This window comes from Dryas octopetala, chromosome 5 (assembly GCF_963921425.1).
Source record: "Dryas octopetala chromosome 5, drDryOcto1.1, whole genome shotgun sequence".
Lineage (NCBI taxonomy): Eukaryota > Viridiplantae > Streptophyta > Magnoliopsida > Rosales > Rosaceae > Dryas > Dryas octopetala.
This window is the reverse complement of record NC_141370.1, coordinates 10,873,287-10,940,776: the sequence shown is the minus strand read 5'-3', so window position 1 is coordinate 10,940,776 and position 67,490 is coordinate 10,873,287. Positions and strand designations below refer to the sequence as shown.

The 67,490-nt window shown below is 38.6% G+C and overlaps 6 protein-coding genes across 12 annotated transcripts; 1 reads left to right on the top strand and 5 right to left on the bottom strand.

Moving 5' to 3' along the window:
- Positions 1-18,041: 18,041 nt before the first annotated feature.
- Positions 18,042-20,788, bottom strand: LOC147284228 (2-alkenal reductase (NADP(+)-dependent)-like). 2 transcript variants are annotated; one of them, XM_086245529.1, is made up of 5 exons: positions 20,395-20,788; positions 19,309-19,511; positions 18,892-19,058; positions 18,692-18,774; positions 18,042-18,507 (listed from the first exon to the last, which is right to left on the bottom strand). In XM_086245529.1, the coding sequence occupies exons 1-5, from the start codon at positions 20,646-20,648 to the stop codon at positions 18,129-18,131; spliced, it is 1,086 nt and encodes a 361-aa protein (XP_086101655.1). In that variant the 5' UTR covers positions 20,649-20,788; the 3' UTR covers positions 18,042-18,128. The 2 variants fall into 2 exon arrangements, with proteins under 2 accessions (XP_086101655.1, XP_086101654.1); XM_086245528.1 differs by having other exon boundaries at positions 19,309-19,486; positions 20,424-20,785.
- A 1,303-nt stretch (positions 20,789-22,091) lies between these two features.
- LOC147284227 (Major facilitator superfamily protein) lies at positions 22,092-32,424 on the bottom strand. 4 transcript variants are annotated; one of them, XM_086245526.1, is made up of 16 exons: positions 32,181-32,424; positions 31,768-31,899; positions 31,435-31,536; positions 31,222-31,326; positions 31,028-31,103; positions 30,824-30,898; positions 29,409-29,511; positions 29,248-29,307; positions 27,213-27,270; positions 26,406-26,503; positions 25,623-25,699; positions 25,083-25,196; positions 24,868-24,987; positions 24,350-24,478; positions 23,448-23,526; positions 22,092-23,238 (listed from the first exon to the last, which is right to left on the bottom strand). In XM_086245526.1, the coding sequence occupies exons 2-16, from the start codon at positions 31,869-31,871 to the stop codon at positions 23,105-23,107; spliced, it is 1,434 nt and encodes a 477-aa protein (XP_086101652.1). In that variant the 5' UTR covers positions 31,872-31,899; positions 32,181-32,424; the 3' UTR covers positions 22,092-23,104. The 4 variants fall into 4 exon arrangements, with proteins under 4 accessions (XP_086101652.1, XP_086101650.1, XP_086101653.1 ...); XM_086245524.1 differs by having other exon boundaries at positions 32,187-32,424; XM_086245527.1 differs by lacking the exon at positions 24,350-24,478 and having other exon boundaries at positions 32,187-32,424.
- Positions 32,425-32,822: 398 nt separating this feature from the next.
- LOC147284226 (UDP-Glycosyltransferase superfamily protein) lies at positions 32,823-44,333 on the bottom strand. 2 transcript variants are annotated; one of them, XM_086244162.1, is made up of 20 exons: positions 44,089-44,329; positions 43,946-43,981; positions 43,830-43,869; positions 43,665-43,728; positions 43,450-43,584; positions 42,492-42,696; positions 42,055-42,189; positions 41,240-41,344; positions 40,851-40,949; positions 38,689-38,818; positions 37,340-37,390; positions 37,148-37,258; positions 36,196-36,305; positions 35,940-36,108; positions 35,294-35,380; positions 34,963-35,031; positions 34,562-34,675; positions 33,971-34,032; positions 33,783-33,879; positions 32,823-33,678 (listed from the first exon to the last, which is right to left on the bottom strand). In XM_086244162.1, the coding sequence occupies exons 1-20, from the start codon at positions 44,175-44,177 to the stop codon at positions 33,559-33,561; spliced, it is 2,028 nt and encodes a 675-aa protein (XP_086100288.1). In that variant the 5' UTR covers positions 44,178-44,329; the 3' UTR covers positions 32,823-33,558. The 2 variants fall into 2 exon arrangements, with proteins under 2 accessions (XP_086100288.1, XP_086100289.1); XM_086244163.1 differs by lacking the exons at positions 32,823-33,678; positions 33,783-33,879; positions 33,971-34,032 and adding an exon at positions 34,162-34,395 and having other exon boundaries at positions 44,089-44,333.
- A 532-nt stretch (positions 44,334-44,865) lies between these two features.
- LOC147284225 (uncharacterized) lies at positions 44,866-50,037 on the bottom strand. Of its 2 annotated transcripts, none has more exons than XM_086244033.1 (10): positions 49,714-50,037; positions 49,376-49,430; positions 49,003-49,250; positions 48,229-48,346; positions 47,322-47,399; positions 47,104-47,227; positions 46,522-46,988; positions 46,251-46,402; positions 45,667-45,753; positions 44,866-45,511 (listed from the first exon to the last, which is right to left on the bottom strand). In XM_086244033.1, the coding sequence occupies exons 2-10, from the start codon at positions 49,394-49,396 to the stop codon at positions 45,400-45,402; spliced, it is 1,407 nt and encodes a 468-aa protein (XP_086100159.1). In that variant the 5' UTR covers positions 49,397-49,430; positions 49,714-50,037; the 3' UTR covers positions 44,866-45,399. The 2 variants fall into 2 exon arrangements, with proteins under 2 accessions (XP_086100159.1, XP_086100160.1); XM_086244034.1 differs by having other exon boundaries at positions 44,869-45,511; positions 46,251-46,399; positions 49,714-50,030.
- A 3,001-nt stretch (positions 50,038-53,038) lies between these two features.
- LOC147284224 (FAD-binding protein) lies at positions 53,039-56,957 on the top strand. The gene is made up of 8 exons (XM_086244035.1): positions 53,039-53,226; positions 54,028-54,091; positions 54,213-54,280; positions 54,370-54,510; positions 55,028-55,069; positions 55,323-55,462; positions 56,553-56,654; positions 56,739-56,957. Exons 2-8 carry the CDS (start codon positions 54,039-54,041, stop codon positions 56,865-56,867), a joined length of 675 nt encoding a protein of 224 aa, XP_086100161.1. The 5' UTR covers positions 53,039-53,226; positions 54,028-54,038; the 3' UTR covers positions 56,868-56,957.
- A 2,994-nt stretch (positions 56,958-59,951) lies between these two features.
- LOC147284223 (phosphoenolpyruvate carboxykinase (ATP) 1-like) lies at positions 59,952-66,277 on the bottom strand. Its single transcript, XM_086243064.1, has 13 exons — positions 66,157-66,277; positions 65,599-65,910; positions 64,307-64,491; positions 63,854-64,007; positions 63,658-63,742; positions 62,812-62,912; positions 62,296-62,594; positions 61,938-62,111; positions 61,760-61,825; positions 60,987-61,165; positions 60,659-60,828; positions 60,398-60,566; positions 59,952-60,285 (listed from the first exon to the last, which is right to left on the bottom strand). Exons 2-13 carry the CDS (start codon positions 65,895-65,897, stop codon positions 60,142-60,144), a joined length of 2,025 nt encoding a protein of 674 aa, XP_086099190.1. The 5' UTR covers positions 65,898-65,910; positions 66,157-66,277; the 3' UTR covers positions 59,952-60,141.
- Between the last annotated feature and the right edge of the window lie 1,213 nt (positions 66,278-67,490).

Sequence of the window (67,490 nt, the reverse complement as noted above, 5' to 3'; positions counted from 1 at the left end):
CTCGTAGCACGAGAGTAAGTGAAAGCCACATAGCAACTTAGGGGACTTGATCACTCATGGTCAGTGTAGTGTTAACCACTGCCTACCTAGCACGTCAATAAGAATAGCTGGCAAAGTTTCATGCAAGTATTATTTACTCATAGTAAGTACATCTACTGTTCATGAGAACCGCATGTAGCTCAAAAAGACGACACAATCTAGTCTTCCACGTGGCAAACTCTAAAGCTATTGGCAAATGTCAATTTGGTTTGAAATTTAGTTTTAAGTCACTTACTCACTGTGGCTTAAAAATAAATATATATTTTATATAAATTTTTAAGTGAAATTTACAATTTTTGTGACTTTTAGCTAATTTTCTTTTTTGTTTCAAGGTCTTAAATTTTGACTTGTATCTCATTCAATATGTTATGGTCGGAAATGTTCCTACCATGTGTAAGATTAAGATTCGATCTATATCATTGGTTCTTTCTGATAGGAAGGCATGCCATCAAGTAAATTCATACTTGGACAAATACTAAATGATAAAAAAGAATAAAAAAACAAATAAAGTAAAATAAAAATAAAATGGATCAAGCGATTGTTAGCTAAGGAACCAACTCAGCTAGAGTTTTTTTTTTTTGCCTAGGTATTCTAGGACTTTCAGTGTTTAGATCTAATTGTTACTGTATTTGTAAATTTAAAAGTGCTAATCGTAAAGGTGAGAGTGAGAAGGCTTAAATAAAAACAATAAATCTTGGTAAAAAAAAAAAAAAAAAGGTAAACCTGATCACATCCAAATTTGGCTGGTAGTTCTTACTACAAATCAAGCCATAAATATGAATAAGAGATCATAATGAGCTGATGATTAAATAAAAAGACAAAATAAATGCTAATAAATACTAGAAAGTAATGGATGTGAAATTAATTGCTCTCGGAAACAAGGGTCATCAATATTTCTTAAACTAAAAGAAATACAATCATAAAAAAATACTAAAAATAAATGTAAAGAAGCTGAAATTAATAAAGAACAAATGCTCAAAAGTGACAAACAGTACATGCAAATAAAATCAGAGCATGGCAGCTGTGAGAAGAATTTGTAGTATTGCAGGTTTTTTGGATGTGTGTGTGTAGATGCCTCGAATTCTTCTGTTAGAAAGGTATTTATAGCAAGGAATGGCTCAAAACCCTAGTTGATCCAATTGCGAATTGTTGACACGTGTACGCTTCTGAAGTGGCCTTGAAAACTTAGGACTCGTGACTCATGAGAACTCTGATAAGTTTTTGATAGTTTTTTTGGACACGTGTTGTCACATTATTGATCTTATTCCTTTTGCCTCAAAGATTCTCTTGGCAAGGTCTTGCCAAGAGCTTTTGTTCTCGCTCGCCAGGGTCAAGTGGACCTTCCATTAAATTAGTTTGGACCTGGGCCATTTGAATGAATTTAATCAATTAGGCATTTAGGCTCAATATCAATGCTAGGTGGCATATTTAAAATAAGGTCTGTTGACTTTAGATACAAAATTACAATGTTTTTTCACTTTAATTACCAAAATGTTTATATCATTTCACTTCAGATTCTAAATTTCAATTTAGATACCAACTTTAAAATACATGGTTATACCCAGGGTGTTAAATTTCGAAGTTTTCGGCGAAATTTCGCCGAAAATTTCGATTTTTGGGGGTGTCGAAATCGAAACCCATATTTGCCAAAATTTCGGGATGATTTCGTCGAAATTGTCGAAATTATCGAAATTTCGCCGAAATCGTCGAAATTTCGGCGAAATTTCGACGGTGCCCATAACCCATTGAATTTGAGATCTGGTATTCTGGTTTTGGAGCTGGGTTTTTGGCTTTTTGCAGAAAAATGGAGAGGTGGCAGAGGGGAGATCGAGGGAGAAAGAGGGGTGGTGGCAGGCGGCGGCAGGGGGAGATCGAGGGAGAGAGGCGCGACGGCAGGGGGAGATCGAGGGAGAGAGGCGACGCGGGCGACGGGGCGAGGGCAGGGGGCGACGGGCGACGGCAGAGAGGCGACGGGGCAAGGGCAGGGGGCGACGGCGGCGGGAGTTGTAGACAGAGAGAGAGAGAGAGAGAGAGAGAGAGAAGAAGAAGAAATGAAGAAAACAGATCTGGAGCAGTGGAACTGGAGCCTCGGGGGAAAAGAAAGGAAAGGGAAAAGAAGAAAAAAGAAGAAAAAAAAAAAGAAAAGAAAAAAAAGAAAAAAAAGAAAAGAAAAAAAAGAAAAAGAAGAAAAAAAAAAAGAAAAAAAAAGAAAAAAAAAAGAAAAAGAAGAAAAAAAAAAGAAAAGGTTTAGAGTTGTTTGGGATTTGGGGCCTTTGGGTTAATTGTGAAGAAAAAAATAGTTTGGAGTTTTGTTTGCCCGTTTTGGAGTTTCGTTTAGTTATTTTTAAACCCTAAACTAGTAAATTATAATATATTTTTATATAAAAAATAATTTAAAGTACCCTAAAGGGCTTAAACCCTAGAATCATATACTATATCCTAAACAATATAGAATATATAGGGTTTAGTGTATATATTATAGAGTATAGATAATATACTAATTTCATTTTATACTAATTTTATTTAACAGTATTTGACTCCAGCGCGCATTATATTCATCACATATCACATGAAACCTACCATATAATTTGGTTTTTTTCAATGTTTTTTATCAATGTAGTAGATAATATGTTAAATAAACATATTGTGAAGTTTCATTCAAAATTTCCGTATTTTGATAATAATTTCCATCGTTTCCGTCGAATTTTTGTCGAAATTTAAAAATCTTCGAAATTTCCGTCGAAATTTCCATCGAAATTTCCATCGAAATTTCCTCGAAGCTCGAAATTTTATTCCTTGGTTATACCAAGCTGTGACTGTCTAACAGTCATAATTTTTTTTTATTAATTTGTTGCTTTTTCAATATTTGCAAGGCTTAAACTTTAATGTTTAGTCTCTAAGTTATAGGACTTCATCCTTCAAACCTAAATAAAAAATATTAAACCCTTATAAATTTTGAATTTTATGAATTTGAAACAGTCACAACTGTGGCTGTTCGACAGTCACAACTGTGGCTGTTCGACAGTCACAACTGTGGCTGTTCGACAGTCACAATTGTATAGCAAACTCATTTGTGACCTAATCAAAATGTTTTGCTTTAGATTAGTACCTAAATTAAAAAAATTAGTATTTTTCTGCTTTGTTGAAAAACTATTGATATTTGATATTTAATCATAATTTTTTATTAAAAAAATACCCAAAAGGATTAAATATATTATCAAATATTTAATGCATTGACACTGGGACAGTGTATATATGGATTGAACATGAGTGGGTTCCCATGAAGCCAAAATTATTAAAATAAAATGGTCTATATTTTATGTATCGTTTACTATCTGACATAAATTAGTAATTATGATGACACATGTCACATGCACTGATGCACAGTCCACTTGTCAAATGGTCCAAAGTCCAAACAAACATGATATGTTTTTTTGGGTTTAGCCACACTTGGCTTTCTTTTTTTGTCATCTCTCAAGACTCTCATACAATTAAATAAAGGGGATTTATATTTTGTTTCTTGTTTATGAGCTTAAGATACCAATATAAATAAATTATTGGTTTAGTGATATTTTTATTTCACAATATTAAAAGAGATTCCAAATTAAAACCTCCCTCTTTCAATTTTTTTTTAAGAAAAAATATCTTAAGAGACATATGAAGCCTCATCCAAAATTTTGGATGGTAGAAAATGAAAAAAAATCATAATACCTCCATATTTTGGGTTGATGGTATAATTAAAGTCATAATACCTCCATTAATCATAATAATACAAAATCTTGATTAAATATGGGACAAATTAGTGAAATATAAAATTAATAACTCATTGTCTTAAATATAATAATTGTATGCAATAAGTATGCATTAATGCTTAAATTTTTTTTTTTTTTTAGAAGAATCGTACTGTATGATAATATTTATATTAATATTTGAATATAAAATCACTTATATACTTAATGATATTTATTAAAAAAAAAAAACATACTTATGATCGAGTTATGAGTTATGAGTTATGATGTTTATATGTTACCGGGAGTACCTTGAAATGGGTTTATTGCATGAACTTTTCCATGTGGTCGTGAATGCATGAAGATTGTAAAATGTTTATTTTGTTTTTGTTTGAAAAAGTGAACCGGCAAGAACCACGCAAAAACCTAAGACCCAGACTATCTTTCAAGGCAAAACAATATAATAGGGATGGCACAATTTTCGGTAGGACCTGTTGATTGAGCAGATATGGTAATATCATCTTTGTCTCCGCTCTACTCAGTATACGCACTTAATAAAAACCTATATATTTGTTTAATGGAAAAATTAAAATAAATTACATGTTGGTATCTCAGGTTTATACTATTTTTTAAGTTGGTACCCTAATTTACAACATTTTTTTGTCAAACAATGACAAATAATAATATTTATTTTTACGTTATAACGCAGGTGAATGTGACTCTATAAACTTAAACTTTATGTTTTATGTTAACTTCGTTAGTTTTTGATATATGATATTGATACATTTGTAAGTATTATTTTTATGCATTTTTAAATAACTACTGTTGCATAGGAAAATGGACAGGAGACGTGGACTGAGAGTGGTTATATGTGATAGTTCCGGAGAGATGCTCCTACCAGCGACAAAACAAATCTTCGGGCTTTCTCTCTGCTCGCGAGACGGAGCTTATGGCTGCTACAGTTGGTCTGCAGCTGGCTACGGACCTAGGCTTCCATAATGTGATCCTCGAGCTCGACGCAATGGGTGTAGTGAGCAACATAAATGACCAAGCACCTTGCTTGGCTGCAGATGGTGCGCTCGTGGAAGATGTCAAGACGCTACTGCAGTCTTTCCATGATGCCTCCAGCACTTTTCGACGACGAGATGACAACAAGGTTGCACATGCACTAGTTAGGCATGCAATTTCCTTTTCGGGTTTTAATTGTTGGCTGGATATTGATTTTGGGCCTCTTTAGCTGACATAATTAACTTTTGTACGATGATTTATCTCATGAATAAAAGCCTAGTATTATCTTTAAAAAAAAAAAAAAATAGCCACTGTTACATAATGGTAATTGTCGAGCACTTGGTGAATAGTATCGAGCGCTCGATTCATTAAAGTAGACGGATCATGTTATAATATTTTTGTAAGTGGGCTGTTTTTTCAAGGGTTTTTACTTTTTATCATGGCCGTCACCCTTTTTTTGAACTACTAGGTCGGTCGCAAACTTAAGCTATAGGATAGAAATGGGCAAGAATACCGAGTGCTCAACAATCTTTTTTTACGCTCACAAATGTGTATGCACATAGAATGTCATTTAGTTTAAATTTATTATTGAGTATATTTCTAGTAAAATTAAATGTATTTTTTGTCCGTAGGACTAATTAATTCTTATAAGTATATGCCTTTAGATATGAGTTAGATCGACTTAAATTTGGATGGAATGCTGTTATCTTTCCAAAAATGGATCTAATCCTATTAAGGTCAGCAATAGTAGCTGTTTGTGGGAAAACCCACATCGACCCGAACAGCCAATCACAGCTCGACACGTGGCTGGTCAAACATCCACCTCGGAGTTGATTCTCAGTGGTCAAACTTTGACTTCCACGTCATCACTGATCAACACTTCCTCTACCAGCTCAGACCGGATCTCCACACCGCCCCTCCTTGTTCGGTCCGAGCCGAACCGATGATCTTCCATGGGGTCCAGTGTCCATCTTCCCACGATCATCCCGGCTCGGCTCGGCACAAGAGATGGCTTCCTTCCGAGTTCTGGCGTCGACCAGTTAGGGCTCGGAAAGACTCCAATCTATGGACCGGCTCGGCCTGGATTCCCATGCCCGATCCGACCACACATGGACTTCGTGTCTTCACATGAAAACATGTGTTCGTATCGGCTCGGCTCGGCTCTCCGCCGCCATTCCCAGGAAGATCACGCTAGGACGAACCGCCACACTTGAATGCACCTGACACAATCCTCTGACAGATAGAATATCAGGCTTGCATTCATGACTGCTGGGCAGTTTACCTGGACCTTCCAAACCTTGCATTTAATGGAGCATTCAATGCAGCATTGAATGCTGAGGAAGCAAGCAGCTGAGCATGCAACTAGGTCTAACCAGGTGCGTGGGTCTCTGGCAACCATTCATTCACAGGCAGGTAACTTAATCATTAAGTCTTCCTTTGCCTATATAAGACACCACATATGCATAAAATGAGGCACCTAGCAATCCACCAATATACACGCAAAAACACTTGCATTCCCTTCTACAAAAAAAGCCTACCCAACTTGCTGAGAATAACCCAGAACATTTGCCTTGTTCTTCCCATTCTCCCAAGTTCTTCCTTTGTTCTTCCTCACCCACCATCAAACATCATCACTGATTTCATCATCGGAGTGTGTTTGGCTGGTACCGCACCGGTCCATCTCCTTTGATCTTGTTTTTGTCTACAGGAAGATCTCAACCAGCATCCACTTCATCATCCAACAAAGCACCTGATCAGCCAGGTCAACTTATCTAAGTTGTTGCATCTACCTTACGAGAATTTGCATCAACAGATTGGCGCCGTCTGTGGGAAGCTGACTTCAGCCGTTGTGTTCATCACCGCAAACGCTAAGCTCTTCCTCCACGCAAGTCATCATGACTACCATATTTCGGGACACCAGTTCTTCTTCAGGAGCGTCTCAGAATGATGAACAACATCAGCCTGAGACACCTGAGAAAACGAGGGGAGCACAACTCCCCAGGACGCCAAAGTCCAAAGGTTCCTCCAAGATCCGAGCCGCTCACAAACTCCTTAAGGAGAGTCAGCGACATCTGGCCGCTGAGAATGCACTCCTGAAGCAGAATAACGAGCTGCTCGCAAAACAGGCCGAGCTGGCCGGGGAACTTGCACGCCACCGTGCTCAACTTGAGAATAGTGGGGGATCGGGCTTCCGATCACGCCGGACCCGAACCGAGCAGGAGGTCCTTTCGCCGTCTCCTTCTCGGCAAAGCACTCCTGCCGAGCCGAACGACCAGACCGATCAGCAGGACTCGGATCACGTCTTCCCGGGCTTCGAGGACATGCCCCCGGCCGAACAGGCCGAATGCCTGAACGCCCACCGTCTTCTTCAGCAAAAACAGGCGGCTTTCGGGAAACGTGCCCCCAGGAATTCGGGCGGAGACCGTGCCGACCCGAACACAAATCGACGACCCCCGGCCCAATCAAGGTTGGGGGCCAACAGTCCTGCCGGTTCGGCCGAAACCAGGGGCCCGATTCGGAATAGACTCGGCCCTATCGCCAGTCAGGATCCTTCCCCATCAGGAACTTACTCGGGGAGGCGATCAGTGAGCGACCGACTGGGGTCCACCATGATCATGTCGGATCGACAACCGGCAAGCGAGAGGCTCACTCGTCAGCCGGTGAGTGAGAGACTCGGCAACCAGGCCGAGTGCTCAGGGGAAAATGCGGCCGAGCCGACCCCGCCCAATGTGGAAAATCTTGTTCGGACTTTGGTCCAGGACCAGATCCGAAGCGTCCACGATCGGCTCGGACATGTCGAGGTCTCCAGGGGGTATACCGGTAGAGCCGACCACGGGGAGGAACTTCCCCTCCCGTACACCAGCAGAATCATGGATGCTGAGGTCTCCCGCGACACCAAGCCCCCCAAGATGGATCAGTATGACGGGACCAAGGATCCCTACGACCATCTTGACAGCTTCAGATATGCCATGGAGGCCCGCCAGGCATCTGAAGCCACGAAGTGCAGAATCTTCCCTTCGACCTTGAAGGGCTCGGCTCGGGGTTGGTTCCGAACCCTCCAACCGAACTCCATCGACTCCTTCTCCGACCTCCGGAGGGCCTTCCTGGCGAGATATCGGGTTGTATCCGAACGACTCTACAACTTGAACGATATGTCGCTCATCAAGCAGCAGGAGGGGGAGAGCCTCAAGGCCTATCTGATCCGCTTCAACATCGAATATACGAAGTGCGACGATTGCGACGATAGGTCAGCTAAGAATGCCCTCATGCAAGGCCTGCACGCCGGGGGACTCCGTTCCCACTTGATGAGGAATCCTCCCTCCACTTACGATGAGCTTTCTGCCGAAGCCACTAAGTGGGCGCGGGCTGAGGAGTGGGATGCTCAGGTGGAGGCCCTGAATCCCAGGCCGACCTCGGCCAAGAGGAAGGAGGGAGAGGTCGCAAGTCCCAAACCCCAGGTCCAACCCAAGAAGACCAGGACCGAGGAGCCACGCCAACTTCTGGGCAAGGGACCCAAGTTTGTCCAGTACACGGAGTACACTCCCCTCAACGCCGGTCTGGAGACAATCTACTCCAAGGTCAAGGACCAACTCCCAGTCGCAAGGGAGATCAAGGGACCACCCCCAGACAAAATCAAGGAGGACGTCTTCTGCAAATACCATTCCAATCACGGCCACGTCACGGGTGATTGCTACGCCCTCCGCGACGGGATTGAGACTCTTGCCCGGGCGGGTAAGATCAATCAATTCCTGGCCGGTGGGCCTAGGGTACCCAAGGCCGCGCCGAAGAAGCCCACCAACACCATCGAGGTCCAGGATGCTGCCATCGGATCGATCGGGGGGGGACCAACCTTCGTGGGGAACTTGAACCGATCCCAGAAGGAGTATGTCAGACAGGCGGCTCAAGCACACGAGTCCCTGTCGATCCAGGCGGGTCAGCCCAGCACTTCCAAAAGACAGCGGAAGGACTGGGCACCGGTCACCTTTGAGCCAAACGAGGCAAACGAGATCATCTTCCCCCACTATGATCCGGTCGTCATAGTGGCTGAGGTGGCCGGAACAACCATCGCGCGTTCCTTCGTCGATGGAGGGAGCTCAGTCAACATCCTCTACCACTCTGCGTTCGCGCAGATGGGCATCGGCGAGGATAAGCTGGAGACCGATACACCTGCCTTGGTCGGGTTCGGGGGAGAAGTGGTTCAGCCCCTCGGACACATCTACCTTCCCCTTTCGCTCGGGAAGGGGCCGATCAAGAAGACCTGCATGACGTACTTCATTGTCGTCAAGCGGCCGTCAGCCTACAACATCATTCTGGGCAGACCGGCTCTAGTCGACCTTGACTGCATCGTCCATTACGCCAACCTTCTCATCAAATGTCCGGTGGGCGACGACTGCATTGTCATTCAGGGAGACCAGTGCTCGGCTCGGTCATGCTACGCCGCTTCGATCAAGCAGAAGGGTCAGCTGCCGAACTCGCAGGAGCTTGACTCTATCGCCGATTCGGGCAGGTGGCCGAGGGCGGAGACATTCGACTTCACTTCCGAGCCGAGCTCAGATTCTCGGCCCCTCCCCGCCGAGGCTTGGGAGGAAGTGCCGATCTCGGCCGAGACACCGGATCGGCTCGTCCGAGTGGGGACTCAGACCAGCCCCGAGCAGCGCTCCGCCATAATTGACTTCCTCCGTGCCAACGCGGAAGTGTTCGCCTGGTCTTACGATGACATGCCAGGCATATCGTCTGACGTGATCACCCACAGGCTGAACACGGACCCGGGATGCAAACCGGTCCGTCAGAAGAGGAGGTCATACGACCCGGTTCGATACGCCGCCATGGCTGAAGAGGTAACCAAGTTGCAAAACAACGGGTTCATCCGGGAGGTCAACTACCCCGACTGGCTCGCCAACGTGGTCATGGTGAAAAAGAACAATGGGAAGTGGAGGATGTGCGTGGACTTCACCGATCTGAACAGGGCTTGTCCCAAGGATAGTTTTCCCTTGCCCAGAATAGATCAGCTCGTCGATGCAACAGCAGGACATCAGCTCCTCAGTTTCATGGACGCCTACTCTGGATACAACCAGATCCTGATGCACAAGTCCGACCAGGAAGGCACATCTTTCATAACTGATCGCGGCATGTACTGCTACAAGGTCATGCCCTTCGGCCTCAAAAACGCCGGAGCCACCTATCAAAGGCTGGTCAACCACATGTTCAGATCTTCCATCGGCAAATCCGTAGAGGTTTACGTGGATGACATGCTGGTCAAGAGCATCAAGGCGGACGATCACGTCAAGGACCTCTCAGACATGTTCGGAGTCCTGAAGGAGTATCAGATGCGGCTGAACCCAGCCAAATGTATCTTTGGGGTTCGGTCAGGAAAGTTCCTGGGCTACCTGGTCAGCCAACGGGGGATTGAAGCCAATCCGGAGAAGATCCAGGCTTTGATCAACATGAAGTCCCCAAGGACACGCAAGGAAATCCAGAGTCTGACTGGAAGAGTAGCCGCCCTGAACCGGTTCATCTCAAAATCTACTGACCGGTGCCTCCCTTTCTTCAAAGCCTTAAGGGGAGCAGGGAAGAGCATAGAATGGACCCCCCAATGCGAGCAGGCCTTTCAAGATCTGAAAAGGCACATGGGGGAACCTCCCATCTTATCCAAACCAGAGGAAGGTGAAGAACTTTTCCTCTACCTTTCTGTTTCAGACTCGGCTCTCAGCTCGGTCCTGGTGAGGGAGGTCGGCGGTGTACAACACCCCGTCTTCTACACGAGCCGAGCCCTCGCCGATGCCGAGACCAGGTATCCAAAATTCGAGAAGATGGCTCTCGCCCTGGTCAGCTCGGCTCGGAAACTGAGACCCTACTTCCAGGCTCATTCTATCGTTGTCTTGACGGATCAGCCGCTCAGACAAATCCTAGCAAAACCTGAGACTTCAGGTCGGCTCATCAAGTGGTCAATCGAGCTCGGCGAATTTGACATCATCTACCGTCCCAGGACGGCCATCAAAGGTCAGGCCATGTCAGACTTCATCTGTGAGTCGACCACCTCGACGGAGGATCCACCGCGCGCCGACGCTATGCCAGCAGCAGCTGATCCGAACAAAATCTGCGAACGCGACCAGGTTGATCTCATTACCTGGACCCTCTATGTGGACGGATCTTCCAACGCCATGGGAAGCGGGGCCGGGCTTGTTCTGATCTCTCCAGAACAAGTTGTGATGGAGTATGCTCTTCGTTTCAGATTTCAAGCATCCAACAATGAAGCAGAGTATGAGGCACTCATCGCCGGGCTCAGATTGGCAAAAGAGCTCGGCGCGATCAAACTAAACATCTTCAGCGACTCCCAGCTAATCGTCAATCAGATTTTGGGAGAGTATGAGACTCGAGAGCCTAGCATGACTGCTTACCTCGAGAAGACTCGTCTGCTACTTGGAAACTTCCACGAATACAGAATATCTCAAATCCCGAGGGCAGAGAACTGCAGAGCCGACGCCTTGGCGCGCCTGGCTTCGGCCACAGACACCGGATCCGCCAGGCATGTTCCAGTCGAAATCCTGGACAGACCTAGCACCGCCGAAACCGAGGCCACGGTTATGCAAACCGAGGCCGAGCCGAACTGGATGACGCCGATCATCACCTACTTGGTCTCCGGGATCCTCCCCCCAGAGAGGGATAAAGCACGTCTCATCAAAACGAGGTCGGCTCGGTTCAGCATGATCGATGGTCAGCTCTACAAGAGGAGTTTCTCCCTACCTTACTTGCGGTGTGTCACTCCCCAAGAAGGTCAGGATGTGCTGAGAGAAATCCACGAGGGGATATGCGGAAACCACTCGGGAGGAAGAACCCTCGCCTACAAGACGATCAGACAGGGTTACTTCTGGCCAACGCTGAACAAGGACGCAGATCATCTGTCTCGCGCTTGTATCAAGTGCCAGCAATTTGCCGCGGTTCCCCATCAACCTCCCCAATTGCTGACTTCCATATCCAGCCCCTGGCCGTTCGCGCAGTGGGGACTCGATCTGATCGGTCCTATGCCGAAAGCTAAAGGGCAAGTCACCATGGCGGTGGTAGCAGTCGACTACTTCACCAAATGGGCCGAGGCCGAGCCCCTGGCCACAACCACAGCCGAACGGATGGAGACCTTCGTCTGGAAGAACATCATTTGCCGGTTCGGCATGCCGCACACCATCATTGCGGACAATGGCAAGCAGTTCGACTGCAAGAAGTTCAGGAGTTTTTGTTCACGTCTGAACATCAACTTGCGCTTCACCGCGCCATACCATCCGCAGTCGAACGGACAGGTCGAGGCCATCAACAAGATCATCAAGAAAACCCTCAAGACTAAACTAGATAAGGCTAAGGGAAATTGGCCTGAACTCCTGCCAGAAGTACTTTGGTCCTACCGAACTTCCTATCGCAACTCCACGAAGGAAACTCCCTATGCGTTGGCGTTCGGAGCTGACGCCGTCGTCCCGGTCGAAATGGGGACTCCTTCATTCCGGACCGGCACGTACAATCCCGAGACCAATGACGCCGGACTTCGGCTCGGCCTGGACATGATCGAGGAGAGACGAACCGACGCCGATCTCTGCCGAGCCGCCTACCAACAAAGGGTAGCCAAATATTACAATCAAAGGGTCAGACCCAGAAGCTTCGGATTGGGCAATCTCGTCATGAAAAAGAATCCCCTTGCTATCAAAGAGAGCTCATTCGATCCGAACTGGACCGGACCATATAGAATCACGGGCATAGTCAAGCCCGGCACTTACAACTTGGCCACTCTGGCTGGGAAGCCTCTCAAGCATAGCTGGAACGCTGAACACTTGAAGACTTATTACCAGTAAAAATGTAGTTAGGATCGGGGACTGTCCGACCTAACACCCATTCCAATCAATGAAAAGATGAACATTTTTTCTACTCATTTTTTTTTTTTTTTTTTTTTTTTCGAAGCAAACACTGGGGACTCTACTCCTATACACTTCTAACAAAGAGGAAAGATCTAAGTGTTTCCTTCGAAAAAATTGTACACCCATGTGCCGAGCCGAAGCGCCATTTCCGGCCCGATGCTCGGCATATTACAGACTCATCAGGTCTATAAACTCATGTGTCGAGCGGGCGCGCCATTTCCGGCCCGATGCTCGGCATATTACAGACTCATCAGGTCTATAAACTCATGTGTCGAGCGGGCGCGCCATTTCCGGCCCGATGCTCGGTATATTACAGACTCATCAGGTCTATAAACTCCCGTGCCGAACTAGCGCGCCACTTTCGGCCCAATGCTCGGCATGGTACAGACTTATCAGGTCTATAAAAATCCCTGTCTGAGCCGAAGCGACTTCCTACAGTCCTAACGTTCAACAGGATATTTCTAAAAGAAAAATATACACTCCAACCAAAACTTTCATCGTGCATGCCGAGCCGATCTGAAAGTAGGTTTGAATATTTTTCTCAAAAAACTGCATTCCTAAAATATCTCAATGGGTATGCCGAGCCCATCCTAAAATATTTTTACTTATCCTGGTTATGCTTATCAAGCTGATCCGAAGACAAGTTCTAATTTATCATCACCATTCATTTTCATTTTAATCGGCATGCCGAGCCGATCTCAAAATGTCTTTGTTCTTATTATGTTTTCACTTTTATCATTTTTCTTTTCCATGTGTTATTAGTTTTGTCTTTTAGCTTAATTCCCGAGCCGAACTGACAGCAACTTGTATCATAAAAAGAAATACTGATAAATAAGTAACATAAAACCAAATACAATCTGTTCCAAAATTAGTCAAACCCGAGCCACACCTCGGCTCGGGAAGAAATATAAAAACATAAACATTACAATTAAGCAAAATCAGCTATCATGCAGACCGCTCGGCAGGGCTCTCCTGGACCGGCTCGGTAGACTCCTCAGGCGTCTCCTCGCCAAGCTGCACCACCTCAACCCCGCCGATCTGCATCTCAGCGTTGGGATCGGATTCGGGGGCCGGGGGGATCGGGGTCGGCTCGTACGCAGGCAGTGGAGGGTCTTCCGGAGTCGGCTCGGCTTCTGCGGGGACTTGGCGATCAAGAGGAGGAAGCTCATCCTGATGACTCCCCTGGGTATCTTCCCCCTCGTCATCGGACTCGCCGAGGAATGAGACATCCCAGTCCGGCCTCTTCGCTTTGATCGCCTCCAAGAGCTCCTGATACCCATCAAAGTGGGCATCAGCCAGTGCTTGGGCGCTTGGAAGCCCAGCTCGACGCCGAGACTCGGCCGCCCTTCGTTCAGCCTCATCAACATCCCGCTGGAGCTGGTCAGCAAGTTGCCCCAGGTCAGCCACCTTTTGCTCTGAAGAGGCAAGCTCCTTACTGAGCCGAGCGACCTCCTCCTCCTTCCCGGCCAGCCTGGACCGCAAACCCTCCGACCGTTCACGCTCGGCATCGACCGTCCGCTCGGCCTCGGCTAGCTTCTCTTTTAGCTCCAGGATTCGTGCCCGAAACCTCTCCAGTTTCGCCTCGGCATCGACGGCGGCTTTGGCAGCTTCGAACTGCCTCATGGCGAGCTGCAAGAAAAAGAGAGGCAAATTCGTTACTAATCCGAACCGAGCGAATGAACAAAGTCCGAAGTAAAAGAGACTTACCAACATGGCCTGGCGGGATGCGATCAGAGCCTGGTGGCTGAAGCCCGGCTCGCCATGATCGGCCCACAGCCCCTCCTGCGCCCTCGCGGTCATCACGCGCTTAAGGCCCGTGACGAACGGCTCGAGGCCGGGGTCTACCTCCACCGCCTTCAGGGGCGCCGAACCGGACGTCCCGACACCAGAACCGCCGGGCTCGGCCCGAGCCCTCTTCTCCACCGGGGCCTCGGCCTGGGAGGCCTTCCTCTTCTCTGCCTGCCGAACCGGTCTCGGCGCAGGAGATCTAGGCTGAGCTGCCGCTGGGGCAGGAGCCTGGACCGGCTCGGTAGGGGGCCGCCCCGCAGCTCTCCTTTGGACACTCTTCGCCGCCTTCCTCCTGAGCCGAGCCTCAAGATCTGCCGAATTCATACCTCTTTCCGCTCTCGGATTCCACCTGGGTACAAACCAGGAGATCCCACTTAACCTGATCTGAGTCGGTCCGAGCAGGAACTTGGTGGACAAGTATTCGGTCGGCGAATCTCTGATCACGGCGATCTGATCCTTCAGCTCGCCTCGGAGTTTATATTTGCCCCAGCTGACTGCAAGGATGAAACCAAAAGAAGTTAGCCACAAAATACACATACAATCACTACAAAATATATATAAATTGCCCTCGGATCAGCCCCAGTCTTCCGTTGCCCACCTGGGATCCTAAAAGCTCTCGGAACCCGAGCCGTGGTGGGTCTGCTCGGATCGGAGAATTCCCAATCCCCGGAGACGAAGAAATATCTCCTCTTCCAGGTCTTCTGAGAGGAGGGGTTGCCCGAGAACAACGGCCCCGAGTAGGCCTGCAGGTTGTAGAAGCCGAGCTCAGTGTTCTTCGACCTCAGCGCGTAAGAGCAGAACAGGACATCCTTGTGTGGCACACACTTGTGCACTTTGTGCCACAAGATGTGCATGGACAGGATGATCCTGTACACGTTCGGGTTCAACTGGTGTGGCGCCGCGCCGATCGTCGCAAGCCAGTCCTGCAGGAAGGTGTGCAGGGGAAGCCGAACCCCATTCTCAAACATCTCCGGGTACATGGTCACCCATCCTATCGGGGGTCGGCTCGGCTTCTCCCCCTCGCTCGGCAACCTCATCAGCACGGAGTCGGGGACTGAGTATCTATTCCTCAAATCCCTGAGATGGTACTCGGTCATCTCATTGGGGATCTGATCGGCCTTCCACGCCAGTTCCTCGTAGAAGTCCGGGTCGATCGGATTCCCCGTCACCCCCTGAGCCGAGGTCGACGCCTCGTGACCCCTATCCCTTCCATCCGAGCCTGAAGTAAGAGTGCTCGGGATAGTGGCGATCGGCTCGACGTCGAGAGGTTCTTCATCACCTCCTTCGGCCGTGCCTTGTTCCCAGTCGGAACTCAATATCTCGGGGTTTTCCTGATCCCCTCGGGCTCGGCGCTCTCCACCCGGATTGCGATTCAATGCCGAGCCGGCCTCGTCCAACTCTTCGGACAACCCGTCCCAACTCGCCTCACCCGCAGGTGGGCTTCGGCTCGGCTCGGCCTCACCCGCAGATGGGCTTCGGCTCACCTCAGCCTCACTATCTCCCTCGAAGGCTTCCCCAGAGCCGAGCCGACCACTTGAATCAGTCTCGGACATTACAAACACCTTCTCACCTTTCTCTCTCTTGCTTTTTGAATCAAAAAGTGGTTTTTCTCAAGAACTCTCAAGAACACACACCCAAAACCCGAAAAACACAAAAACTCAGAAAGGAGGAGAATCACTTACTGGTTTTCCTCCGCCCAAAGTCTCCGCCCCTTACACACTCGGAACCACCTCGCCCGCGACCGTGTCTAGTCAAAATCAGGATCGGACAACCTCTCAGACGGCGGTGGGAGATTGAAATTCGCGGCGAGAGAGAGAGGTTTCGCAGAGAGAGGAAGAAACTGAAGATGAAAGTGTGAGGGAAGAGAGAGAAAAGCATGATTTATACCCCCATGCAGACCGATCTCAGCCCTTCATTTCTGGCGCTTCAAATGCCAGATCTTGACACCTGTCAAGCATTCAAAAAATACCCATAATGAGGTGACCCTTACGTTCCCCCATGCAGAAATCAAACGTCCCTTCACCTGTCCCAGAGATTTTCTGACCAATCACAAGTCGTCATGTGCTCGGATCTTCGGGAACATGGGCTTGTAGGGTTCGGCTCGGACCAAGCGAACACGCCATCTTTGGGATTACACTTCAACTTCCAATCCACCACTGCCCGCTCGGATCGGAAGCTGGGGGACTCCTGTTTGTGGGAAAACCCACATCGACCCGAACAGCCAATCACAGCTCGACACGTGGCTGGTCAAACATCCACCTCGGAGTTGATTCTCAGTGGTCAAACTTTGACTTCCACGTCATCACTGATCAACACTTCCTCTACCAGCTCAGACCGGATCTCCACACCGCCCCTCCTTGTTCGGTCCGAGCCGAACCGATGATCTTCCATGGGGTCCAGTGTCCATCTTCCCACGATCATCCCGGCTCGGCTCGGCACAAGAGATGGCTTCCTTCCGAGTTCTGGCGTCGACCAGTTAGGGCTCGGAAAGACTCCAATCTATGGACCGGCTCGGCCTGGATTCCCATGCCCGATCCGACCACACATGGACTTCGTGTCTTCACATGAAAACATGTGTTCGTATCGGCTCGGCTCGGCTCTCCGCCGCCATTCCCAGGAAGATCACGCTAGGACGAACCGCCACACTTGAATGCACCTGACACAATCCTCTGACAGATAGAATATCAGGCTTGCATTCATGACTGCTGGGCAGTTTACCTGGACCTTCCAAACCTTGCATTTAATGGAGCATTCAATGCAGCATTGAATGCTGAGGAAGCAAGCAGCTGAGCATGCAACTAGGTCTAACCAGGTGCGTGGGTCTCTGGCAACCATTCATTCACAGGCAGGTAACTTAATCATTAAGTCTTCCTTTGCCTATATAAGACACCACATATGCATAAAATGAGGCACCTAGCAATCCACCAATATACACGCAAAAACACTTGCATTCCCTTCTACAAAAAAAGCCTACCCAACTTGCTGAGAATAACCCAGAACATTTGCCTTGTTCTTCCCATTCTCCCAAGTTCTTCCTTTGTTCTTCCTCACCCACCATCAAACATCATCACTGATTTCATCATCGGAGTGTGTTTGGCTGGTACCGCACCGGTCCATCTCCTTTGATCTTGTTTTTGTCTACAGGAAGATCTCAACCAGCATCCACTTCATCATCCAACAAAGCACCTGATCAGCCAGGTCAACTTATCTAAGTTGTTGCATCTACCTTACGAGAATTTGCATCAACAGTAGCAATGAGACTACTTATTGATTCCTACCACAGATTCATGATAAGCTTGAAGAAAACAGGGTATGGCTCACAATTGAAACAGAGTCCACTTTAGGGAGAACTTTGTGTAGCTCAATTAAAGAAGTAAAAATAACTTGTCAGCTTGAAACTCAATGCGGAGGCCAAAAACATTTGATCCGGAAAAGATTGCAATGTTTGTCTTTGACATTAATTTAGTCGACCATCCTATCTATGTACATGGCTCCTGTGGGTCATCATTTTATGCCACATGTCACATGAGCAAATATAAAATAAAATAAAAAAACCAAATGAATTTTCAAAATATTAAAGTCACTTGAAAATGCATTTGCTTCCTAAAATCCAAGAGTTCTTAACATGGCTGAAATCTACAAGTAATAAACAAGAAGGCTATAAAAATCATTCAGGAGCAACAAAAACTACTTGCTTCCCAACATTACGACCACTAAAAAGTCCCACAAGAGCTGCTGGACCACTCTGGAGGCCTTGGGCTATGTCTTCCAGATAAACTATCTTGCCTTGTCTGATGTAGGGCATCACCATGTCCAAGAACTTGGGGTAGAGATGAAAGTAGTCAAAGACAACGAAGCCCTCCATTCTGATCCGATTGAAGATAAGACACATGAGATTGCTAAAGCCTTGTGGCTGATTGAGATTGTATTGTGATATCATTCCACATACAGCAATTTGACCATGAGGCCTCATGTTGCCAAGCACAGCATCCAGCATTTTCCCTCCGACGTTCTCGAAGTAAATGTCTATGCCTTCCGGGAAATACCTGCATGTCACAATTGAATTCACAGTTTTATGTTGTTAGACCGTAAATATAAATTCTTGATTAGTTTGATTTTTGATTGAATATATCATCAAGATTCACAGTTTGACAATATAAATCTTATGTTGTTAAATTATGACAATAAATCATTACTTTATATTCTATACTCTATAGATATATTACCGACCTTTTCAAAGCAGCATCGAGGTCATGCTCTTCCTTATAATTGAAAGCCTCGTCAAACCCAAGCTTGTTCTTTAATAGATCGGCCTATATAGATCAAAAATCGTTTAGCCGTTTGTTCTATTAATCATTCTCCATATTTATGTATAATGACTATATCGATCTAGAAACTTAAACTAAAATTTATGTAACATTGTAACTCACCTTGTCTTTACTTCCAACACTTCCAACAACATAGCATCCCATTAACTTTGCAAATTGCCCAACAAGCTGACCAACTGCACCCGCTGCCGCAGAAATGAACACATAATCGCCCTTTTTAGGAGAACAAACTTCGTAAAAACCAGCAAAGGCAGTCATCCCCGGCATACCTAATTTGAAAAGAGCAAAAGAATAGCATGAGAAAAGTTGAAGGATCCGTTTGATTATCGATTTGATCACAATAATTTTCAGAAAACTGGGATACAGTTTGAGAATTTGAATTTTATTTTTCATTGAATTCATGCTAATAAAGAAGGACCATATTTCTTTACCAGTGAATTCATGCTCATTGAACACCCAAATGGATCATAGTTTCATTTTCATTGGAAAGAGTAATGAGCAGCAAACATGTTAACATACCAAGAAGTTCAGTATAGTAAGAAAGGGGCACATCGGTGTGATGAATCTTAAAGAGCTGTTCTGGCTCTGTGATGAGACTGTACTCTTCCCATCCAGTTGTTCCCCAAACCAAGTCACCTTCCTTAAAATCTGGATGCCCTGAATCCAAAACTTTACCCACTCCAAACCCACTCAATGGCTGCAGGAATGCATCACCAATTAGTTTCACAATTTCTTAGCTTCTAATCCTGCAGTAGCTACTAAATTAATGCTAATCCTGTTTAATTAGTTAGAGTAATGCCCTATGCTCACCGAAACTTTTTTTTTTCTTCAAATTTTTGTTTAAAAAATAATGCGTTAGTGTTTTGTTGATTATGTTGAGCTCATTCTAAACTCCATTTGCTTTTAAAAATAAAACAGTGTAATATGTCACGCCTGCCATTTGGTGACTAAAACTTTTGAGAAAAACTTTTTTTATGTCATTTTCCTGCAACTAAAATTTTTGGGAAATTTAGACCAAAAAAAAATTTTGGGAAAAATTTTGACTTGGGTATTTACTGAGACAATATGCTCAGGGAAGAAAAACCCACCTCACCTCAATCAACAATTGTTGGATTTCTCTTCTTCATTTCATCTTATTTCCAGTTTTCTTGGAAAAAAATTTTAATTATTTATTTAAAATTTTCATCAGTGATTTTAGTTATTCTCAAAGTACTTGAGCGATAGTTGATTGAATCCTAAAAAAATTTGTATGTTCCATTCTGAATTTCTTGAGTATTATCATATGATGACATAAACTATAGTCTATCCCCAAGTACACACAATAAATGAACTATTTAAAAATATTTAATTTAATCAGTTTAGATTTGAGTCCTTCCCAAACAACTTGAGCAAGTTAAATTGATTGAAACCCTCCTGAAATTGTTGAGCAAGTTAGACCTCTGAAATCTTGTAGTTCAATTTATAGCACTACCAAAATACATACCAACAAAGTGCCTTAAAAAAGGATAAGAAAAACTCAATTTCATGGATATTACTAGGAGAGAGAGAGAGAGAGAGAGAGAGAGAGAGAGAGAGAGAGAGAGAGAGAGAGAGAGAGAGAGAGAGAGAGAGAGAGAGAGAGAGAGAGAGCTCACAGAGCCAGGGGTGAAGGAAGTGAAGACATTAGAACTTTCAATTCTTTGCATTCGGATCCTCAAATAAGGGTCACAGGACAAGTAGAGGTTCTTGAGCAGCACTGCGTTTGAACCTTGTGGAACCTTGAGCTTTATACTACTGATTGTTATGTACATGTCTGACTCTTTGGGAGTGCCAGACACATAGTCCCTCAATATCACCTGCTTGTTCCTCACTTCCTCCATTGCTGAACAGCCTCAACTCAACTCACAAGTCACAATTCTATCTAAGGTTTATTGGCTTTACTCTGTTTCTTTGAATAGTGTATGTAATTACTTTATTTGGGGTTTAGGGGTTGTTTGTATTTCTGAATGGTCTAGAGGCTTCTTATCCGTTTCTGGATGTGTTTGAGGTCTCATGTTATGGCGCGTGTATGTATCTAACTTGCACTCCACGTCTACTCAAGAAAACTTCGGGCTCGTTTCATTAGAAGAGCTTGGTATATTAATGTATATACACTTATTCTCATTTGTCTCGGTCTATCTCGTCATGTGGCATATTCTCATTACGTGATAACTTATATAATGTGAGAGACATATACAATAACTTTATACACTCATGACAGAATTTTTGTAAAAGATAAACAGGATGAGTATATATACCTCCATAATTTTTTTTATTTTTTTTTCTTTTGAGTATCATAAAAGAGGTCTGTAGCTGTCAAGGAAAGTCTATGCTTATTTTGCACTTCCATTGCTGCATTAACCAGAAATACAGTAAAATGAGCTATTTATGGTGTTAATAAAAGTGTATTTTATGTGGGAGTGCATAGTTTTAGTGGGGGAGCACCCAACTCCATATGCACTGCAAAAATTCAACTCTCATCTTCTGATTAAGTAAAATTTTCATGCAATCAGTTTATATATTTATTGTATATGTCTCTTTTATCAACTAGGTCACATAACAAAAGAGATAAACACAATATGTGTATAACTCTGACTTTAAACCTTATTTGTATGGAAAAAGAAATTGTCTACTTAGTACTTGGGAGTGTCAGTAATAGTAGGTCCTCCATGTAGTTGTATGTGATTTCTTTTCATATGGATAAATGAAAATGCTCTGTCCAAGATCAGTGCTTTCAAAAAGCCAAAGGGTCTTCCACGGATGACCAACCTTTCGCAATACAAAAATCATAGCTTATCGTACTGATAAGAAAGAAGTTAAGGTGCATAAGTGCATTGTAAAATTGAAAAGTTGATTATGCTCATAAATCTTTGAACTCTTTTTGAGACAAATGATGTTAGAGTAGCCTGTTTGGAAGTGCTTTTACACTTACAAAGCATAAAGTACATCTTGTAACGTTTTGTAGAAATAAACAAAAATGTCTTATGAGGGTACAGAAGCACTTGTATTTTCTGGAGACCACTAAGAAATCCTAAACATTCTCTGTTAGAAAATTTGGGTGAGAATAAAAATTACTAAGCTATAATATTAATTGTGATACACTATTCAAAAGCGTGAAAAAACACTACATTCACTTCATGATTTCAACATAGCCATATATATAATATATACTTTTTTTTTTCTTCATATGCCTCTTGATTTTCCAATGAAAAGCAGACACGAATTTTCTCGGACTTCCTGAATCTTTTTAGCACGGTGAAGAAGAGGTTAGAGAATAGAAATCAATGATTTATCATACATCTGGTCTTTTTAAAAAGGGAAAAAAGCATAACAACCCTCTTCTTGTAGCAGGAAGCCCCAAATCCATGATTTGGCCAGGAAAGAGCTTTGATATCCTCTTTATTATTCATTGGATGGTTCAGATGGACTTCGCCGTTAATTACCAACTAAAATAGAAAAGGCTGTATCACATCGAGATGTTAGAGAGAGGGAGGGAAATGCACAAAACATATGGTAGATGGAATTAGAATCATCACTGTAGCCATATTTAAAAGGCATAGAACAAAAACATGGTAGGATTAGATCTGCTGCATACTTCTATCTGATGACCTGAAATATGTTCATCTTATACGCTACAGACTGAATGCAGGAACAAAACCTATCAGAAGAAGCATCAACGCCTCTGTTGGACATCTAAGAAACAGCAACTATATACATCATTGTTGAACACTGTACTGTTGAGACTGCATCTCAAACCACATAAGCATTCTGAACGAGTCTGTGCAAAGATCATATTCATAATTTACCTGCTTGTTTGATTGACTGAATTAAAGTGGAAAATATACATTTACCGTTACATTTTCTTCACAAGCAATCTGACAAATCTACTAGTGTGGACAGCAATTTGATTGAAAGGAGTAACCTAATAACTTCCTTTTTCATAGGCCAGATTATTTGATAGATAGGCTTAACAGCAGCAATAGCACTAGGTTTCCCACCTTGAAAGTTCCAGACAAGAATTTTTAAAAAGGTTTTCAGCATTTTGGAAGAGGTTCTGTCATTATACCAAGTTATTCTAGGCTTTAAAGATGATATAGCAGGAGGGTAGTTACTCAATAGATCAAATTGCTGCCCAACTCTAGAAATTACGGGCCAAGAAGATTGCCATGGAAAGTTAGAAACAATAGTTACACATTTTCCAGCTTAAATGACCAGTCAAAAAGACATGCAAACAAATTATTGAATCTGCATTACCTTAGAGATGAAAAAGCAAGCTGAATGCATAGACTAAAGTAACTTATGCTTCACCAGAGTCTTGTGCTCCCTCAATGGAGTCCTCTTCAAGCAATGGCTTTGAGCTGGCTCTCACAACTGTGGAGACTTCTTCCTCATCATCTTCATTAAACTCTTCCGCATGGCTAAGGAAGATCCCTACAAAAGTAATACAATCTTCACTGAACTCCTTACTGCTTAGGAAGATCCATCATGTAATACAATCTCTTAAAATATAAGAGCCTTTTGCTTTTAAAGTGGGAGATGGTGAAAACATCTATTATCAAACATTTTTTCTTTTTGGGAGGGGGGAGCGTGGGGTGTTTAAATACCAGTCTGAACTCATTAGCTAAATATCCTTCACTAACCTATGAACCATATTCCTGATGCAAGGAACAGAACAGTCGTCATAACAAGAGTTGTTTCCCTCCAATTGTTTACATGATCCTGTACATGCAAAGGTGAACATGATTCCATCAAAAATAGGATACAATAACAAGGTAAGAATGCTAACCAGAAAGACAATCCTATTAGGAAAAATTACCCCAAGGCTGCATACCATAAGTGCAATATTTAAGCCATAACATAGAGGAATTCACTAAAAAAATGATAGTATACAATAGACAAAAACTACAGACGACTGAGTTGTAATCTTCTTATCAAGTGCCACTGACAGGTTTGTATGAAGATAAAAACCATGTGATCAGGCAACATACTCAGTTGGCGTCCTTTTCTGTCTAGAAAAGGTAATGGTCAAAACAATAGTCAGACACAGAGACCTCTGATCCTCATTTGTTAAAATAAAATGGGGATCCAAATGACTTTATCATCTCCTCTTACAGTTCTCTAACTGAACAAACAAGCCAGACGGTTTTCTCAATTAGGCCATTTTCAGCTTCATAAATTCATATGTAGTTTTGCTCTAGATGCACGTGCTTAATCACAAAGTTCATTTTCAGCATCCACAATTCATGTACTAAGACGAAGTTACAATTTACAACTGCCCACTCATTCAAATATCTTCTAGGAGTATTCATGTGTATGTCATAAGAGCTATTTTGTTAGACTTAGAACCCCCAATAGTAAATTTTTCATGATATTTAAGTGCAGAAAGTATCCTGATAATCAACTTCATTCTCTTGCTGCCAGTATAATATCTGGGAGCTGCTTTTCCAAATACCAACAGTAAACAAAAACATGACCATATCAACTAAATATCAGTTCTCTCCAATTCCTCAAAATATGATTGAAGAGAACTTTGAAGGCACACCTGGAGGATTCCAACAAGTGGTGAGGAAGGAACATCACCAAAGATGTGGATTGAAACAGTTGAGATAGCCATAGACAATGGCCTAAGACTTGTTTTAATGCAGTGCAGAGACACATAATTAACTGGAGCCTGCCAAACAAAAGTGATTAACAGGGGAAAAATATACCAATTAATTAGGCAGATTTCATACTAAAGCAGCAATAAAATGCAAAAAGGAAAAACAAAACAGTATGTTATGTTAATTATACATCAGTGATCATCAATATTATATGCTGAGAGCAACGAAATATGTGTGGGTTTGCATGCCTGCTGGTGCTTGTGTGCATAATTAAAATTCAGGTTATGCATATGCTTGCAGAGAAAAAAAAGGCAAAATTTTAATCTACAGGATCATACTCATCAACTACAAATCCACTCTCCTTTCTTTTTTAAGCAGACTATTACACATGCAAGATCAGCAAGCACAGCATGCAATTGAACCACCAATTTTCAACCGAACACATAGAATTTAAGATTACCTGTGTTGAAAATACAAGTATCTCCCCCACTGAGAAAAGAGCTACAAAAACATACAAGCTCTTTACACAGAAGGCACTGAAGCAAAATATTGCACCTAGAAACGTTGCTCCAGAGAGAAGCTGTAAAAGCAGCAGAGGGTTCCAACAGTACATTCTGATAAAACATATTAAAAAAGGTATTTCGGTACCAAACCCTGGGCACAAGCAGAACTCACCTTGAAAGCATTATAAACTGTGGAACCCACTGAATCAAGGATGAGCCCTCCAGCTAACGTCCCCAGGATTCCACAAACAATTGTGATACCTCCAAACAACAAATCTGGATTTTTCTGTCAAAATTTCCATGAACTAGAATATTGTCAGAGTTGTTAGAATGTTATTGTTATTCTTTATGTTAGACCAGAGTTATTATTGTAATCTATAATCTTATGATATAAGTAGTAAATACATAGCTAAGGTGAAGGGGCTGATCACTTAACCGTAAAACCTACTCTCTAATCTCCCTTTCTCTTCTCCTGAATCTTCTCTATTATCTCTAATTTTCCAATACACAATTACCTAATATCAATGGGCCACAAAATATAAAAAATCACCAATATACCAATATGTCTGATACAACTGAAGGTCAAAAATTCAGTTTCCTTTTAACAAGTATGGTGATTGGCAGAAGAAAAGGTAAATGTAACCAAAAAAAGGTCAGGAAAACATTTAAATGTTTGTTTTTTTTAAATATGGAAGTCAGCAAAGAACTATACCATATGATAAATGTTATAACCAGCCTTCGGTCCCCAGTATGAGTAGGCCCCAATAACAAAGTTGTATGACACATAACCTGCCAGTCAATTATATTGTGAAAAAAAATCAAAATCTGTAAATATAATAAAAAGTAACGTTAGTAGAACTTCAGAAATAAGGCCATAAGATTGTAAACACTACCACCATTTTGTATTTAAGAACAACAAAAATATCAGATACATGTATACACAGACATATAAGTGATGAGTGAGGCTATGTAGACCACTCTTGACTGCTGAGTTGACCACCCTAACATATTTTTTCCAACTTTTTTCCTATTTTACCCTTTATTGCAAAAACATGATAAAATCACTCAGATTCATTCGGTGGTCATCTACCGAAACATTCACCAATGTTCGGTAGATAAGTGTCGAATAAATATAAATATTTCGACAGATAACTGTCGAATGCCTTTTTCATTTTCATTTGGTAGTTATCCACCGAATAATCCACCAATGTTCAGCAGATAACTGTCGAATAACCATATATATTTCAGTAGAAAACTGTCGAATGATCCGACGAACAAAATTTAAATTTTTTGTTTTAAGGGTAAAGTTGGAATTTTAAAATAAGGTGGTCAACTCAGTAATTTAGGGTGGTCGGAATAGCACCGGCCATAAGTGATATCATGATCAAGATCAAAAGAATTAAGATGTAAGAATCTTTGAATTGATATTTCATTTATTTATATTCAAATAAAAATCTATAAAGCTAGGACAGATAAGTAGAGTTTGAGGAAATACCTAAAATATTAACAACATAAACTTTATTAAGCAAAAGCGCTTTCATATCTTTTGAAAATCTTGAGAGTTGGTTCAAAAATTTGGATGCAGGGCTTGACCTGAAATACACAAAAGGAAGAACAAGCCAGCGTATGAGTGAGAAGAATCAATTATGGATATTAGATGCGTACACCTGCCCCTCGTCAATATTTATTCTACCAAGCTGACATTAATTTTTTTTTTAATAAGAAACAAAACTACAAAAAAGTACAAAGATGCAGTGGACAATCACTCCACTGAGAAACAATACAAATGCAGAAACTAGTCCACCCTCCACAAACCAGAACAGGAACTCACAGCCAAAAAGCTAAATTTAGCCGCCAGGCAAAAGAGAACAATGTCTGCCTTCGTCCCGTGTTCCTAACGTGTTATTTGGGCACCCTACCTGGTAAAGTTCAATAAATTTGCCCACTGGACAGCACAGATTGGGATTGCTTATGTGGTGGGCTAATAATAGAAAAAGCTATTCATAGTTTATGATGGTGCGAGACCAAGTGATCAAACTCTCCTATAGAACAGTACCTTAATTAACTTGAAAAATTTCCCCTAGTAGCACCCAAAAAAATCCACCTTGTTATTTTCTTTAACATTTAGTTTCTTTCCTCTCCATTAAAATATTATTATTAACATACACAATTTGTGTGTGTGTGTGTTGCCCTGTTTAAATCCATTGATAAATCTATTTTTCTCATAATTAGAAAAGAAAGGGCACATAAACAATAAGGGGAACAAAAGGGCATGAAAAGGGTGGATGCAATCACAACTTACCAAGAAGTTTTATCGGAGCCAACTATCATACCACTAGTCATGTCTGAGACCTCTGAATCTGCAGTTAGAAGCCAATCAGAATTCCAAGAAAGAAGCTTCTAAAAGAAAACATGTCAGCAGAAAAACAACAAAAAAGCCTATAATTGATATTTGATAGTTTTTGAAAATTTTGTAAGAATCAACAAGCCATGATATTCAAAAACTCATTTGCAATTATCCAAAAGGATGAAGCATAAATCTTACAGCCTTGGATTGGCAATATTGACAAAAATGTTGAAGGGGTAGGGGGGAAACCCTGCAAAGCTGGCATAAGGTATTATAAGTTGAGTTGCTGTATAACAGTACAACAACAGAATTGCCTCCATACCACCTTTGATAGGCATGAGAGTAACCATCTTAGATCCACCCAAAGTTCCTGCATTTGCTTTTGATGAAAAGCCAGAACATAACTGACCATATCAATCTGAAATTGACTGAAACTGAACCGAATGAACCCATCCAATGGAAGGTTGGGTTGATCGGTTCAGATTATCAACAACACTTAATAATAAAAGATACTTTTTATTTTCCTAGTTTTTTTTAGAATTCATAATAAAAGATTCTTTTCATTTTCCTAAATTTTTTAAGAACTATAAAAGTAAAAGTAGAATTTTCATACAATTCAAAGGGTACATGTGAGACTCGAGCTACACATTGAAAGGATGAGTGCCTACCATATGAAATTAAAACTGTAACTGTCTCAAAGTGAGATTTTGGTGCCATAGAAATCATGCACAGTACTGGACCCAAGAGTAAAAAAAAAAAAAAAGGAAGCCATCAAGAAAAAGTTAACATAACATTGCTGAGGCTGTGCCCAATATGCCACACAGCAGGAGAGGAGACTTAGAGAAACAGTCAGGATAAATCTTGAGAGAGAGAGAGGAGTTGCATATGCCAAACTTAAGGCAGAAAAAGACCACGGAAATATTTTGATTCAATAATACATTTCATAAAAGAAAGACACCATGAGGAGCATATTTTTGGCATCCTTGTGAGTTTTTTCGTCAAAACATTTTAGGGAAGTCCCGTACTTTGGTTGATCTTGATCGGGGAAGTACTGTATTGATTGTGAGGCTTTTATTGTTAGTTTGTTGTTGTTATCTTTCCTAAGACGGCCATCTTCTCCATCTTTTCTTATACTTTTTTCTTCTCTTAATAAAAGTTATGTTTCTTATAAAAAAACTAAGGAAAGACACCATCGAATTCTTAGAGCCTTGTATGAGGACCTACTAACAACTTTGCACATGCATGCATGCAAAACTTTGCTCTTTATTGAAAAAGATAACTATTGAACAGTTCTTATTTTAATTGGTAATTGCATATATATTTTTATTATATGAAACAAACTTTATTAATATGAACAAGACTTTACAAAACAGTGGATACGAAGTCCACTGAGCTTACCTACTAACAACAAGTAACTAAACCAGAATCTTACCAAAAGCAGCAAATAACACAATACAAAAGAACTAACAACCGTATAACAATCTAATAGTAATGCCGAAAAGGGTCATCCCTAAATGCTGAGGAAATTGAAGCCCATAATGATGGCCAGAAGTGAAACTTTTCCCACAAACGGTTCAGCCCATCCCCTCTCACTTCCTCAAATATTTCTTTGAAAAGGACCATGCTAGTTTTGTACGGATAGTGAGGTAGAATGGACTGCTTTATTCTTATCTTTCTCATGGAGGCATTTTAAGTTTAACAAGGGATATGTATAAAAAATTAAAGAATGGTGAGTCCAAATGGGCTGTTGGCTTTCTATATTACCAAAGATACTGCACTGTATCTAGGCTACAAAGGATTTCGCATCCTAAACAGCCATATAAAGCATGTAATAAGTCAGCCTAACTGCTAGTAAATGTCAACACAGTGACTGTTCTTCACCCACAATGAAGGCCATTCTTGAACTAACATATAAGCAGAATTAATTATCTATATTTTTTTTTCAAAAATGTATATCAACATTGCAAAACAATAATAAAACATGCAATACCTTCAATTAGAGGACTAGTTTCAATAGATGACAACTTTCCTGATTCAGCAGGAGCAAAACCTGAAGTTACAAATTGAGTAGGTAAAAAAATCTGAAGGTTCATAAAAAACCAAAGCTTCTTTGTCACAGATGCGATGACACATAAAAAAAATGACATGCACCTTTCAACTGCAATGGTTTAATCGCAAAACCCAAGACAGAAAATGGAAGCATAAAAAATGCCTCTCCCCAGAATGCATAACGCCAATTGTAATTGTTTCCTACCTAAACATTGAGCCAAAGTAGAACATTATTATGATGACAAATCTCCTGCAGTGACAAAAAAAAAATACAATATACTAGGATGCTACCAGTATATCAATAACCAATAAAGAAATAAAATGATCATAACTGATGAAAAAAATTTACACAGAAAACCAAGCTTACTTTATTAGCTTCTAAATCATGTTTACTCTCAAATTTGTGAAGGCACCAACATCACTAATAAATACACAAATAAAAGACCTTTTCTGAATTAATAATTACAAAAGTTAATCATAAAGTTGGGCATATGAACAGTAATTCAAATATAATTTATTTATATGATAGACTGGCCCCTTTGCCAAGACCAACACCAAAAGCACCTCTTCCAATTTAATTAATGGCTATGAAAATCAGTTGTCATTATGTGGCACTGAGAACAACCCATTATCTTAGCAAAGGGAAAGAAACCCTTAGAACACAGGGAGAAATGCCAATTTCACGGGTGAGGGGAACCTTCAAAAGCAGGGATAGCATGGCATTGCTTGCAAGGAACAACATATGTTCTTTGTCGTTTTAATTGGTTTTGTAGATTAGGAGGAAGAGAAAAATAAATAAAAGGAGAGCCCAGCAGTCCTGTAGATGTGTGAACCTATCATTACAGAACCTAAAATATTAAACTGATATTAACATCCATGTCATGGTTATCCTACAAAAAATGCTTGCCTTGAGCAACGTTACTAAAAATCAACTCCTTCAAAGAGGCTATAAAGGCAAATGAAATTGTACTATGAAGGAAAAACTAACAAACATCCATTCAGAATTCCAAAAATATGCTTGCAAAAGGGTAACTTGGTGGGAAAGAAACAAAGGAGTTTTTAAGATTATAAAGGGTTGGGGTGGAGGTAATGTGAAATAAATTTCAGTACTGGTCAGCTCTTTGAGCTTCTGTATTAGGGGAATTTAAAGATGTTTTTTGGTCTGATAAATTATTAGATTCGAAAGCAGCTCTTCAGTAGTTTTGAGTTTGTGTTTGTAGTGATAGGATTGGGCAGTTTCTATTGTTTCTTCATTGTAAATTAGTGGTTGATATCTTATCCACTGATCTTGTATTGTTTGTGTTGTGTTAAGAAAAGTATCTTTCTTTTGAAAAAAATAAAATAAAATAATGCTTGCAACCCATATCTAAAAAGTGATTGATTAACATAAACTAATTAACAAGCTCCAATCCTCCCCCCCACCCCCCAAATTTTATTTTATTTTGCAAATTCAACCAACAGAGGTCTATAATTGATGAAAAGAATCTGAAGATAGCTTGCCAGATGTAAGAACTCACAAATCCACCATAAACATAGCCCACAGCAATTCCAGTTGGTATACACATGTAAAACATTGCAAGCCATGCTGTTTTCTGGACCCAAAATAAACAAATATTCATCATAATTATAAAATTAATCATAAAAAACACATCAAATTTTTATTTTCTAGGGAAAAACATATCGAATTTTCTAATTGTAAGAATTAATGGATAGGGATAAACCTGAGCTGCAGGAGCATGGTCATCAATAAATGGAGCTGCAAGACTTATGAAAGATGCCTCACCAACTCCAACCAGCCTAGAATGGTAAAAACCCAATTATACTTACAATCTAGAACAGAAAGATGACAATTATGAAAAAACAACAAAGCCAAATTTTAAAAAGCAAAAAATAGTACAAAGATTGTTAGACTCACATGCGACATATTGCGATGGACCAAAAATAAAATGAACTACCACACCCCGCTGTGGCAAAAGTCCAAACAGATAATCCAACTCCAATCAGCCTAAAAGGATTGTGGCTGCAAAGGCAACAATGCATATGAACTTATGAATCAAACCCAGGTAAACGATATCTCAATTGAAATGATGAATAAGTTAGCAACTCATGCACTGCTGCACGTGTTCACCTCTTTGCCAAGGATGCAAAAATGGGTGATGCCAGAAGAAGCCCAACCATAAATGCAGACGATAGTACACCATCTTGAAAATTGTTCAATTTAAAATCACCCCTGTAAGAAATATGCTTTCATAAGTCAATTACAGCCAATAAATGTAAGAAATATGCAATTATATCATGAGCAGCAGGAATCCTCCACTATCATAATAATCCTTAGAATGTAGTAATTCGTGGGGCATCAATATTACTCCTAGTAGGCACCGGATTACGCAGTAGCATAGCATGCCAGATTAATATTGGCCTAAGTCCCCAAAACTTATATAAGAATCATTAAAATGCTTACTGAATTCCGCTACCGGCGGTGCAAATTCCACTAGCATCGCAAATCCCAAGACTACCATTCACACCATTGCTCGCTATTGCTCCTCGATCAACATAATTTAGCATGTTAATCAGACAGAAGATCACGAGCAACCTGCATATAGGAAGACAAAACATTAATCATATTCCATGAGCAACAAGCTGTTCTATTCAAATTGATCATGAAACTCAGAAAATTCACCATCTTAATCGCATAGAAAATTTTAAACAGGTAGAAAACGAAAAGATACAATTTCTTTGAGGCCTTAAGTGCCTGCCTAAATCAACAAAAAGATACAATTTTGTGTTAGTGGGTCGTTTTCGTTTCGGGTTCGAGTGAAAAATTGCCACCCCACCCAGAAGTTTGAATTGAATGGTATTTGAGAGAATGGGCACCTTTACCTTTGGGGCGTGAACCATGACGGACTCGGAGCTGAGACTGCGATGGGGCTCTTCGTCATCTGTGGGTGAGAGTGGCCGGAATCTTGGGTGGCGTCTGGAAATTGTTGTAGTTGTTGTTCCTATGGTTGTTGCTCTGAGTGTTCCATATAAACATGAAGAAGGGTGACAGCATTAACATAGAGAGAGGAGGGAGAGAGAGTTTTGATGTGTGTTTGGGGCTTCTTCTTTTTCTTTTTGGACCGGTGTCTTGGGGCTGAAGCTTTCTTCATTCTTGATTGTTTACGCAAGCATTCCTCTCTCTCTCTCTCTCTCTCTCTCTCTCTCTCTCTCTCTCTCTCTCTCTCTCTCTCTCTCTCTCTCTCTTGTCTGTCTCTTTCAAAGTTTCAATGGATTTTGCTTTTCATTTTCTTTTTGGTGTTTGCTTAACCTCTCCCGCCATAAAGAGTGCTTGGGGTAAAATTTTGCTCCAAAAGAATGGATAATGTTTTTTTAATGTTGTGGAACTTATTTTCATCCATCGTCTTAAAAAGGGAATTCCTTCTTACCAATCAAAATTGTCCAAAAAGGGCCTCTAATGTAGAGGAAAAAAATTGGTTTGCAAAGGGTTATTGAAAGACTTGCTCAAAAATTATTCCATCAGTCAATATATTATAAGATAAACTTGTATGAAGTTATTTTATTTATTTTGCAAATAAGAAGAGTTATTTATACAAGAATGATGAACATCCAAGAATGCATCCCATAGGCAATGAAGCCATCATCTACCCAAACATGAAAATCAAGAAACACAAGCGCATGCTTAACAAAAAAAGATGCGTTGTCCGATGACAATCACAAGGGTATATTAATAAAAGACAGATTGAATCATGGAAGACAGGTCTTTACTTTCTCAACCAAAGCGCCTTCAACAAGCCTAACAGTCATTGTCATTTAAAGATCTCAAATAACAATCCAAGCTTTCATCTCAAGGACAAGAAATGAAACACAAATTGTAACACCAACCACAAAGTCACCAACCCTGTTAGAGACACCACCCATCAATAAAGCAGTCACCATCTCGAAGGGCAGCCCCATCACCATTTAATTTCACGAAATCCAAGTTGTAAAGCTGTAACTCTTTCCCTTATTTTGTGCTAAAGTTAGCTTGCTACACATACAAAGGTCTCATTGGATTCAGCAAGGAGCCCTGGTCTATTGTTAGGACCATGTAGTCCAAAACAAAGTTTTCTTATTCACCCGCAGATCCTTATTTGGACTAGAAACCTAATAAATAGTGCTACAACATCTCTAGACCCAAGCACTCTACAATCTACATAGAGCTATATGCATGCGCACTTTGTACACGTATTTACATGTACTCTTTACAAAAGCCTCACAACTTCTTTATGGCTGTGTAAGCAGAAGTGTGGATGTCACAGCATTCAGCATCCCATGAGAAGTCCATTTCCATGGCATCCATTATCTTCCTCTTCCAGTTCGATGGCTTGTTTTCCTTCAAAAAGACAGGAGAACAAATTTCAAATAGTTTAGCACCTTGATGATAATGAAGTGGAGAAGAAAATATGACAATGTAATGGCTTTTAAAGAAATACATACAATTTTGTTCAGGGCTTCGGTTATTGACATATTTCCAAAGGTAGAGTCGATGAAATGTGAGAAGTTGGTGGTCTCATACTCATGTTCTACAGAGTTCCTATTAGAATTGCAAACGCAGACATGTATGATTATCATTTTAAATGAGAATAGTACAAACAAATATGTACAATTATCGGAAAAAGAATTACCTGAACTTGTGATCGTTGGAGTTTACTGCAATTGGAGCAGCTCCATACTTTAAAGCCTTTAGCTACAGTAGTGAGATAATAAATGAGTAAGTTCAGATCAAATAAGGAAAAATATATATGAAATCATGTAAAGAAAAACATGTATAGTGACAACAGAGACACAGAGAGAGTGAGAGAGAGAGAGGTGCACAGGTTGATGACATGGAAGAGAGTTCTAAAACAGTTCATCGTGTAAAGAAGACCAGTGACCATAGCCATAGCAGAGATGTCAGGCGTGATCTAAAGAACATCATATTATAAACAAGGAATCTATGTACTAGACTGAAGTCCTTTTAAATTGAGTTTATTCAAGTTGTTATGTGTGGGAACTTATGTAAAGATGTACGACTGTAAAATGGATGAATGCTGCATCTTCACTGAACCTACTAAAAAAGCACATGTTTCATATAGGTAATAACTTGGAATAGCATTGAGCTTAACTTACTAGAACTTCCTCAGTAAAATGATAAAAGAAATAAAATTAAAACTAAGAGAGAACAAACAGGAAACAAAAAACAAAGAGAGAGAGAGAGAGAGAGAGAGAGAACTAACTGGAACTTGGAGAACAGGATCATGAAAAGATTGGCATAAGATAATATCAGAGCCGGCAAAAATCAAATGTGATAGTGCTTCATCATATCCTTTTATGAATCGTACATTTTCATCCTGCAGCCATAGGCAAACACAATATATATTATAAGTTGCATATGAGGTGAAGCGGGAGTGATGAAAAAACTTTAGTTTTTACAACAAAGAAATACCATGTTACTATGAACCTAATAATTATAACTACATTTTTCATTTAATTTGAAAACAATGAGGTTTGCTGAAACTTGTCTCAAAACAAAAAAGATCCAAAGACAACGGCAAAGTCCTATGCAGCTTTGCCACAAATTGTGACAATTTACACAATGTCAAGAAATGCAGTGAACAAGAGGCAATGTGGCCTATACCTGTAATGGTTCCTGCAACAATCCCAGCTCATTTACACTTGGTATCTTGCTAATCCCCATGATGATGAACTGTAGGAAGACACTTAACAATCACATCCATGAGAAATTATCTGGAATAACAAGAAACTTACAGACTAGATGATTTACAGAAAGTTTTACTAAATAAAGTGGCTAGTCACTTCTTCCCTTTCTATCAAGCAATTGACCATTATTTTTCAATTCATTCTGAAATTACCCTTGTCACATCTACTAGTAAGGGTGTTTAGTAAGTCCCAGCCACTAAGCCATTCATTTTCTTGATAGGAAAAGAAAAAAAGGGGGAAGAAACAACCTGTACATCGCTCTTGCTAGCTTTCAAAAATACCGCCCTCAGGTTCTCCATATCAACAACTGATACTTCAGAGAAGATGCCTCCGATCTGATAAAACATTATTCACATACTGGTGACCTTTCCAGTAAAAAGCAGGAAGCAAGTATAAAACCACGCCTTTTCAATTCACTAAAGTAAAATATATATATATATATATTTATATATATAAATGAAATAAAGTTAGTCATTCTGAAGACAATGCTTCCCTGAGAAAGCAGTCCCAGACCCTAAATTAGCTTCTCAAAGACAATTAAGTTTAACTTGTAACTAAAAAATGGAAAGACATTAAGGGACTAACAATCAAAAATGATGCAATAAGAAATTTGTAGAATAAGCTACTCCTCCCCAACAAAAAATACTTACAAGACATCTAATACTACTGAACATGCCTTTAAGATGCATATATTATATAAATCTCAACATAACAAGCAACATAGAAGAACAAAATATGCACAAACACACACATCTCTAGAAGAATTTCGATTTTCATCATTATTTTTCACCGACATGGCAACTTGTTTACCTACAAGACTAACAGGTCATAACAAAATCAAATGCAAGTTTACCAAAAAACTAGGTGCTCAGGTAACCCCAGGTGCACACGTACAAGAATAGTAGAAGCATGCTCAGATAACCCAGAGTGCTGCTGCAATGCAGCTTTGCAAACTGCTTTCCCTTTCATATCCTCGACACTATACTTTTGGGGAAGAAAGTTGTCCTTGGATGGATCCCAGATCGAGTTGTCAAATCCACAAGGGGCAACAATCAACTTGTTCCTGCAAGAAAATGGAAACAGAGGGTGAAACTTCAAAAACTAAATTTAAAAACAAAATAAAAACCTGCATGAACGTTTGACTACTTACTTGTGAATGTTTAAGGTAGGATCCAACCCATGACTCAGACTCTGAATAACCCTGCCTTTTGAAAGTATGGATGACATTATGACAACTTTATTGGAGTAAACAACTCCACCCTGCGAAATTACCGAAAATGAAACCTCAATCTATGCTGGACATGTATGAGAAACTAGAGCTTCCTATAACGAAGGGACTTTTCAGTGTGGGAGATAATTTTAGATAAATGAACAAGGTGGGGAAACTAGGACATCATGGCAATGCCCCCCCTCCACCTTTTTCCCTATATAGAATCTGAAATTTTGGGGAATGAAATGCAAAAGTAAAAACGAGAATTAGAGCTCATTGGGTTGTGAGCTGTTCCAAAAATAATTAGAACTTTTTTGACTTGGCCTTCATTCACAATCATACATATTGTATCACTTCATAACTGATGCAATTTCTGCCTAGTTGTCAGTTGAAATGAATCTAATGATTCTCATTTGAATCTTCAAGATATCCCTGATATTGATTAAACAGTAGATTGTTCAACAAAGTCTCAAGGCTGGTAATGCATTCCTCATTCGATATCAAACTTGGGCAAGGGAAAAAAAGGAAAATCTCAAATCCAACCCCACTTTTTTATATTGTCAAAATTGGAAAAAGTCGCTGCACATGTATCCAGTGCATTCCATCTAAGGTAAAGTGGTACCTCTCTCTCTCTCTCTCTCTCTCTCTCTCTCTCTCTCTCTCTCTCTCTCTCTCTCTCTCTCACACACACACACACATAAATTCAACTCATGGTCTTACTAGAATCAACTGTTACAGACTTACAGATTCTAGTGTGTTCTATAGATGTTCAAAGGAGGTTATGAAGGGACAGAAGATATCATGAATGCTAGAAATATAATGAAAAGGCATCTTTGATGAAAGGTTTAGCTAAAATAAAGCCTTATAGAGAGAAGAAGGCTATGGTAAATACCTTCAAAACATTAACCAGATGTGCCTTAGTATTATCTTTCAAACGATCAGGACGGTGAAGCGAAGCAGGATCAAGTCCACACAATGCTAGTTTTTCCGGATGCTCAAGACACTAGAGTATTAAAACACAAAGCATAATCAACTGAACCCATGGGAACATGTAAGTCAGAAAGGAATATGTATGGCTACTTGCCTGCGAATTTAGGTCATGGCATGTCAATAGAATTCTTGTACCCTCAAGTCCCTATATATGAGGAAAAACAATTACATGATCAAAATAATTTCCATACCAAAAATAAAAATTGTTTTTCTCTAACCAGCAACCAGGAGTGGGAGAGATATAAAACTAGATACATGATACATTAAAACAAATTGAATTTTTACCATGTAAAGAAAACCAAAGCAGCCTATGCCATCAGTTGTCTGATGGACAATGTAAGGTATTTAGTTTGGTCTTCCATGTTGATCAAATAAATTTTTGCCTTTCCATATCCTTCACCAAATTTCTTTAAGCAAAGTGCCAATTGTACAATATAGAATAGCCATGTTACCATGTAAGCAACTGTTATCATAGTCCCATTCCATCTTTCCAACTACAACAGGTTTCCCATAATTCAAATACTACAGAGAATTTCCCCACTAATTACATACAGAGAACAGGATGCCTCCTTCTTTGAGCCTTAATAAGCAGCTAAGTTAAGTCACTGGTTATGTAATAGCATCTTAATCCTTAGATTAAATATAAACAGCTGAGATACACAAGGTAGTGTGCACTTAGCTAATTGTTAGATCACTACTGCACACAAACACACATCATATATTTGTATATGCGTATATGTTATATATAGGGAAATTTTCTCTTGTCAGGTAGTCCGGCATGTTATGATGCCACGTTGTGAATTGGGATCATTGATTAGGTAGAATTATGTTTAATTATGTGGTCTTGATTCGTAGTCTGGCAACATAACATGCCAACTATTTAGAAAGAGAACATTACCCTATATATATAATAAAGTTCGTTGGTTTACATTCCCAAACGCTTAAGCTATTAGGATGTGGGCTAACAATTATTTATATTGTGACACTCCTCTTCACATGCAGGCCTCTTTCCACCACTAAAACCCAAGATGTTGGAATTCAACTTAATATTGGGAGGTTGAACAGCAGGAATTCAAATGCTATGATACCATGATAAAGTTCGTCGGTTTACTAGTATTCTCAAAAGCTTAAGCTATCAGGATATAGGCCAACAATAATTTTCTACTTAACAATATATATTACAAGTTGCATTAAGGGTCAGCCAGAAATTAATTACTCATAATTTTATTCTTTGAAAATGAACATTGATATAAAGGTTAAAGTGGAAAAAGAAAAATAAAGTTCCTCCCCATAGAGAAGTAAAACTAACAGTAGGCTGCCAACATAGCATTCTATTGATACCAACAGGGGAAAAGATTAACGATGAGTCGAAAAAGCAAAACTACTGCATGCCAATTGAAAGTATCTAATATCCTGAGAAGAAAGGCAGTTTTAAAGTTGCACCTGTTTAACAGTAATATCCCAGAAAAGTGGCCCAACAATAGCAGTCTCCCAGTTGTGGACATGTATCACATCAGGCTGCTTTCCAGATTTTATAATATAATCCAATGAAGCACGAGAGAAATAGGTAAACCTAAATGAACCAAACAGATAAACAATCATAGAACAAATTGTTCATGGAACAGCTAGACACCATATTAGAATTAAAGGTCTTAAATTTTGACCTTTGGCACCACAAATTTTAGATCATCTCTTGTACAAAGAGAGTCAAATGCCCAAAAGAATCTAATGGTTAAAAAGTAAAAACCCTCCAAGACGGTACTTCTTTAGTCTTATAAGATAATTTCAGCTAAAATACCCCACTATACGTCCAGATTTCTTTATAAATTAAAGTTTAAGCAAAGGTTAATCTTAGGAATCTCTTATCTTAGTAAATGTTCATGAGTATAGGCCAATGCCCAAGGGGAACAAACATGTTTTAGTAGCTCAGCAACTTAAACAAGTCAGGAACGGAATGCACTCCTTTTAATGCAAAAATTACAGTTCTGAGAATGAGATAAGGGAATAGTTAAGTTTTTTACTTTTGAGGGACTGGCTATGCTAGAGAAGGATAAAGAATTAGAACAAAAATGCACCCAGACTTTTGAGAGGATGGGGTTGGCTGGTCTTTCAAAGGTTCCAAGCCATTTACAGTTTAGATCTTTATGTGAGGTTCTTTTGGGTTTACCATAGGTTGACCTGGAGGGAGGTCTGGAGTGCTAATGTGCCATTAAAGGTGGCTTTCGTTTGGTTTTTCTCATGGGAGAATTTTAACTTATTGACAATTTGAGGTTAAGAGGTTTAGTTTTGAAGAATAAATGTTATGCAAGATGGCAAGAAAGTCTGACTCATTTTCCCATTCACTGTCCTTGTGGTTAGGGAACTTTCCGGTATTAACTTTTCTTTGCTTGGATTTTATTGGGTTATCTAAGGTTCACTGCACAGTTAGCTTTTGGGGTCTTGGTAGATTTGTGAAGTGAACAAGGCTGATAAGGCCATCGGGAAAGTGGCTCCATTTTATTCGTTGCTTGTGGCTTGAGAGTAATAGTAGGGATTTTCAAAGAGCGGAGAACTGTATGTTGGAGATGAGGGCTCAGCCACTGAGATGGTCTTTTGAGTGGTCTCACAGGACTCCCATTGTTTCGTTTTATTCTTTAGTGGATTTTATTTGTATACATTTTTAGTTTTAGTTTGTATTAAAGAGCAATGGGTATACATCCTGTATTCTGTAGTTGCTTCTCTTTCTTTTAATAAAAATGTCCAGAGGTACTTTTTTAAAAATAAAAAAGAAAGCAATAAAAATCTGAGTCATATTTGACAATCCCTTACCCTCCCATGTCATCAACTTGGGAATAATCTAGTCAACATAAAACTTGTTAACAATTTTGGTCCGTTAGGCATGGTGTACACCCAAAAGGCCACTCTAGATGTAATAAACTTTTTATGAGGTTAAACAACAACATACTTTCAAGGCTTTAGAAACCAAGACGTTCTGGTAAGACAGATCAAACTCTTTCCCTTTATAATTTTATCTTCCTGGTTCATACTTCAAGCGAAGTTTCATACTCAAATTTAAAAACTTTAAGGTTAAACACACTAATTCCCCAAGCACTTTGATCGGTAAGGACAAAATGAAATATCTGTTTATAAACTTGAAGGAATAAGGACAATTTTATCCATTCAGGTACTCAACTTCTAGATTCCTGGTTCTAGAGATATGTAAGTTGGGCACATGATCTATATCTTAAGCAACATGATTCACTTGAATTTGGGTACTGCAAGAAGAAAGAGGGGAGTGGGAGGGAAGAAAATGGAACAGCGGGAAAGTGAGGGGTTTAGGAGTGGGAAGGTAAAAGTAGCACCTGAATGGACAGAGTTTCCCTTGTTCCATCAAGTTTTTAAATGGATGTTTCATTGTGTCCTTACCAAACACACCAATTAAAATTGCAGGACTTGATTGTTAAGTTTTGAAGTTTAGAGACCAAAATCGGAAACCGGTCAAAGTTCAAGAGGCATTAGTGTGTTTAACCAAAAACTTTAATAACCAGAACACATGTATGACATCAAAGACAGCCCAAATATAAACCACATTGGTTAAAAATGTGATTAAAAAAGATTCTACGGACCTTTCAAAGTCATCTGCGTAGCCATATACCCTCTCACGATTGAAAAATGATGAGTAGTATACAGGTTCAATTAAAGTAACTCCAATGCCATGGACAACACTGCATAATGAGTAGATAAAGTAAGAAACATACAGTATTTTTGAGCAAATAGACTACAATGGCATGGGTCCTTATCTAATGAAAGAGCTATTAGAAGTTAAAAACTGAGTTCATTGGATTTGGACCTACATATATACCCAAGACCGATAAAAACTGGGTTCATTGGATTTGAACCATGTGCAACCCAGTTTTCAGGTCACTTCTTAATTTCTTTCTCCTTTATTACTACCAAACTAGATGTTTCAAAAGCAACCATAAATATTCCATACAAAGAAACAACTCAAACTTACCCAGTCCAAATTCTGTTTCCATGCAGCTGACCATTAAAATATGAATAAGACTCTGCCTCAATTTCTTGTAGCCCTTGAACTTCATCTAGGTCCAAGCTTGAATACCTAATTATAAGGTAAATTCATCTAGGAAATCAATTAGTAATGTGATGTTTTCTATCAAATTTATGATTAAATAGTATATGGAAACTTATGCAAAATGAAGCCCTTTCATTTCATGCACAATTTTGTGTACCAAAAGACATTGGTCAAACTGTCTTTTAAAGAAACCAGCAATTTAGACCCTTCCTTCTCTTTCTCAGTAAGAAAAATTATATTAAATCATGACATTTTTAAAAACAACGATGTAATACAATTCCCAAGTTTCTCATATTCTGCATCCCTGCAGACTATCTATTTTCATGACCCCAATCCAAAGCTAATGAAGTATGCTACAAGTCTAGGGTACTTCAGATCCTATAGACAAAGAACAGATCTAGGTGAACATACAGGGTGTAGCTATCTCTTCAATCAGTGGCTAATTAAACTAGGCAAGAGTTTCCTAGGAGATTTCCTGGGCTACACTAGGATAGATATATCAGTTGAATACTCCTGCCAATACTTACAACAGATTTCACTAAAGAAATGTTATAGTCATAGTTTTACTCCTCTCTTCTAGTTATCAACTTATGATCTTCTACCCAAACTAATAGAATCATTTTTGGCATCGAGTTCTCTAACAAAATAAAATGAGAACTAGATGTCCCATCAATGAATTCCATTGGCAAGCACTCTGAGAAAAAAAAATGAAATTGGAAGGGAGACCCCATAATTACTTTGGAAGTATCACCTCCACCAAATGCCCCTTCCTTTGTAGTGCACAAGACAAGCCTGTCACATATGATGCCAAAGATCCAACGGAGACCAATGGTGCCATTTCGGTACATATGTGGACAATGTGAAAGCCATTCCTAAATTTAAAGAAAAAAAAAATAACATCAGTGTTTGGAAACAGTGGCAAACGGAATAAGATCATGGATGTAACGAGTTACATAAGTAGTAAAATTCATGATTTTAGAAGAGATACATAACTGAGAATTTCCCAATTAACGCAGAAAACCCCAGTCATGAAGTGAAATTAGATATATGAAGCAAAACATAACATGCTTCAGTACGTCCATATCTTTACACAATAACATAGTTTGGTACATTATTTTATAAGTATCCAAAACATAAAGCAAATTTATTTGTTAAATCTGGTAAACACTTTTACCTTCTGCTTCTCGCAGAGAAGCGTCGGAGTTCTGCTAGAAGCTCAGCATTACTCTTCTGCAGGGTGTTATTAAATACTTCAGCTACACTAACTTTGTGATCCATGACCACCCTTCTCAAGTCAGATGCCTCCCCTGTAGTAATCATTCCAGTGAGGACCATTGAGTCTATCCGAAGGAGTAGCACCCAACAACTTGATAGCCTATCTGGTTTACAGGACACCAGATGAAGGAAATTATCAAACTTTAACTCTCATCTAAAGAGTAGTTTCGTTTCCAACGAATATGATCTAGAACACTGTCTTAAATTTTGCCAACTCAAGTGAAATATAAAGATATCATTACATGTATACATAATGGTATACACACCTAAATCCCTATAATTTAGGTTCAGATCCAGTTTTACCCTTGTAATTCTATAAACTTACCTTTAAAGTTCTAACATTTTTAATGCTCCAAATTAACATTTCTGTACAATAAAAAAGTAAGCAAATTTACCCTTCATCATGAACCGATTCCACATTTCTGTCACATTGGTTTTTCTTTCTAGATGAAATTAGAACAGAAATTCATGTTTTCTATCAACCAATGAGAAAGACTCTAAATTTAGACCATGTTGAAAACATTAGCAAATTATAAGAATAAATTTTTTGAAATTTTAACCATTACTCATTAGTACTAAAGTGGGGAGTCACGCACCAAAAGTATAGCTTAGCCTCCAAAATATCAAAGGGGTCCTAACTCTTAACAAATATACATGAATAATTTCAATCAATGAAACATCAATACAAAACCAATCAAACATAACCCCATGTCCTAATGAAAAAAATAAAGTAATGAGGCAACAAACAAAACTGAACTAAGAACATCTGAGGAATCAAATATCCGATGTCAGAATATAAGTAATACCATTCACTAATTCAGCCATAGAAATAAAAAGCAAGTGATGAAGGAAGGTACCTTGAGGTTTTTCAACAGCAGCCTGCTTTTCCAGCTCCAATTGCTCTATCTTATCCACCAGCTGTTGTTTTTCACTGTTTATTTTATTGAAATCTTCCACGGCCTTAAGACGATGTTGGTTTAAGTGCATAATATCTGGATGTCACTCAGCATTAGGTTGAATACACAAAATAAAGCAGAAAATACATGAATTGGGTTGAGGACCTCGGACTTACTCTTCTGGGCTTCACTGAAGAGTCGCCAAATAGAGGACTGTTTTGCTTCCTGAGCATTGGATGACTTGCATTTGCACGGAGACAACAAAACCCTCAGCACAAAAAAGTAATTAAAGACACAATCAATCACCAGTGCTATTATCACTACTAATTCTCACTACCAACCTGAGACTGAGAGGCCTCTGCATTTTCAAGACATTGTACCCTGAAATTAATGTACATCCATTAGATCAAAGTCGTTGAAAGAAATGAAGTAGAAGATTAAATTGAAAACAACTCACTTCATTTCTGAGGAAGATGACGATGCCCCATTAACCCTGAATTAAAAAAAAAAATACAAAACAAAAGTGAATCAAATAAATGGCAGTTACAGAATTACACCATTTGTGTGTATGTGCGTGGAGAGTGTGGAAATAGGTATTACCTGGAGCAAGAAGCAAGTCCAACTCCAGCTTTAGGAGGTCTCTGGTGCGGTGCTTGCCATGGGATCGCACTGCTCATCAACGCCTTCATTCTGATTAATTCCAGCGGGCTCACAGTGGCTCGGAGCTTCGGTTAACGGCCAAAGCAATTTTGGAATGTTGGGTTTGTTTATTTGTTTGTTTAATAATTAGATAATTAGATTACAAGAAGAAGAAGAAGAAGGGATGGTCTCTCATAATGTTGAGTCGTTGACTTCATAATTCAGCTCATTACCTTTGAAATTTAAAAGAAAAAAGATAGATAGATAATTAGATACTAAAAGATGTTGCCGCTATCGCATCCCAATTCCCAACCGTCTAACCTTATACACGGACTATTTTTTGACCTTTAGGGCTTTATGTCAAGTTTGATACTAATTAAACAACTTCATTCAATTGACTGAGCTTTATTCTCAACCGCTAATAATGTCAGCAGTCAGATACAAAGTTTTAAGATCATGCCTACAATACACAATCCATTTTTTTTCAAAGTAAATGTTATCTATTTACAGCATTACATATCTTATACATTCCGTGGTAATTTTTTTGGAAAAGTTGATGTACTCGACTGAGTTTTATCTGTGATCTAAACCGTTTTCATTGAGATAATGGCAAAATATTCTATAATTGGAATGAAGAGGCCTTAATGGATCTAATGGATGTACATTAATGATCATGTTGATTAGGAAATTAATGTCACACCCTAAACCCTAATAATTGGTGATGAAAAATCATGCAGCTTTTTGTATATAAAACAAAACACACATTTTACATTTTCCAAAAATAATCTTCGGTACAGGCAAGGATGTCTCCACCCTCCAGGGTAACCACATATTCATCAAGACAAAAGCACTTTTTTGTTTCTCTAATTCAAATTTTTTTTTTCTTTTCTTATTTTGGAAGGTGAAGGAAAAACATCGATCAGTATTTGTGCAGAAAAAGAATGATGCATCATTCAAGCATGACCAACAAATCTTGGCCTTTCATTTTGGGGCAGGTTCCATCTCAAATCTCAGCCTTATAGGAGCCTTGGGGAATTCCATAACCAATCAACCACTAAATGCATCTCCACTCTCCAGCACCCAAAAATTATATTCCACATTATTTGACAGCAACAATTACATTTTCAATTAGCAACTTAATCCCCTACAACTCCAGAATAATCAAATCTCATAATCAGCTCCACTTAAGCACGAGAAAAGTATGGGGGTGACTTAATTGACCAAAACCCAACTTATCAAGTGAGGCGAAATTCCCTTCCCTATGGGTCACTGCTAAGCAAGCTTACGCTTCTTTTGTTTTCTCAACTTAGCCATCCGTTCCCTCCTTTCTTCTTCTTCTATCAACCTAAATTGCTCTTCGTCCTCCTGTTTTGCAATTCTTTCACTGCACACAATATTATATAATCTCAGTCATACACCACAATAGGGCCAAGTAGTGGTAAGAAATCAAACTGGGAAACGATGGTTCCTTCTCATTATGTCACTGAAATGAAAAAGAGAATTAAAAAACATTATCATTAAGTGAAACACACTGCTTACCTTAATTTCTCCTCCCTCATAATATCATCAAAGCCTGCCTCCATGTCACTAACATCATCATCACCTTTATAATTTGATGGATTATACCTGCAAAAGTTACACATTGATTTCAGGAATTTTAAAAAATAAATAATAAAAAAAAACTCCTTAATGACCAAAGTTCCAAACTATGATCAATTACAGCTCCTGGTACATTGAATTGATACTACTATATCATAATGGACAACACAAGAACAAAATGCTTAATCTCCCAAAATGGGAAAAGTTGAAATTCACAAAAACAATCCATAATTTCCGATTTGTAAAGATTCCAGTATGCAGTCCAGTCAACAGTAACCTCTAGCGTACATAAAAAAATGTACACCACTCTTCATCAAAATATATTTGGAAGAACATTCTACATAGCAGAATGAAACATAAACATATCAATTTAGTGGGGATTGCGCTTTTTCATGTTAACAATGAAAACTACCAAAGAGAGCTAAACAGCATTCAGCAGATGAATGAATTTCGAAATCGACTTCAGGCTTCCAAACCATTTAAAAACTAGGAAATGGGAATAAAAATAATAACAAAATACTTACTTAAACATCTGTCTGATGATACTAGAATAATCCCCGGCCTCATTGTCATACTCATCCTCAGGGTACCGTCTCACAGGCTTCTTTTTCGGACGATTCTCTTGTGACACAGGACGTGATGGGATTTGCTTTTGCATTTGTGGTTTGTTTATCTGCTAAAATCCATGAATGGCTACAAATATTAAGCACCTATGACAAGAAATTACAGAAGTAGGTCTCCAAAAAACTGGCCATGCAAAGGAAAGCATTAATGTAGCAGATGGTGGCTTTAAACCTGAGGTCTTGACAATCCTGCTGTTGACCGTTTCGGCAACACTTTGGGCTTATTAGGTTCTCGTACTTCCTTTCTTGGTTCCAAGTGCTGCTTTGGAATGGATGACTGCAACTTTGAAGAGAGTGGTTTATGCACACCATACATGGAAGTCTTCGCACCCGGTGCAGAAGCCTTCCTCTCAGTGGTAGAAGCAGGCATCTTCGAAGGCAAACCTTTTGGTCCTAGAGGCCGGCCAGGCCCATTTCCGTTGTTGCTACCAAGCTGTTTTCTAGAGTCCTGTTTTCTAGAGTCCATTGATGTTGAATCAGGTCTTCTAATGGCAGAACTTAACTTATGAGACCCAACTTTAGAATGCATCTGTCCATTCATAGAAACCAGTTTTCTTTCATCACGACCGCCATGAACATGTCTACCATTGTTTGCCAAAGGTTGTTTGCTTTTCATCGCCATTTGATTTGATCGCACCTCTTCAACATCAGAAAAAAAAAAAAAAAAAAACTGTATAAGTTCCTCAATGAAAATAGAATGTTTAAAGCCCTATAGACAAAGAGCCGGATGAGATGTAGTAGATCAGCAACACACCAGAATTTGGAACAGCGACATTTCGAGGGGGCCGATCCTTTGCAGGGGCTGGAAGCTCTGCATCCTCGGATAATAAAAATGAGTAATCTCTTGTATCCTTGAGCTTTTGGACTTTATTTTTTACCTGCACATACCAGAGATTCCATTAACACATAGTAAGACAACTAGGAGACCAATTCAGACCTTAGAAACCAATTAAAACAATTTTCTTCAGATACCGCATTAATGACTTTGGGTTTCTGGGCATATGCTACAGATTTCGATCCAGCAGAGGTCGATCCAGAGCTCTTTTTATTCTGCAGAGGCAAGTGAGACCATCAAAATAAAATACTATGTCTCAATTAAGGCGCATGAAGAATGCTTCAAATTTCCCAATGCATAAACTACGTAACATGTTTACACTATTATGTAATTTATGTTTATCAATAAGCATTAGCATTAGCATTAGAAAGAAAGACCATACAAAGAAGAGGTTTCCCCGAACATGTTTTTTTTTTTCAAAATAAAAATGAACAGCTACAAGGTGATATTGTAGATAAAAAAAAGTTCAAAACAGTATTTCATATACTAAATACTAACCAGTTATTGGTTAAAGAGAAAACAAGATAAGCAGCAATGAACAAGAAAGATCAGGAATGCTAAATGAGAGTCAAAAACTTTAAAGGTATAAAACTATAGGAACTGAACTGTATATAGAAACAGGTCCTGTAAGCCTCAACAAGAAGTCAACCATCAGTAACCCTTCATCAAATTTGAAAGTAAAACAAGAGCGTAATTGAGGAGGCAAAAAAAACAAGAACCAACTACAAAAACGTTTTTAGAATAATGAGCTTGGAAATTTCATGACATAAAAAGCAAAATCTCAAATAGAACAAATTATAGTTCCTCCCTTTTTCCCAAATCAAAATATACCACATAACATAGATTTACATGGCCAAAAGTACATTCCATAATCATTTCGAAAACAAACAGGACAGCATAAGTGGGCCACTAAATGGTAAATCAAAACAATCAAGAAAAATGTAAGTGACAGCTAGAAAAAAAAAAAAAAAAAAAAAAAAAAAAAGGGATGTGAGCAAGTAATGGAACGAGCTACCCGAAAAAAGAAAGAGTAATAATACGTACAGGATGGAGGGAGTTTGCAACCCTAGATGAAAGGTGCTGGGTTTCTAATAACGACTTGCTTTCTTGAATTACTCTCTGAGCGATAACTGGTTGAGATGGGCCAAAGAAAGATCCATAACTGCAGAATAAGCAGAGACAGAAATTTAAAAACAATATTACAACTATAATGTCCACATGCAATAATATGAAACAATCATATCCATGATACAACCCATCACCAAATTAGAAAACAAGGCACTGCAAAATCATGGCTCAATTTGGTGTAAGTTTAAGCTTTAAAACATTTCATGTGAAAATAAAAGCTAATAATGAAGTTAAAAACTTAAAACACATGGCTATTTCAACCTGATTAAAGTTCCAGTTTTAAATGAAATTTTAAGAATCAAATGGCTTCAAAATATTTTGCTATTGTGTCTGCGAGTTATTTTCAAGTTAATGATATCCCTAGAAAAACAATTGAACTTTCACGGGCTACAGGAAGAAAATACCACGAAGATAATCAACACATTAAGCAACTATTTTATTGCATCAGTTGCCTCAAATTTTAGATATATGCCCAAAATTGTTCATCAATTATTCATACAGATAACTTAAGGCAGTGTCATCATTGCCTTACGATAATTACAACATATTCATTAAAGGAAGCACAATGAGTTAAAAATTCTAATAGAGCATTAGAATTAGTACTAGAAATGAACAGAAACGCCTTCCTTATTGAACAAAGGATGTATGGGTTTTTTCACATAGAAAAATGGTGGTTAAGAAGTCACTCACTTATCATAGGGGAGCTTCTTCTTTTTATCATTGGAGTTGGCCAGAGAAGAACCACCTTCCTTCTTAATCTGCTTTCGAATTTGGTCTTTCAAGCGTTGTCTCGACTCAAGGTACTCCAATTCTTCCTTGGTAGGCTTTGGATCTTCTTCTTCTTCTTCTTCTTCTTCTTCTTCTTCCTCTTCATACTCTTCTCCATCTTCCTCATATCCCTCCCCTTCGTCCTCATAATCATCATATCGGTCCAATTCCTACACCAAAACAACCCCCAGAAATGATCACAATAATATTTTCAGATGAAAAAAAGAGAGCGTATTATTAACAATAATTCACACATAAATAACAATAACGGATATACGTAGATTGAATTGCTTACATCTCTATCATATCCCCGCATTGCTATCGAATTAACAAATACGAATACTGGGCACCTGAAACTCAAGAAAACAAAAAAGGAACCCTAAATTTTATTGAACCGGACTGAAAAATGACGGCAAAATCTGTAATTTTCGTCGAGTCAATAAATTACAAACAAAAGCCCTATATTTTCTGTTTGGGGCCATAGAATTAACATCACATTGTGCCCCAATTTTGAATTGGCGTTTCCAATGTCGAATCCGAAGTTCGGATGCTAAAACCTCATGCCGAGACTAGGAAATTCAAATTCCATATCTTTTTTTATCTGATTTCAGAATTCAGAACCAAACTACTTACCTCGAAGTCCTTTCAACCTCAGCCGGCGATCGCAATCCTGAAGCTTCTCAAATTTTATGTAATCGCCGCAAAGCCCTAACCCTTATAGTTTGATTCCAACTCCTCTTTCATCAAGCCCTAACGATTGCAAACCACGTTCAATGGAGGAAAACGAATTTGATGCGATCAGAAATGCGAAGAGAGAAGAGTCTGCAAGCCCTAATTTTGCAAACTTGGGGTTCGACCCGACTTTAGCACCATGTCGGTTACTGTAAAACGAAGAGTTGCATAATTGGAATGTAAAATTTAAATATATCATCTCATAAAAAAAAAAGTACATCTTAATAATTTCATTATTTTATTGAAAATCTGGAATTTAAATTCCATATCAATCTAGTTCCTTCCAAAAGGTTATCTAATTCCATTTTTTTCTTTTTTCTATATTAAAAAGAGTTCTTTTTTTTTTTTTTCGCCAAAACAACACCTCTGCACAAAACAGCCCAAAAACAAAAAGGAATTTAAAGCCGGCCCACTTTTAACGAACACTCATCCAAAGAGTCGAAACATACATTATTCTGCAATGCAAATTTACATATATTACCTTGTAAATTTAGATTTATAAGTAGTTTGTCACTTAGCACTCAACCATAGTTAGTAAATTTGCGTATAATAAGCATATTATATGCGTACGTACTTATTTTTGAAAAAAACTTTTGTCTTTTATATTTTTCAAAATATACAGAAAAAAAACGTGTATTTTTCAATCCAAATGTATAATACATGTATTTTTCAATTATATGTGTATCAATCTCATATTAAACACATATTATCATGTATTATTTCATATTTTTCAAATGTATAATAATGCATACGTACGTATTTTTTTTAAAAACTTTCGTCTTTTATATTTTTTGAAATTTATGAAAAAAAATGCATATTTTTCAATCCAAACATATAATACATATATTTTTCAATTATACGCGTATCAAGTTCATATTAAACGTGTATTATTCTCGTATTATCACGTATTATTTCATATTTTTCACGTACTATTATATCTAAAGATATATTATATCTAAATTTTACATTATAACTTTAGAGTAAATATCCCAAATAATACACGTACGTATTTTTTTCGTCACGTATATTATTAACTATGCACTCAGCTAAAGGGAGCTGAAACAAACACTACCTGAAATTTCAAAACAAAGGCTACCATACAAAATTTAAGATCTTACATATTTCCAAACAGACACTATCAAAATACATAGTGAAAACAAAGTAGACATTTATACCGTGAATTTTTAACAGTTTGAAAGGAATAGATGGACACAAGGAGGAAAATTTTGAAATTTTGCCGAAAATTTCATTTTTTTGGGAGGGGAGATTTTATTACGATACCAAAATATTTTTGTCAAGATTTCAAAAATTTCGGCAAAAATATCGGAGGCAGAGACCGAAGGGAGAGAAGGGAGGTAGAGACCGGAGGGAGAGAAGGAAGGAAGAGACAGAGCTACCCGTCGCCAGAAGGAGAAAAGAGATCGGGGAAGGAGAGGAAGAGATCGGTGGAGAGAAGATCCGGGGAGGGAAAGGAGGAAGAGAGAGGGAGGAGAGAGAAGAGATCAAGGAGGAAGAAAGAAGTGAGGGACTGGGAGACAGAAAGAGAAGGTGAGAAGTCACGGGGAAAACTGAAAATGAAGGAAAAAGATGAGTAATGAGTAATGAGAGGGAAGACTGGAGAGGTCACAGGAAAAAAGAAAGGAAAAAAAAAAAGTTTAGGGTTGATTGGGGTTTAGGCAATTGGAAATAAAAAACAGGGTTTGGGGTTTCGTTTGGTTATTTTGGTGTTTCGTTTAATTGTTTTTAAACCCTAATACATTTATATATAAAAAAATATTAAAAATATCCTAAAGGGCTTAAACTTTAATATCCTATACCATATCCTAAACAATATAAAGTATAAATTATAAAATATATAGGGTTTAGTGTATAGATTATAAAGTATAAATAGTATTAAGGTATATAGAGTATATAAGGTTTAGTATTAGAATTTAGTCTATAGATTATAGAGTATAAAGAATATACTAATGTTATTTATTCATTATACTAATTTTATTTAACAGTATTTGCCTTCAGCGCTCATTATATTTACCTTATATCACATGAAACCTACTATATAATTTGGTTTCTTCAATATTTTTTATCAATGTAGTAGATAATATGTTAAATAAACATATGGTCAAGTTTCATTCAAAATTTTCATATTTTGATAGCAATTTCTGCAAAAAAATTCGTTGAAATTTCCGCAAAAAATTTCGTTGAAATTTCTATAAAAAATTTCAATTTTTGGGGGTATCGAAATTTTAACGTGTATTCGTTAAAATTTCGCCAAAATTTTTGAAATTTCGCTCACTCACCACTTCTCTCTGTTTTCACTTTTCAGCAAGATAAAACAGTTCAAACAATCAAACTGAGCCAACGAATGTGAAAACGAAACCAGGGAAATAATTTTTTGAGAAAACCTAGCCAACTATTAGCTCAAGAAAGGGAGAAGAGATCAAGGAGGAGAAGAGGAAGAGAGGAAAAGAGGGAGATCGGGAAGGGAGAGGAGAAGGAGGAAGGAGGAATGAGGAAAAGATGTGAGTATGTGACTGGGTTAGGAGCCTGGGAGAGAGAAATGGGAGGGAAGAATGAAAGAAGTTATTGGAAGGAAGGGAAGAAGTCACATGAATGAAAAGGAAGGAAAGAAAAAGAAAAGAGAAAAAAATAAGGTTAAGGAGTTGATGGGGGTTTGAGGCCTTTGGGCAATTGGAAAGAAAAAAAAGGGTTTATGATGGAGTGAGGTTATGCAGACCACCCTCAACTGCTAATTTGATTACCCTAACATATTTTGCCCAATTTTTTTTTTTTTTCTATTTTACCTTTTATTGCAAAAACATGATGAAATCATCCAGATCTATTCGGTGGTTATCTACCGAAACATCCACCAATGTTCGGCAGATAAGTGTCGAATAAACACGAACATTTTAGCATATAATTGTCGAATACATTTTTTATTTTCATTTTGTGGTTATCCACCAATGTTCAGCAAATAACTATCAAATAACTACAAATATTTCTGTAGATAACTGTCAAATGACTCGATAAACAAAATTTAAATTTTTTATTTTAAGGGTACAATTGAAATTTTGAAATAGGGTGGTCAATTCAACAGTTTAGGGTGGTCGAAATAGCATCACTCTTTATGATATGCAAATAAATAGGTTGTTTTGGGCTTGTACTTATTTGTGTTTTTATCGGCCCATGCCTCGTATCTTGGTACAAATGTTTTTGGTACGGTTTTACCCCTCTCTTATCTTTAATTTCACAGAGTGGACCTTGTAATACCTAAATCACAAATCCACCATCTTTCTCGCCGATCTGCAACTCTGTTTTGTCTCCCCCTCCCCTGTTCTCTCTCGCCGGTGTGTTGTCGCGTCCCTTGATCTCACTGCTACTCTCAAATTTCTCACTCCAACTACAATTCTTCTCACGGTACTCTCTCTCTCTCTCTCTAGAATTCATATGCACCACTGGAAAATTTGAAAAATGAAGAAAAGCCCATCACTCTATATCTCAAAACAAGAAAATGTCCAAAATTTTGTATTTGAATTCGTTTTATAGCATTGAGGGTGTTCAATTGTTGTAGTTTACACTTAGCCTTGTGTTAACCACCATCAATTAATTGATTTTTTGTGGTTTATATATTTATTTCTACCTGGTTTGTATTAACTATGTTGACAGATTTGGTAGATGTCTAGTACACTGCTGAATTTTTCGTCTGTTAGGAGTGTATGAGAACTGCAATTCAAGACACTTGTGATTTAGAACAATATTAATCTAGAATTTATTGCTTTAGTTTGAATGGAATGGTAATCTTGAAAATACAAATACTTTTGCAACCAAATAATTAAAAGTAATTTGAAGAATATTATTTATGGGGAATAAACAATGGACTTGGGAGGAAGATAAAAGGAAGCATGTGAAAGCGAGCAAATTACTTAAATAGTGGAATGAGCAAGTAAGCAAATTACTTAAATTTCTTAATTCGCATGCATCTCCCCATTGTCTGTGTTGTTAGTATAAACATTGTAAGACATTTTCTGGGGTTTAATTTGTTGTTAATGCTTGAGATATCAAATACTTAACTTATACAGGAGGTTTTGGATCTCCCATGTGAATAATATATTTTCATCTTAGCTTACCAAAAATATATATATATTTTTTTTCATTTTGTGTTAATTTTCTCTACATCCATTGAACCTAATGGGTTTTTCATTGGTGAAACTTACACAGCTTTTTGCTGAATGTCGGAATTAGAGGACAAGATTTTCAACTTGTTCAAGGATTTTATGATCAGGTATTCTCTACCTTTGTGATTGTGTTTTGAGCTGTACTAGGAGAAATTGACTTTCATGGTCATGTTGGTGTGTTTTTTATTTGTGATCTGGGTAAATCTTTTAACTTCATCATTGTGGCAGGTTTACCAAGTTTGAGGAATTGGTGGCCATGGGAAGCACATTACTCATTGGCTTTCAACAGGGACTGGGTAGGTGTTTTGGATTATGTTTTATGACTTGTTTTTTGTACTAGGATGAAGTTTTCTTGACATGTTTCTGTAACATTCTTCTGTTTTAGAATTTCTTCGACGGCCTCCGATAGACAAGATATCTGAGTTGGTTAAAAACATAATCCGAGCTAACGAAACAAAGAGGGTTAAATCATACATTGAAGCTGGATGTATCAACACTGATGATGGCATGCAAAATACAAGAAAGTGTAAGTGCAATTGTTTTATGTTTTTAGATACTTGGTTAGATAATGGAGGCCCTCCTATACTCATATCAACCTTATTCCCTACTAGGTTACATAATTTTTAAACAATTATACTCAATTCTGTGTTATCTGTGTATAATTTCTTGAAATAATTGGAATGAGCTATGATCTTTTCTCTTCATTTGACCTTTATTTCCTTAAGTTTTTTGGGCATCTGTTAAATGTCAGTGTTCTTACTTTTGCTCCCTTTGCCAGCTGTACTTTGATTCTATTAAGAATTTTTTCTTGCAAACTTGGTCTATAATTGTCTGTTATTTTGGAGTATTGATAATATTGGATATATCTAATTTTCCATGGTTTTCTACTCTTTGGCCTTAAATTTTCACCTGCTATCATTTGTTTTTTCCATCCTTTGGTATGATGTTGTGCACTTGTGCCTTTCCTGGTTTTGCCAAATTCTGATATCTTATTGGTCTGAACACTATTTGTTTTTATACATGGGGAAATGTGTGTAGAGAAGTGCATGCATGCCAACTTGGACTTCTTGACCATTTAAGTCAAGGTAACATCTCTTTCCAAAATTTACCATTATACATTTCTTCAGTTTTATATCACAAAGTAATCTTGTCAAGTGAAGTGGTGTCTTTACACCGATAATCTGTATTATCTGCTTGTATAAGTAGTTCTTTCTTATCCAGTGTGCTTGATATTTGTTGCAATGTTTACTTTGTTAATGGCACATTTCCTTACTTGCTGCAATGCCACACTTAATGTACTTTTGAAATTTTATTTTAAATATGTAATGGGAGTTGCAGGCAAAAGCATACTTAAGGAACTTGAATGCCTCCTAGAGGATGCAACTAGTGCAATGAGAACTGCAATGGGAAATCTATTCCCCTTCCAGGATGAAAATTTTGATGACAGGTTGAATGCAGAAGCAAGTATTGATGAAATGGTAGTCTTTCTTCCTCTTTTTCCTTCTCAATGTATATTTGGTTAATTACATTGTCAGTTCAGATATGTTTTCTCATCTTGTTTGTCTTTTTTCTCCCATGAATTCAGTAGTTATTGTTACCCATGCACTAGAATTTTCTGACTGTTCATACATGTCTATTGCAGCCATATACATACACATACACACACACTCACACTTGTATATCTGCATAGCACTAATTTCAATATAAATCAGATGATTGCATGCTTGGAATTTTGTTGAGGCTTAGTTGAATTGAAGCATATCCCCCCACCCCAAAGTATGACAAATTTGGCATAGTATCTATTTATATGGGGTCTTTTATAGGTAAGCTCAAAGTCCCCATACCATGCCTACAAGCTATGGCTGCTACATAGAGTACACCTGCTGAAAAGCTCCTTGCCCTCTCTCAGAAATAATTAGCAAGGTTCAATCTGCAGAATTTTGGCCAAAGTTTGGTCAGCTGTCATTCAAACGTCTCCTTTTAACTACAGAAATCTTAGTACAGTTCTGTAAATGGCAAGTTTATTTTCTAATTAATTTTAAAATTTAAAATATCTCTCTTGTTCATGTAACACATTCTTTGTGTCCAAAATAATTGTCTTCCTTTCTTCTATAGTTTTTACTGAAATGCTTGTCTATTTTGAAGATCAATCCTCTATAATGAATCTTAAATTTTACGAAGCTTTTCATTGCTTTCATTTTCTGATCAAGTTTTAAATGGATTCAAATGGGGAAAAGAGCATTAGATAAAAAGTTGTGAATGCAATATTTGTCTCTTTTATTTGTTGATGACTTAAAAAGAGAGGACAATTCTTTGGGATAGAGGGAGTTATGATGCTTACTAGGCTTTATCAATATTTTGAGTTCTATAATGTTTTGCTGAACTGAATCATCTCATTTTCTATCCCTTGTTGTGTTTCTGAATGCTAATTACGTAGAAGTATTTCATTCCTAGTTCAGATTTGTATATATCTCAGAAAAATTCTTACACCAATTCTTAATTCTGATTTCTTATGGTTGATAATATTATTTAAAATGCCAAACCACTGAAACCAAACTTTTCCTTTAGGAGGAAATTGCATCATCTCGTCCCAAAAGAAACGAAGTCACTGATTATGCTGTTCTGATGGGGGTCATTTACAGCATGGTCAAGCAAGACTACATGATGCAGGTATTAAGCTCCCTGCCTCTTTTCGTATCATTTGTGTAATTTTTTGTGAACTTTACAGACATCCAATGCCACTCCTTGTTGCAGGAAAGGGTTGTGTCTGCTCTAAATCCCAAGTCATCTGCAGGAGAATTAGAGAGCTACTGCCTAATGTGGTCTTTGCGTCCTTTCATAAATGACGAAATTATGGATCATGCTTGGAAACTTATTCCCTGATCATGCTTGTATACCTGTCAGAGTCTTATTGTAGACTAATGGTCATACATAATTCAATTCATTTGACAAAATTGTATGTTCCTTATTTCAGTAGTTTAGTCCATGCCACGATAGATGATCATTGGTATGATATCATCGGGTTAAAAGTTACAATCAGGTGCCCTTTTCTCCTGTCTCTGTACATGTGACCAAGGATTGAAATTTCGAAAATTTCGCCGAAATTTTCGTTTTTTGGGGATCTCGAAATTTTATCACAGATCCGTTATTTTTCGGAAAAATTTCGACGAAATTTCGTTTAAATTTCGTCCGAAATTTCGAAAATGCTCCAAGCACATTTTTGTTAAATTTCTCTAAATTTCGCCGAAATTTGGGCGAAATTTCGCTGAAATTTCGCGTAGAGACCGAAGGGAGGCAAAGACTGGAGGGAGTGAGGGCCGCCGTCACCGGAGGGAGAGAAGAGATCGGGAAGAAAGAGGTTGCTGTCGCCGGAGGGAGAGGAGATCCGGGGAGGAGAGGAGCTCCGAAAGAGGAGATCGGGGAGGGGGAGGGGGGGAGGGGGAGGGAGAGGGAGGGAGAGAGAGGAAAGAGAAGAGAGGAGGGAGGAGGGAGGAGTGTTGTCTGCGTGAGAATTTTTTTTGGTCAAATGTCTGCTGCGTGCCTGCGTGAGAACCGAAGGAAATGAAGAAAATGGAAGGCTGGAGAGAGAAAGGGAAGATTGGATAGCAGGGGTGGTCACGGCCCGTAGAACCTTCATTGATATAATGATATGTAATATGTTGATAACTTGGTATGTATCCTTATCTCAATCAAAGTTTACAATTTTTTAAGATAAATTAAATATATGATCTGCATCGTAACAAATTGAATTATCATACTATACACGCAGTGTCTATTCAAAACTGATCTTCGTCCAGAAATGAGTGTTACGTAGCCTCAATAATTTAAAGATCTGATGGGATAGGTCGGCTAGCTTCCATATCTACAACAACAACAGCCGCCCATGCATTCTTGTGCCAAACTCTAGTCCTAAACTATACAAGCTGCACTAGTTCTACACTACTACAAGCTAGTAGTCAGACCTAGCTATATATATATATATATATGTTTCTGTCTTCAGGTTAAGGAACAAAACCAAGTCTGCTTAATTGCAAGAATAGGACCCTAACCTAAGGACCAAAACTGGTATTTAAGTATGTTCACTAGTCAAAATGGAGTTTTTTATTAGTTTGGAATTATATTTAGCTCACGGGTGAAAAGGAAGAACCGAAGAAGGAAAGAAAAAAAAAAAAAAAAAGGAAGAGAAAAGAAAAGAAAAAAAGAAAAAAAGAAAAAAAACACGTTTCATTTGCGTCTATGCGCTCGTTGACCCGAGACTTTTCCAACAAGACTAAAATCAAGACCGAGTCTTTCCTAATTTTTATTATTCCTCAATGACTTGCCGAAATCACTTAAAATTTAAATAACTTACCAAAATTAACTTCGAGGTCCGAAAAACGTTTTGTAAAATCTCGTGAGTTCGTCTTGATAAATTTTATTTTTCTACGACTTCAAATTAATTTATTTCCTTCCAAAATTTCTCATAAAAATTATAATATCTCCGAATTAACAAGATAATTATCAATAAATCACTATTTACTTCAAAATAAATTATAAACCAACTTTTCGGGATCTCACAATCTATTTAGATTGTTTTTGGTAATTGGATTAAGTGGTTTAGAAAATAACAATACATGCCATTTTCTTATTTGTCCACATATGTTTTAAGGACAATTGGATTCAAAATGATTAAATATCCCTTGAAAATAGGTCATTTTTATGTAATTATTAATTAGTGAACTATTTTTATTTAACAGTATTTGTCTCTAGCGCGCATTATATTTACCTTATATCACATGAAATCTATTATATTATTTGGTTTCTTCAATATTTTTTATCAATATAGTAGATAATATGTTAAATAAACATATGGTCAAGTGCCATTCAAAATTTTCATATTTTGATAGCAATTTCCGTCGTTTTTGTCTAATTTTATCGAAATCGAAATTTTAATCGAAATTTCCTCGAAAATTTCCTCGAAACCGAAATTTTACTCCTTGCATGTGACTAGGTCTGCAGTTCCAGTCTTGCCTTGAGAAAATGAACAAATCAAAAAAACAAACGAGGGAGCAAAGACCTGCATGTTCCTCCACTTCAATATGTGCCATGGGCCCATGAGGAAAAGGCAAATAGCACACCCCAGCATATAAGCCTCTCTGTCATTTGGGATTGGACATAAGATTTGCATACATCAGATCAAGGAATTGATGCTAACAACATTATTTAAAAGACTAGGTATTGCCATAGCCTCCCAAACCTTCTTTTCAATAAAGAAAATAAAAATAAAAAAACCTCCCAAAGGACCCAAACTTTCCAAGCTCTGATGCAGCCTATCAAATGCTTGATCGTTAGTTAAAAAGCTTCCCATGGACTAGTAGTCACAGAAACATTTTGGGTTAAAATTAAGTGTTCTTCATTTGGAATAGAGTGTAGGTATTAGTGGATTTTTAAGAATTCTATCTAGAATTCCTCAATTCTAAAGAGAAATAAATTCAAATTCATCATTTTTAATAGATTCTTCTGTTTGTATATTTTGTGCTGATATTGTGTTTATATTCAAGTCGATGTCATTTTAAGATGTCATTTTAAGATTTAAGGTTCAACGCTTTGGATTTAGGATTACATAGGGTTTATAACTTTATATTGTAATGATAAACAAGAACTCTCTCCTCTCCTCCCCTTCTCCCTTTTACTCCTTGTTCCCTCTCCTAGGCCAAGACCAATCTTTTTTTCTTAATTTTTGGTTTTTAAGTCAGAAAACAAATTGTGGTTTAAATTATTAATTTTTAAAATGGTATAAAGTAAGAAGCAATTAGAATTCAGATGGAATCATCCCTACTGCAATCTGACTTTATTCTCAATTTTTTCTTTGTCCATATTAAGCTTCATGAAGATGGGCAGTTTTTAGTCTAAACTTGAACTGTAATACTATTTGTTGTCTTAATGTTATCTCAAAATAGCAATTTGGATGAAACCAAGAGTTGAGGCTGAATGGCCGATTCTTCATTATATTAGACTGGGAAATGAAATACAAGAGTTGAGGCTGAATGGCCGATTCTTCATTATATTAGACTGGGAAATGAAATACAAGAACCACTTTGCATATCCTATTGAACAATAACCTGACTACGTCTCTCAATCTATCCCTTTATTTTATACTGCATCGATCAGAAGTTCACTAGAAATTTGGACCAGCCGCAAGGATGTCCTCAGTCAGCTTGTTGTCCTTGCCAATCTTGTAGTTTGTGAAAGTCTCAAAGTTGTTCTTGAACAGGTCAGCCAGCTTCAGCAGTGTTTCCTTGTATGCCTTCTTGTCTGACCACTGCAACTCCAAAATAAAACATGGGAAATCACATTACAATTACAAAGGCAGACCAAGACTAATAAGCAGTAGAAAACAAAGGAAAACTTGTATGAAGAGAAAGCTGACTTACAGTGTTCACAGGATCCAGTATTTCTGAAGGCACTCCCTCAACCTCTGTGGGGATCTCAAGTCCAAACACTTCAGTCTTCTTGTAATTTACCTTCAAGAGGCTGCCAGAGTGTATGGCATCGATGATTTTCCGGGTGTAGGGTAGCTTAATGCGACTTCCTGATCCATACCTGCAGGAGACAGAGATTTGGTTCAACTTAATTTTCTTCCAAAAATGGATAAGTTGTGAGGTTTTTAATGTTATGATGATGATATATAATACCTTCCACCTGACCAGCCAGTGTTGACCAACCATCCAGTGGCACCATACTTCTGCATCTTCTCAGCCAGCATTGCTGCATACTTGGTAGGATGCAACATTATAAATGCTGCACCAAAGCAAGCTGAGAATGTTGCCTGTGGCTCCTTAATACCCTCTTCAGTTCCAGCAACCTGAACATTATCAAACATTGGTTGTCAAAAATCTGTAGAAGCCCAATAAATTGACAAAATTCCAATGATATGTGCTTTTTAGCATAGAGCCTCATTAATCCCCCAATTTATTAACCAATCACAAGTACAATGGGAATAGTTGAACAACTTGAACTTACCAGGGCAGTATAGCCACTGATGAAATGGTACATGGTCTGTGCCAGGTTTAACTTGCTCACTGGAGGGAGCACACCAAATGCATCACATGCCAAAAGTATGACATTCTTTGGATGTGGGCCAACACATGGTATCTTTGCGTTGGGAATGTACTCAATCGGGTAGGCTGCACGAGTATTCTCTGCAACACAAGAAAAACAGCTCAATAAATTTATCAGGTGTATCAGAAGCGTATGAAAGCATAATTAATCACAATATGAGCATATTTCTAGTTTTCAGTTCCTTACAAGGTCCGTTGCATATCAGTTAAGTCTAAATAATACAATCCGACCTCTAGTTAAGTAAGCATATATAAAGTTCATCTTTTTTCCCTTTAAAGTTTTCTTTTTCCTTCTCCTATGCTAGAGTTACCAACTAAGTTTATTGAACTGAGGAGTGAGGACCCTCTTGATAAATTTGATCGAGTGGATCGCACATTAGCACACAATTAGATTAGTGTTAAGCAAAATAAGTGAATTATGGTTATTCAGCACAACAGTGGACAAGTCGATAAACAACTAAAGTAATTCAAATAAGCTGTTCCTTAGCATGACAAAGTGGTAACTGATTCCATTCTTTGTCAACTTTCATTTAAATACTTGTTTCAAGTCAGAATTTACTTGGCATGACTAGGTCATAACTTATTTTTGCCAACTTTGGGCATAGGATAAAACTCTGTTATTCCAGCTTACAGGACTGATAATTTATTCAGATGAAAAAACAAAAAGATATTTACCTGTAACAGATTTGTCAGAATAATCCACCTCTCGTGTATGCTCATCAAACACGATATTTTCCAACACTGCCAATGAGGATCAATTCAATCATTTTTGGGAGGACATCAGTTGAGTTCACAAAGATTGAACAAAGCACTATAATGCATACATATACAAGAAATGAAAATGATAAATTACCAGCCCCAAACTTGATGGCATTCCAAATGTCAGGCTCTTTCTCCTTTACAAGGTCAATGCATTTGGCATAGCAACCACCTTCAATGTTAGACACACCATTCTCAGTCCAACAGTGTTCATCATCTCCAATCAAGTACCTATTGTGATCCGTAGATAGAGTTGTCTTTCCGGTACCTAATTAATAAAATGAAAAAAGACAAATAGCATTCATTAGAAACAATTGAAAGTGATCAATGTATTTTGTCACAACATGTATAATAAGACACCAAGGATGGTGAAAGAGAGAGAGTAAGAGGGCGCATATCATATGGCAGCTACTGGAGCCACACCATTACCATGATCTCCATTAATACTATACCTGACAATCCAAAGAAGAGGGCAACATCTCCATCTTTCCCCATATTGCAGCCAGAATGTAGGGAGAGGATTTGTCGCTTAGGCATGAGATAATGCATGACACTGAAAAGGCCTTTCTTCATTTCCCCGGCGTACATGGTGCCGAGGATGACCATTTCGCTCCTAGCAAGATTAAGATCTATGCTAGTAGAGGATGTCATGTAGTGGGTGTAACGGTTACACGGGAACTGGCCAGCATTGTATATAGTGAAGTCCGGAGTACCGAAATTCTCCAGCTCTTCAGGAGTGGGTCGGATACACCTGCCACCCACCCAGTTATCCAATGGTACACTAGACTAATACACCCTTTTTTTCCTGGACTCAATGATCTACTTAGGGATGATGATAATACTCAGAAAGATTATATATGTCAACGTTAAGAGGACTTATCTGGGAGGCTCATACCCAATGGAGGGCATACAGAAACGTATATACTGCACACAAAGCAAATTGTTCACAATTCTAATGTTTCACTTACATGTTGTGCATGAACAATGAATGATAAGCCCTGGCAGAGACAATCCGCACTTTGATTCTGTTTTCTGGATCCCAGTTCAAAAATTGATCATTTACAAAGACCTGTAAATCAGAGATTCAAGACCATTGTTATCTCATCTGCCACTCATTTTTTAATCTACAAGGAATGATGAACAAAGTAGATACTAAGCAAGTGGATAACTAATTTCTATACTTTATAGCCATACCTATAAATTTCACTTTATTAAGCAAACCACAATATATAATAAGCATCATAATAACAAGTTTTACACTAATGTCCAATACACAAATCATAACAGTCTGGAATAACTTCAATTTTACAGCAAAGGGGCCTTAGCTATTCATTATAAGCTTGCAAACTAATTGTTACCAAATGAAATCAAATTGAATCTCAATCTGTTTTAATAGCATGTCTTCCTAACTCATAAGCATGGCAGTGCCTATAGATAGTAATCCAAGGTGCTAATAGCTAAAGAGCCTAGTGGGGACCAATTAATAATTATCCATATAAATCTGAATAAATATTGTATATAGTCTTGTATATATCCTTCCTGGACTTATGAGGTCATCAAAAAAAGTATACAGGGAACCGCTAAAACGGGTATGAGCAAATTATTCAGATAACGACAAAATTACTACTCCCAATGGGATTTATGGCCAAGTTGGAAAAAGAGAATAAAGATACCATCATCCACATCACTATCTCCTAAAAGTAAACAAGATTCTAAGATAAACATACATACATACACATTTTCAACCCCATTTTTTCTCTTATAGAAAAGCAAGTAAATGATTATTATATGACATAATTAAATAAAAATATGACCTTGTCCAAAGAATTCAAGTAATCCACAGCTCTTTCTCTGTTGACCATGAAGGTTTCCTCGTCCATTTCGATGTTAGGTGAACCCCTATACAGGTGAAAATACAAACATCAATCAAATATTTGTAATTATCATATTATTAATTACATGGTAGTCAAAAGTTAAATTTAATGGGCACTTAAATGCTTAATTAATTACCTTCCCCACCAAAGGTCATCCTCAGTGGTCTCATCCTTGACAACGCGTTTGTCTCTGGGAGATCGACCAGTCTTGGCTCCAGAAAGAGTTGCTAATGCGCCGGTTGAAGTAATAAACGACCCTTTCTCATATTTTATGGCCTGCTCATATAGCTCTGCACCACATAATACAACCCAACATATATAACATTTAATTAGTACTATTTCTAAGTGATGGCCCTATTATAGTCCAACAATTTATTTTTTGGGTAGTAAAGAAAATATTCACGGCCCACTGTCTCTTAGGTGTAAAGATAAAACCATATTTTCGCACCCATAAAAATTCACGTCAAGTCTCGTACTTAATACTTGTGTATTTGTGTATAATTGTAACATCACATAATATACTAACATAGTTTATCTCACTCATTGCGCATATATATATATATACTTGTAATAAATAAGTTTTTCTTACCAGCCGGAGAGAGATTGTAGAGGACATGAGTGAACTTGAGGGCACTGTCACTGACGCTAATGGTGGGGGTGAAATGGTGATGGTGAGAGACATGCGATGAAACCTTGGGGGTCTCAGACTGCTTAGCCGGGTCTCCTTTCACAACCTTAGGTCCAGTTCCTCTAGTCAGCGAAGCCAAAGATGCACTACATATATGCCCAAAACCACAAAATTAACCCACAAAGTTAAACAAGTTCAACCACCAAAATAAAAACTTTGGTGAAAATTCAGACACCATTTTTGTAATTTGCATCTTTCTCTAGTTTCTCTCTTCGTTATAATGATTTTGGATGTTTCCAATTTCCTAACTTACCGAAAAAGACTTGTGAATGTATTTACCAAAAGACAAATTTTATGTATTGCATTCTCAACATGCCATTTATTGGACTAAAATTTTATGTAACGAGCATACACTTTATCTTTTCTCAAATTTATAAAATTTAAATTGTTCTTCTTTTTTTTTTGGTAGAAAGGAGGGCTACAAGCCAGAAAATACAAAAGACTAGCCACAAATGTGGCTAGATCTGGGCTTAGTCCCCTCAAATAAGCTAAAATTGTTCATTTTTGTCATAACACATATATTGAAATATTAAAAAAATAAATGTATAAAATACATACATTCAGAATAGATTTTTCCGAACTGATGCAACACTATGTGGGACCTCCACTTGTTAATTATAAACCGTGCACCATAAACTTTTTGGTTTTTACCACCATATTACATCTAGTGGTGGGTCTATCATTTTGTGGGTCCCAGACAGTTGGGTCATCTACTCTTCTAATCTATTTTTGGGCCCGGCCAAAAAATTTATTTTTAAGAATTTTAAAAAATTAATTTATTCATTACCTCGTTTATAACGTTGAATAAAACTTTTATATAAAGTGTGTATCCATTTATTATTTATATCTTTATGCATACATAATCTAATGTAATAAATATGATAGACACATAAGATATATACACTCATACTAAATTTGTTATTTTTCTTATAATAATAAATTGTCTGATTGGCAACTTAAGCTGTCAAAATAGAAAGGATTAATAACCTCACAACATATCATATTATTAACATTCCAAAAGAAAATATTATTACAATAAAAAAAGAATTAGAATGTATGTAATAAAAAACATAAATTTAGGCAAAAGAAAAAGTTATATTTTTGGCATTTAGTGATTTAACAATAACAGTGGAAATATTGGGTGGGTGGGTGCGTGCGTACGTAGGTACGTGACACGTGTAAGCATAATATACCTGATGGACTGGAGCTGCTGCTTGTGGCGCTCCTCTTCCGATAAGGTGGCAGCGAAGGTACCGCCCTGCGTGGCTTTGATGGGAGTGGTGGGCGCCGACTTCTTCTTCTGCAGCGAGTGGAGCTCGTCGATGGTCTGCGCCTTCACCGGCGGTGCACTGTCGTCGTGGCAGATCCCATTCCCGCCTTTCTTCTGCGTCTGGATCTTCGCCAGTCCGTTCCTTGCCGTTCCGTTCCCGTTACCCTTCGCCGTTCCGTTACCGTTTGCGAAGGTGAACTCTCCGTTCCCGTTCGATGCCATCTCTCTCGATCCTCTGCCACCAAAACAAACAAAATATCGTCAAAACTAAAATTCAAAACAGGTTCACAGTTACTACGATTTACGTCGAATTTTCTGTTATTTTTTTTATTTTTAATCGGCGATGAAAGATGAGAGTCCAATTCTGGGCGTAAATGTGATGGAAATTAAGGCCTCATTTGTCATACTTTTCGAAAACTATTTTTCAATACAGAGACTGAAACTACAAGCAAAATATAGGAATGAGAGAGAGAGGTTGAACCAGAGTTTGAGAGTTGGAGACGAAAATGAAGAAGAGAAGCGAGGAGGCTAATTATAAATAACGGAAGACACTATGATGAGGAGCATCAAAATGAGAGTATGGGTTTTGTTCAAACGCAGAGGAGAAGGTGGTGAGGAAAAAGAGTTGCGGGTGGTGTCCCTTATAAAGGGTTGAGTGGGGCCTTGGTAACCGGGGTTGAATGAATCATGGTTAAGTTAAAGTAACCGTGGTTAAATCCTATCCCTCGTCATCAGGGTTAATCCCCTTCCTATATAAAGTGAAAAATTCCAAATCCCATTAAACGAGATGCGGAACGAGGAGGATAAAGACTAGGAATCCCGTGGTCTTATGACCACCGTAGCTGTCTACTACTCAGACTTTTTAGCTTCCTTATTTATCGATGCTCTGTCTTTAGTTACTTCCCTCATTTGTCATGTAAATTATCTAATACACTGCATCCGGATGATGAGGAAAAATATCTAATGTAATTATTTTAAGAGTCCATAATTAAAACAGTTACAACAATGCCAAATATAATGTATTCAAAATGAATTTGAAAAACTCTCACAAAAAAATAAATTCAAATTATAAACCATTGTACAATATAACCTCATATTTAGTTGTCATGGTTGAATTTAATATTTTACACAAACAGTAATGCTACACTTACCACATTTTTATACCACAATTTTATACCATCTTACATGGCATTCATACATTGGACACTAAAAATTAAAAAATAAAACCTAAAAAAGAAAAAGGAAATACCCTTCCAGTAAAGTAATGACACATCATGTGGGATACAAATGTGGGAAAAAAAATGTGGGACAACTAGTATTATTGTTTTAATTATGAAAGAACAAAATAAGGTAGTAGAGTTGATTTGATTGGCTGAGAACACTCGAGCTGCTTGTAGCGTAATGCAGTGGATCATTTCTTCCAAATGCAAACGCAAGGACGCGCAAACGGCAAACTGGCAAAGGACGTAGCCCCCACACGTATACATATTCTTCCCAACCGTATGTGCCAATTGCCATCCCAAATAAACCAAATTTGAACTGGATTTCGGTTCCGCATTTACCGTCAATTTCTCGTAAAAGTTCCGAGTTTTATTTTAAGTTCTCGTGATATATTTATTTATAACATGTAGCAGATTCTATGTTTGTGCATTGAAACTCGGGAACGCTTTTCGCTTTTGGCCTATCGGCGTCTAGTCGCTGCATTGCAGAACGATTGGAGATGTGGGTCCCCACAACTTGACTCGATTCAATATCAGCCGTTGATGGCTTGTCATCCGCTTGCACATACGTTGATCTGCAGTGCACCTTAATGTT

Bases quoted from the DNA above. Each gene is read 5' to 3' on its own strand.
- LOC147284228 (XM_086245529.1), bottom strand. From the start codon at position 20,648: ATGGAGGAAGTGAGGAACAAGCAGGTGATATTGAGGGACTATGTGTCT. The intron at 19,512-20,394 runs CTCTCTCTCTCT...AGAAATTGTGAA, and splicing joins CTCTCTCTCTCTCTCTCTCT to ACTAATTGGTGATGCATTCC. The intron at 19,059-19,308 runs GTATGTTAACAT...TTTTCAAATTAG, and splicing joins TTACTATACTGAACTTCTTG to GTATGCCGGGGATGACTGCC.
- LOC147284227 (XM_086245524.1), bottom strand. From the start codon at position 32,245: ATGACGAAGAGCCCCATCGCAGTCTCAGCTCCGAGTCCGTCATGGTTC. The intron at 31,900-32,186 runs GTAAAGGTGCCC...TCCTATATGCAG, and splicing joins TCATGGTTCACGCCCCAAAG to GTTGCTCGTGATCTTCTGTC. The intron at 27,271-29,247 runs GTATTGCATGTT...TTCTAACTGCAG, and splicing joins AACTAGTCCTCTAATTGAAG to ATTCAGAGGTCTCAGACATG.
- LOC147284226 (XM_086244162.1), bottom strand. From the start codon at position 44,177: ATGAAGGCGTTGATGAGCAGTGCGATCCCATGGCAAGCACCGCACCAG. The intron at 38,819-40,850 runs GTCCGTAGAATC...TGGTTCATTTAG, and splicing joins TACGCAGATGACTTTGAAAG to GTTTACCTATTTCTCTCGTG. The intron at 34,676-34,962 runs GTATAGGCCACA...CTATGGCTGCAG, and splicing joins TGTTGCAGGAACCATTACAG to GATGAAAATGTACGATTCAT.
- LOC147284225 (XM_086244033.1), bottom strand. From the start codon at position 49,396: ATGCGGGGATATGATAGAGAT. The intron at 48,347-49,002 runs GTGAGTGACTTC...CTTATTCTGCAG, and splicing joins AAGAAGCTCCCCTATGATAA to TTATGGATCTTTCTTTGGCC. The intron at 47,228-47,321 runs GTATCTGAAGAA...TGGTATGTGCAG, and splicing joins AACCCAAAGTCATTAATGCG to GTAAAAAATAAAGTCCAAAA.
- LOC147284224 (XM_086244035.1), top strand. From the start codon at position 54,039: ATGTCGGAATTAGAGGACAAGATTTTCAACTTGTTCAAGGATTTTATG. The intron at 54,281-54,369 runs GTAGGTGTTTTG...CTTCTGTTTTAG, and splicing joins TGGCTTTCAACAGGGACTGG to AATTTCTTCGACGGCCTCCG. The intron at 55,070-55,322 runs GTAACATCTCTT...TGGGAGTTGCAG, and splicing joins TCTTGACCATTTAAGTCAAG to GCAAAAGCATACTTAAGGAA.
- LOC147284223 (XM_086243064.1), bottom strand. From the start codon at position 65,897: ATGGCATCGAACGGGAACGGAGAGTTCACCTTCGCAAACGGTAACGGA. The intron at 64,008-64,306 runs GTAAGAAAAACT...TATGTGGTGCAG, and splicing joins CTACAATCTCTCTCCGGCTG to AGCTATATGAGCAGGCCATA. The intron at 62,595-62,811 runs GTAAGTGAAACA...GGTGGGTGGCAG, and splicing joins TCATTGTTCATGCACAACAT to GTGTATCCGACCCACTCCTG.